At 32.3% G+C, this 61,583-nt stretch overlaps 2 protein-coding genes across 2 annotated transcripts; one reads left to right on the top strand and one right to left on the bottom strand.

Annotated features, from left to right (window-relative positions):
- The first annotated feature begins 29,222 nt into the window (after nt 1-29,222).
- On the top strand, nt 29,223-38,739 carry LOC134241585 (uncharacterized). Its single transcript, XM_062723621.1, has 3 exons — nt 29,223-29,279; nt 36,178-36,225; nt 36,381-38,739. The coding sequence occupies exons 2-3, from the start codon at nt 36,186-36,188 to the stop codon at nt 38,711-38,713; spliced, it is 2,373 nt and encodes a 790-aa protein (XP_062579605.1). The 5' UTR covers nt 29,223-29,279; nt 36,178-36,185; the 3' UTR covers nt 38,714-38,739.
- Nucleotides 38,740-48,202: 9,463 nt separating this feature from the next.
- LOC134241584 (uncharacterized) lies at nt 48,203-49,193 on the bottom strand. Its single transcript, XM_062723620.1, has 4 exons — nt 49,177-49,193; nt 49,037-49,098; nt 48,799-48,933; nt 48,203-48,705 (listed from the first exon to the last, which is right to left on the bottom strand). Exons 1-4 carry the CDS (start codon nt 49,191-49,193, stop codon nt 48,203-48,205), a joined length of 717 nt encoding a protein of 238 aa, XP_062579604.1.
- Between the last annotated feature and the right edge of the window lie 12,390 nt (nt 49,194-61,583).

The following is a 61,583-nucleotide window of genomic DNA, read 5'->3' on the forward strand; positions in this document are numbered from 1 at the left end:
GGCAGAGATAGTTTCTGGCCAGAAGTCTTGGTCCTGTGTTTTTTCGTAGTCATCTTCATCAATGCTTGCACGAATCACAAATGTGGGAAATCTTCTTTCTGAATGATGTGCTAAAAGAAATATGCCCGACACTTTAACATCTCTTTCTTCACACCATTGACGAATATCTTTTTGGACCTCCTCAAACGTTGTTCCTCGTGCCTTTATGTTAGCTAACACAATTCGCTTAGTACGTTGTTTCCTACGGACGAACTTGTAACCTGTAAAGGTTGATTTTTGTTCCTTATTTTCATATTCATTTGCATCTGATACCCATTCATTGTCTTTTTCTTCAGATGTAAGGACGCTTGCAAAGGTTTTCGTTTTAGTTAGATTTTCCTTACTTTTTTCAATATTTTCTGCAGATGTGAGGACGCCTCCAAAGGTTTTCGTTTTAGTTGGGTTTTCAATACTGTTTGCAACATCTACAATGCTCAGATCTTTTGTACAGTTCAAACTAGTTGCGTCTCCCTCCAACTTTTATTTTTTTAAATATGCACACATGCCATATATCAATTTATTCAGGGAGATTAGCTTCATCATTTAATATGATTTTCAAAGATATTACCCGTCCCATTTTTTTAGTAAAAGACGCCAAATTTAACGTACTTCATATTTCACCTCGAATATTATTTTCATTGAAAAAATTGATTTATTTTATTAATTATCAAACTTTTATAATTAAAATGACCTGAATTAGTATAATTAATGCTTATATTATTAAAACTTTTAATTTTCCGTTATCAAAAATGTGAAAATTTGGGTAAAAAAGAAGATTTTTCAATTTTCCTTGATAAAGTGAAACCGTTGCCATGGTAACAAAAATATAAAAATCAACGTTTTAAATATCTTCCGATTCCATCAAAATCCATGAAGTTATTAATTTGATCATTTTCATTAATTTGAACTAAAAAAATATGTATGTCCCCAATATTATTTCCATGGAAACAGGGGCTATATTATGGGTTCGGAACATAAAAATCAGGCTTTTTCTACACTTTTAAAGGCAACATTGATATCACCTTGTCATGGTGAATGTTAAAGACTATACATTATTTTTGATATTGTTTTTAGGCATAAATAGGCCAAATATATTCAAAATAAAACTCCTTCTGTGCTACATGATGGTCTAAAAATTTATTCCATGGAAGAACTCTAGTATTTATGGCTATCTTTACATCTGAATATTCTGATGAAATTGTCCATGAATTATACTGCAACACCTTTAGAAGTACATGTATATGTATATAAACATACTTCAGAACATGTTGCAACTAAACCAATTAAAATCTTATGAATTTGACCTCATGCTGATTTAGTTATTCCAACATGTACAAATGTAGTAACTTCTAGGCATCTTTGTAGCCAAATATCTTTATTCAGTTATGGCTGGTGACTGTCATTATACATGTATGCCATTTTTTGAGTGAAATGTTGGAAGCATCGCATCCACAAAGCTGCTGTTTTTATAATTAAATGATTTCTAGAAATGCTATCTTTAAAGTAATGTTGGTTTGCCCAGTCTCTTGACTCAGGGTAAAATTTTTGGATCGGTAGGTGAGAAAATCCACAACAACATTTTTTTAAGGGGGATTAGAGGAATAAAAGGAAAAAAATTTGGCTCTGCATTGAAAAACAATTTTCAGTCATTTTAGTCAGTTGGTTTGGAGAGGCCGACAACCAAACATTTTTTAAAGATGACCTATTTCTACACTTCATGGACATAGCTCAATCATTGGATTAGGTAGTCTGAGAATTTAAATTGAAATATCAGACAGAACAAAATAAAGATGAATTCTAAGTGACATCAATCATACTTTAATGAGTTTACAGAGTACTTCTGATTTCAAAGATTCTGCAAAATGACATAACACTGTCATAAATATTTGTCAAGAACAGGGAAAAAGAAACAATGCTACAGTAATAGATACATGTATATCTCCTTGATATCGATGACATAATAATTTAAATATAACAAAATTTTCTCCTTTTTAAAATCAAAATACAGAAAAAATTAAAAGATTATAAATGTAAACAATTTAAAATAAACTGCGTGTATTTGTGAAAGATTTTAATTTTAGTAGATTACTAAAGTGGTCTTATCATTCCTACTAAATTAACAACCTTGCAATTTCCAGTGTCATGTTTTAAACTGTTACAGTAGATATAATTATACATGTTCACTGCAGCTTTGCATGTATGTATTAAAAACTCATCAGTTTTCAGAAATACTTATTTGAGCAGATTAGGTCCTGGTAAGAACAAAATTGAATGAATAAAAATATTAATCTTAATTGTTCATGTATTAATTTCCTTGTACTGCAATCATCACACACATATTTTCTAAATATATGGAAAACAGCATGTATATACTAGATAGGATATAAAATGTTAAACATTAAATTTTCTTCTATAACATATAGACTATAAAAATATGCATTGGGTATAACAAGTCAGAATTTCTTCTCCAAATCTCCATTGATTTTGCCATGTCTGGTTAAACATCTCAGCTTGATCCATCTAACTTTCTTTAATATTCTTGAGCTGATATGGGATGACCTCTACTTTGATTGATGGCACAAATCTTTTATGGAAACACTGAAGTACTTTTTTTGGTTCTTATCTATTCCAATTAATGACCCATGATCTGAAATCATATGTGTTCATTTTTACAATAACATTTAAAGAATAGCATAAGGAATTGCACTGATTTTCATTCACTCAATGAAATGAATAAATTTCCAATATAATAAATGAAAAATCAATATGAAATTATTATAAAATTTACAAATGCTTGATCAAGAAAATTAATGTTCTTGTCATGCACAATCTGTATATCTTTTTTATTAATTAGAAAATGAGATATTAACTAATTAAAAACAAACCTCATTTAAAAAGGTAACTTGAACAATTTGTTCCAATAATGTTACAAATATTAGGCCCAAAAAGCAAGGATTTTATTTTTCATAATTTCTTGAATGAATGCATTTTTATTTTTTGGCAATGTTGGGATATTAGTCACATCCTGACATCCTTGTACTGTTTATTCATCGTTTTTAAATCCGTAGTCTGTAGATCATTCATAACTTTCAGTAAAATGAATAGTTAAATAATTACCTGATGAAAATACTGTCAAACTGTCAACATCATCATTGGACTTGGTCAAATGCACCGGACTTTTCTTCCCTGTTCGGACTGCATATAGCATAATACTTTACAGGATATTCTCACGTCTTTTCTTTTTTCTTTCCCATTCTCACTTAAAATTTTAGTGTAGTGGTGCAGCGAGAAATACACAACAGCACAATGCGTCAATGACTTTCTTCTGATCGGAATGGTCGTGCAACTTGCCACGTTCCGTATCGAAAATAAACAAGTCCTCCTTTATTGGTTCATCCACATACATCACGCTAATCTCAAATGCTTCTAAGATTCCTATGCTTTGTTTTGTTATAAGACTTTCTCCTGAAAACGTCCTTTGTTTTTAGTCCTAACCATCAGTGACAACAAACATCAAGTATGACAGAGGAAATTCGTTACCGAGATGCTTAGCATCGCTGGTTTAAAGTCGCCTGTTTCAAACGCTTTGGTGATTCGCAAGAGTTATCTCCCTGTTAACGCAAACCTTACCTTAAGTTGTGTTGTAAAATCTGCTAGTCTCTTTCTTTCCTCTTCACGTGATGACATTTCCGTTTGAATACGGTTGTTCTCTGCGCGCAACTGACGAGTTTCATTATTTTTTGATCGGATTTCACACGCAAACACTGCTTTTAATTCAGTTAGTGCTTCTCTTACAGGTTGTAGCTCTTCCTGCAAACACCCTTTAATGGTATGAAGAGTAATCCCATTTAAAGGGTCTTCTTCACACAATGTCCTGTTTACAATCTGCGACGAATCTTGTGAGACAGAGTTCTTCATTTTGTATTTGCTCATAACTTCTCTTTGAAACTCAGCGGACGTCACAATGCCTTCTGTAAAAGCATATATATAGTATACATCAGATGCATACTTTTCTGTAATTGACCTTTCGGTACCTCTTTGTCGCCGTTCTGTCAGGAAACCTGTGGGGAATTCTTTAAGTATGGATTTTGCATAATCATACATACTTTGTCTTATTTCATTTAACTGATCTGGATTTTCCACGTATATTTCCACCATGTTTTCTATAAAGTTCTCCTTATCATACTGACCAAATTTATCTTTAATTTCACCATAAATTTCGTTTTTGAGGTCTTCTGCATTTTGAGTGCAGTAAACATTATTTTCAATGTTACTGTCACTCTCACAGCCGTCATTCTCATCTTTGTCATTACTCATGTCCAAGAAGTGTGAATGACGAACATGCTATCCTGAACTTTTGGAAACACTCTGTACTTGCCAGACAGTCTAGCGTGACCTCGTTACTGGACAGAATTCGGTCACACCTGATTGATTTTTACAGGTAAACAGATAATAATCAACCGGAATGGTGTTAATCTGGGAATTATACACTTTTTTGATAAACTGTCTTCATAAACATATACACAACAGTTCAATAGAATAAAGTACCTATTTTTCTAGGGTTATCAAAGTCTGTATACACGTTTTCGAACCAGTTAACAGGTGCACCCTTCACTCACCCGATCCATGTTGAGGGGTACCATATATATATATATATTTTTTTCTTTCTATATATATCTATAAATTTAAGGAATAACTGTCTTATTTTTCGAATTCATGAAGTGATCAATTGATTGGCTTGTGTGATTTTATTTGCATAAACGCCGAAGGCGTTTATGCATAAAATTATCACACAAGCCAAACCATAGATCATCTCATGAATTTGAAAAATCTGACAGTTATTCCATATATATATATATATAGAGAGAGAGAGAGAGAGAGAGAGAGAGAGAGAGAGAGAGAGAGAGAGAGAGAGAGAGAGAGAGAGAGAGAGAGAGAGAGAGAGAGAGAGAGAGAGAAAGAGAGAGAGAGAGAGAGAGAGAGATAGAGAGAAATATATATATATACTAGTATATATATATATATATATATATATATATATATATATATATATATATATATATATATATATATATATATATATAAATTTGTAGATATTTGATGATACTGATTCATAAAAAAGGATATGTGAATCAAAGGTTAATTTTTTTTCCATAAGTATAGTGTTTTCAATAAAAAAAAATGTAAAAAACATAGTCACAGCTTTAAAAAAAATTTACATTGAGTAATCTCCGTAAAAATGTGTAAAATTGATTAGCCTTATTGTCATAGTTCTAACTATTTTTAAAAGAGAGTTTTTTCATGGCTATATATCTTTATCATGCAATTTTATGATGTTTTGTGTTAAACACAATTCAAAAAATTAATAACACTCTGTTTTATTAATATATTGTTTTATTACATTTTACGTTGTCTCCAACGCAAAAATAAAATTACACAAAATTTATTAACGAAAATGTTCTCATTATAATTTGTGTTAATCTCGACGCAGATTGTAATAACAAAAAATGTAGTAATCCAGAAATCATGTTATGACATTTTGCGTTGAGGTCAATGCAAAATTTATAATCCCAGTTTATTACATTTGCATTGTTATTACATTTTGCGTTGTAACATAGCCGAGCGATGGAAGGTGCTGTTCCTGTACTTCAAGGAGACAAATTCCAAAGTCGAGAGTTCAAACCTCGGCTGGGACGGAATGGGTGTCCGTCCTTTATTTATAAAAAAAAATAAGTTAATCATTGAAACCAAGGATTCTTCTTTCTGCTTGTACATGTAGAACTTTGAGTTTAATAAATATTTCTTTCCTAGGTAACCAACAAAACACAAACAAAATGCATGAAAACTGTGTTCTTGCATTTGTTATGGTTGTGATTACAAGCGAGCAATTTGGACAGCTGCAAGTAAGTTTCATAGACAAAATAACATTACAAGTAAGTTTCATAGACAACACTATTCATTCAAAACAGTCTTTTAAAATACTATTTATGTTATGCTCACCTTCAGATTTAAGAGCTACAGTATAGATCATTTCCATTTCTTCAGATTTAAGGTGCATAACATGTTGATAACAATCATATCTGAAGTACAAATATGACCATCAATGACTACATGTAATAAACTTCCTCTACACTTTCTCAAATTTTACTCTTTTTACCGCTGATGTCCCTGATTGCCTTTGCAAATTCTATGCCCAGGAAACTTTCTGTATTACATTAATATTCTACTAGGTCTGTCTGAAAAGTTCGTGGACAATGACGTTTATGTGAAAATAAATGGTTGTTTATAAATCTGTTGTATATCAAAATACTTCTTATGAAAAAACAAGTCAGAATGATTTGATTTTTATTGATGGAACGTGATATTTCTGTAAAAATCATGGTTTTTAAAGATCGCAGAATGTGCGCAAGGACCAAGATTAAAATGAAAATAACTCTGATGTAAAATGTTTGGATTAGAATAAATATTTTCTATGGAGACCAAGTCAAAAACTAATTTGAGAATTATGTAACACAAATAAAGAGGCTATAATCATTTTATTTCTTAAGTATCGTTTACTATATAGACAGTAAGAATACTAAACAAAAACTCTTAAAGTATGTGTCAAAACTCGACAGAACAAGCGACGTCAGCCGTCTGAACGGGAAGCTTCCGATCAAAAAATGTTTTTATGAAATGAATCGACGTAAGAGACAATATATTTGTTAAAACAACTCAATTGTATTGAAAGATATCTAGTGTATTGATTTGAGATCGACATACACGATTTTGCAACGGTGTGTACAAATTCGAAGATACTACAAGAATTTAAAAACACAGTAATTTACTAAAAATGGAGATTTCTGTTCATGACTTTATAAATCTAGTGCAGCGTCGGACTGGGCTGTGCAATTTGTGCATACAAACTATTTATATAGATGAAGCTCGTAAATATATGTGCATTGATTTCAATTTTAAAAATTTAAACAAATTATAATATATACTTAAACGTTTTTTCTAGCACATGGAAGTGTATTGTGCCTTAAAATAGAAATGTGTGGTCAGTCAAAATCTCAATGTTTGACGTTTTAATGACATTAGGTTAACGTCAGACTGGTCGCTTAATCTGGGATCTTTAAAGACCCCGATTTCAACAAAAATATTAATTTTCACCAATAAGAATTAAATCACTCTGACTTAGTTTTTCATAAGAAATATTTTTATATACAATATATGCATATAGAACCATTTATTTTAACCAAAACGTCATTGTTCTAGAACTTTTTGGACAACCCTCGTAAATTATCTCCATTTTTATTTATATTCTTTCATTTTTACTCATCAGTTTTGCTCTTATTTTTATATAATTTAAGTTTTTGCCTTATCTCTTAATCTAGATATATTTTTTTGAAGTTTTAAATAAATAATTTCATGCAGTCACAAATATTGTTTAATATATTTCCTTTCATTCAATTTGAATTATTATTTTCAGAGTCTTGCTGATGAATATACTTTTTGCTTAAAGTCAATTGAAACAATGAAGACTGTAGACAGATGTCCTAGATCAGAGAAGGAAATGATAGATCAAGCTAAAAGAAAAAACTGTGAACAATATGCCGTTAAACAAAACTGCACTGTCCCCAAAAAATTCAAATACCATTGCGTAATTAATTCATTCAGGAATGCGACAATTGAAGTATGTGCAGCGGAACGTAGAATACCTGGTTTGTTTTTGTTTTTTTTTTTTTTTTGCATCCCCATCGAGAATTTCTCACTCATATAGAGATGCCACCGCTTGGCGGTGCAGGACTGCAAATTTTATATACCTATCCTATGCTCGACACTTGGACCCCTTAGCAGTAAGGGGTCTTTCCCACCTACTGCAGCACTGGACTCCGTTTATACAGTCTCATCCGAAGGACTGGTTTTCAAATGCCGCAGAGAATTTGAACCCAAAACTTGCTCCGCGATTCTAACGTAGACGCTCTAGCCACTACGCAACTAAAATTCCATAGGAAGATGTGTTATCTTGAAATATGGTATTCATGTTTCCTAGATAAAGTATTTCGTTTGATATTTAGATATACCAATTTATCATTTAAATTTAAGGAATTGAATTCTGAACATGTATTTGTGCAAACCTTTACATTTTAAACTTAACTCATGAATGTTCTAAAAGACAAAACATCTGACAAAATTGCAAAAAGCATTGTATATGAAATCAAATAAAAAATGGAATGATCAACTTGAATTAAACCAGCATATCGTGTCAATTAGTCATGAAAGTCGTATTTTGGAAATGAGGTAGTAGTTTTACTACACCTATGTGCATGATTATTAAGTGATTCTTTACAATCTAGTGCATTATACGATTTTCTTTTTAAGGGTTTTGTACAGAGTTTAACAAAAAAGTTGGAATAATACAAGCACATCTGTCCCTTGTTTGTGTCAGATTTAATCCGCCTTGTCCCAAGCGTTATAATTCTTCAAGAGCCTACTTGTGTAAGTATTGGTATTGAGAAAAGTGATTCCTTTTTACAATTACGGATTAGCTAATAATTGCATCTTTAATGCAATGACGTAAAACATGGATTTCGATTACATATATTTGATCATATCTTTCTCTTCAGACACTGGATGCTATAATTCAAACAGTTGGTTAAATGGTGGTATAAATCTAATTGGTAGGCCTAAGCCTGGGCCAACAATAGTACCTATAATGAATTATACTGTACCAGAAAACAGGTCTTCAAACATGTAAGTTATCTGATGATTTCACAATTTTAATCTAATTAAATTTACTTAAAATACCATAGGAAGATGTGTTATATTCAAATATGGCATTCATGTAACCTAGGTAAAGTATTTCGTTTGATATACATTCATGTAACCTAGGTAAAGTATTTCTTTTGATATTTAGATATACCAATTTATCATTTAATTTTAAGAAATTGAATTCTGAACATGTATGTTTTTTATAAAATTTGCGCAAACCTTTACATTTTAATCTAAAGTCATGAATGTTCCAAAAGTCAAAACATCTAACAAAATTGCTAAATGTATTGTATATGAAATCAAATAAATTTGATGATCAACTTGAATTAAACAAGTTTATCGTGTCGATTAGCCATGAAAGTAATATATAGAAATGATCTATTTATTTTACTACACTGATGTGCATAATTATTATGAAACTTATTTGACTTTCTTAAGAGCATATGGAAAAGAAGAAACTCCCAAGATTAACGTTCTAAATGTCCTCATTGGTTGTACTTGTGGAGCTATAGTTGGCATGATTTTCAACATCTTCGTTCATGTTGTGAAAAAAATCAGAAGTAAGTATCAACTTGTAAACTTATGTCAGAAGTGCTTTATGACATCAAACAATTTCTCAACATCTTGATGTAGAGTTAAAATTTGTAAAATGGTAATATAATGTATACACACTGTCCATCAGAGGAAATTTTACAGAAAATTTGGTATGCTTAACACTGTGTATTTATTGAAATAAACTGAGTGTGTTAACTTACACAGATAATAACATAACTTTACACTCAGTTGTAGTATTGTCTACTATGTGAACATTGTTGATGACAGTATGACAAACTCATGAATGAGTGTCGAGTGTTTTAAGATCAACAATAACCTCACCCTACCCATCCCCCTGCCCATGTTACCAAACACAATGAAATTGTGACTTTGTAAAACTTGAAAGGAATCGTTCGTACTACATTTTATAGTATTGATAAATTAAAATCGCGTTCGTTTTCGTAGTAGAGGAAATACATAAAAATTTAGTTATCTTTTACTTGTCTTGGTCTAAGGCCTTGATTTTGGTCAAAAACTAAAATATACTAGTAAAACCTTATAACAGTACAGTTCGATTCAGCAGTCAAGACTCACTGCAAAAATGTACCCTTCAAAAATGTAATGAAATACAAAATATACCCTTGAATTTACTGCGCAGTGTAGAGACGATTTTTAATACCGGTTATCTCATATCTAATAATAATTTTTCCCTCATTAATGGTCTTATAAAATATTAGTCGACCTAATAACTAAGATAAGATCATATAATATAATTCTATATGTACGTATTTAGTACTATTTACTGTTTTGTTTAATGAGAAAAATAAAGGACCTGGTTCACTTGTCGCAAAATTCGGCCGTCTGTCAAACTTAATAATATTCCTCAGGTTCTTCTAAAGAGTGTATATTGTTATGAAATTATCAATAAATTCCTGTACAGGGCTTTATTATTGTTTTATATAGCTGTAAAGGTAGCATTCTTTACGTTAACGCTGCAATATTTTGGCGTTGCTTAATGCGACGTCATGAATAAGAATGTGATATAATATTTCAAAAAATTTATCCATCTAATTAGTATGCATTTTTAATTGTGTAGGTTAATTAAATCTCTCGCACAAACGTTAAATGCAATTTATTGTTCTACATGTGATAGCATATCATAACTACTATTTTATTTTCCATAATTAAAAGGAAATCTCTGAATCAATTGGTATGTTTGAAATAAGTATTTTTAATCCTTTTTTAAAGATAAAAATATTGTTTATTGGAGAGTTTTCATATGTTCGTGGACTGATACCTTGAGATTCATACACTAAAAATATTTTAAAGAATTTAAAACGCCAAAGAACAGCTATATTGCTGAAAAGAATCACATTTTTCTATTTCATCGTGTGATGACCTCACTCTGTGTGTCACACTTTTATTAATGGCGTCATTGTTTCTCCGTCTTTTCCCCTCTGCCTCAATGCACTTTTCTTGACGAAATATCATCGTGTTATTTAATAGTGATTGAAACTAATTTTGACTTTGACTTTAACTTTTTGACTTTAAAAATTTTATGAACAGCTAATTACTTCAAAACATAATATTGAAGATGGGACAACGCTTTATAAGAAAGATTTACCGTAGCGCCGCAGCGTCGTTGAATTTCAATTTCTAACGTTAGAGAACGAAATCTGGAATGATTTTGTGTCTCTCTCTTTAGCCAAGTCTACATGCATTTGGTTAATTAACAATAAACACAACGATCCAGCGTTATTGTTTTCAGCAAGATTTTTTTTATATTTTATTAACAAGATCTCATAGAAATGAAAAACTGTGAATTTTACGACACATCAATAAATGGAACTGATTATTAAATTACAAAATGCTCAATTTAAACGTGCGTTTCCCATGCCATTATAAAAATAAGTCGTAAATGTATCGCTTGGTTACTAGTATACCAATGCTTATTGAAACAATTTCTATAAGATTCTTAAGATCCCTTCAAATGACACCAAGGTAAATGACCTTGTGACCTTGACTCTGATTATTACCTATGTGTTAAAAAAATATTTTTCGAATTGTTACCGGGTGCCTAGTGTTTCATAAACACATCTTGTTAATGATTTTTTCGGCACGTAGCCTCACTTTTTTCCCAACTTTATTTTCACTTTATATTGAAAATGTTCATCCACCAACCTTTCGATTGATTGATTATATATTGTTTAACGTCCTTCTTGAAATCGAAAGGTTGGTGACGTCTCCATATGAGTGAAAAATTGTCAAGAGGGAGTTAAACAATATACAATCAATGAATTGACAGGTTGGTAGGCACCATCAATTTTTATTTCAGTAAAGTAATATAAGAGAAATTATGTATCGTATGCACAAAAATGGTACAGAAAGAAGTTTACACTAAAGAATGTTGGCCTATAACCCCTCCTCCCCCTCCCCCCCCCCCCCCCCCCCCGAAATAGGATTCTATTAATTGAGCAGTGTGTTTTTTTTTCGTGAACTTTTACAGGAAAGTAAAAAATATCTCTGGCTGCCCTTCCCCCTAAAAATATGCAACGTTACTGGTTTTAGACTTGTTACATGTCACCTTTACATTTTCCCAATGTCAAGTTTTTGTGTTATCCTTCTTCTTCAAAACGTTGTATACGAGAGGTGCAATTTCACAAAAATGGCCTAAAAATTTGTACCTTAATTCAACCCCGTTGAAATTGTTGATTCGTGGAAAAGTAGACAGGACTTTTTTCATCTTGTACAGTGTGAGAAAACATTTTTATGGAGCAGATAAAAAAAAATCAAAACAAACCTGAAAAATCCCTTTCTTTCTTATACGAGGGGCGTTCAATAAATAATGTCATTAGCTCGATTACATACAACTTACTAGTCATATGACATAAACCTTGACTTTTTCTCATAATTGAATCTTTTATAAACTTATAACAGTTTATGTGACCACTTTTCATCACATAGTTTTATCGTGAGAAGCTGGGAAACAAGGGCTACTCGAGACACTGCATTATAAATGAATGGTAAAGAATCAGTAAACTATAGTAAAAATAAAAGCACCATTAAAGCTGTTGTTAAACTTGATAAAAATCCCAAAGAAATATTCACTGAAATATGTAACATTTACAGCAACCGATGCCTGTTTTATAGACAAATTAGCAGGTGGATTTCAAAGATAAAAATTTTTATAATGGGCATCAAAAATGGGTACCCTCCTTGCCAACAAAAAATATAACAACTTATGTACTGTTTGCCAAATTTCAACAAATAATATTTGATGTTGTATGATTGTCTTCAAGACACATAGCAAATTTGATAGACATCATATCGGGAGTAGTTTACACTGTTTTTAATAATAATAATGATAATAATAATAATACTTTATTTATAGAAGGTAACCCGATTAGTGCAAGCACTAGTCTTCCTCAGGGCCTTCTTTATAACATATATACAATGTTTTATACATTTAAGACAATAATTACAAACATGAAACAATAAAATATAAACACTTTGTTACAACAGGATAAATTAGATATTGGCATTTCATTGAAAAAAAAAAAAAAAAAAAAAAAAAAAAAAAAGGGGGGGGGGACATAAATTTCATGTAGAACCAGTACGTTTCAAAAGTAAAAAAATTTCAACACTACTTTTAAATTTTGCAAGGGATTGGGAATTCCTAATACTAATAGGCAACTCATTCCAGATAATAACCCCTGAATATTGTAAAGAATTTTTGAATAAATTTGTTTTATATTTTGGTAAACGAAGTTCTGAATTTGTCTCTGAGCGTAACGTGTATGATCCAGAACTTTGAAATTCAAAAAAATCCTGCATATAATCTGGAGACATATGATGAAAAGTTTTGAACATTAGAATGCTTTTCTGTAAATATAGAAGTTCGTGAACTGTTAACCAGCCTAAAATGTTAAACAGTGGCCTTGAAGGTGCATCATATTTTTCATTTAAAATAATCCTAGCTGCTCGTTTCTGAAGTTTGTAAATTCTATCGATGTGAGTTTGAGGAGAGTTACCCCAAATAGAAAGGCAATATAAAATTGATGGTAAAATAAATGCATTATAAAATAGCTTTCTAGTATTCAATGGTAGAAACTTTTTAATTTTTCGTAAGGTAAATAATTTATAAGTAAGGGTTTTGCAAACTGCATCTACATGCGAAGTATATTGAAGAGTATGATCAATGTGAACACCCAATAATTTCTCTGTCCTAACATTTTCAATGGGATGGCCAGAAAGTTGTAGTTGAAGATTAACGTTTTCTAATTTTGATTTCTTTTGGTGTGTTCCCATTAACATACATTTTGTTTTATCAGTATTCAAAATCATCTGATTCTGTTGACACCAGGTTTGTATTTGATACAGGTCATGATTGAGAGTTGCTTCAATATGTGAAATATTGTTACCATAAAAATGCATTGTTGTGTCATCAGCAAACATATCAACATTACAATGTTCAACAGATAAAGGTAAATCATTGATATATAACAGAAATAACAAGGGACCTAAAATAGAGCCCTGTGGCACACCTGTTGTGACGGGCAGTGATTCAGATGTGTACGCACCAATTTTTACACTTTGAGTTCGATCATTTAAATATGATTGAAACCATTTTATTGATGTGGGATCAAAGTGGTAGCATTTGAGTTTACTAATAAGTATATCATGATTTACAAGATCAAATGCTTTGCTAAAATCCAAATAAGTAATGCCAATGAAATTTCCTTGATCTATTGCATGCAGCCAATTATCAGTTAGTTTTGTGAGAGCTGTCTGACATGAGTGAAATTCTCTAAATCCAGATTGTGCTTTCATTAATAGATCAAAGTGTGAAGTAAAGATGCGTATATTTTCTGCTACATGCTTCTCTAAAACTTTCGATATAGTTGGTAAAATTGAGATTGGGCGATAATTTCCTGGATCTGATTTATCTCCATTTTTAAATAAAGGAGTTACTTTTGCGACCTTTAACTGTGAAGGAAAAGATCCATTGATAATGCTAGAATTTATTAGATGTGTTAGAGGTTTGGATATTATACTAGCTGAAAGTTTGAGCAACCTAGGTCCAAGAAAATCTATGCCAGTAGATTTGTTTATGTCAAGCCTCTTTAGCATATCAAATACTTTTGTTTCATTAATCAAGGGAATCTCAAAAATGTCTTGATCTCCAAGTTTTGTTTCAGTGTATCTTTTCAATTTTTCTGGTTCAAAACCAGAGAACGAAAGATTATTTAACAATTTTTTCGGAATTTGCGCAAAATGCTCATTAAAAGCATTTGCAATGTCTTGTAAATTATCAAGATTTAATCCATTGTACGTGATATTAGAGGGGGATGAATTTTTATCTGATTTTGAGGCAAGCTGATTTAAATGACCCCACATTTCTTTAGATGTAGAACTATTTTCAATTACTGTCTTATAATATGTAGATTTTGCATCAGTAATTAATGAGGTGACTTTGTTTCTCCAAAATCTAAAATTTTCCATGTCTCCCTGTTTATGGAATTGATCTCGTATATTCCTAGCATCATTTATTTCTGGAGTCAACCATTTAGTGCGATATTCTGATTTCACACGCTTTGTTTTAACCTTCGCATGCTTATTAAGTATAGAATTGAAAATATCATAGAAACAGTTTAAGATGTCATCAGGATCATGCAGAAGAATCAATTCATCAAAATCTGCATTGTTTAAATCGTGCAAAAAATCATTTTCATTAAATTTTTTAAAGTCACGATATTGTATTTCAATATGTTTGCCTTTGCGTTGCATGCTGTTAGATCTTCGGGTGGCACATATTGGATAATGGTCAGACATTGCTACAGGGGGTACTGATATTTCACATATGTTAGCAGGGTGCGTAGTGTAGAAATGGTCAATAAGAGTTTTAGAGCTATTAGTAATTCTTGTTGGGGTGTTAATTAATTGCGTTAATCCCAAATCTACAATTGCAGATGACCAACTCTGCGGGGGGTCTTTGAGCATATCTATATTGAAATCACCTGCAATAATCACTTCCTGATCGTCACAGCAGGTAGCGCACTGAACTTCTCTAACAAATTCGTTTACCCAGCAGGAGGGGGCAGATGGTGGACGGTAAACTGAACAATAAAGTATAGGTTTAGAATTCTTAAGATTAATTTCAAGCCACATTGTTTCTAAATTACTAATTTCTAAATCAATTCGTCGTTTATATTTCAGATCATTTGCAATATATGTAATTAGTCCACCACCCGCCTTTCCCTTTCTATCTTTTCTTTCAAAAGTATATCCATTTACATTTATAATACAATCACTAATATTTTCATCAAGAAAAGTTTCACATAAAGAAAAAATGTCAACATTTTGTTGATCCTGTAAATATAAAATTAATTCATCTAATTTTGGTAAAATATGACAAACATTCAAATTTACAAAATGCAGACCTTTTTTCAGAAGGCCAGTCTTTGAATCACATACATTTTGTTTGTCATCATTCTGGATGTTTGTTATTGGAGAAGAATTGTTAAGTTTTTTATGCCGATTTTGGTTCAAAAGGGGTTTAAGTTTACATAGATCTGCATTCTCAGATTCTGAGCAATATTCATTTGACTTATTATTAGACAAAAGACAGGTGCAAACTGATTCATTACAGTCAAAACAAAGATTAATCAACGGGCGAAAATAATTTTTGACATTGCTAATAATCGGACAGTCATTCGTATAATCGGCACAGCTTTCATTGCCGCGATCCTACTTTGTGCAAAATTTCTGCTTATGGCCATGTTCACCACAGTACCAACAAGTTACTTTGTTGCCGTGGCGACAGTTGCGCGACGAATGACCTTGCTCTCCACAGTAATAGCAGGTCTGGACGGAGGTGGAATTTTGATGTTTAAGAATTTGTACATGAGTACTGTAGAGCTTCAGAAGCGAAGCAGTGCCACGGTCAGACAAATAGATGCCATCTCTCCAAAAAGAAGGGGAATTCCAGTGTTTGAATGACTTACTGGATTCGATCAACACAGCACCGTACTCCTCACAAACATATCTAATGCACTTATTCACTTCGGTTACATCTGCATCCCTTCTTGGAATCACTTCCGATAGGAACACTGCAATGCTTGGATTTCTTTTCTTCAAATCAGCAACTATTTCAGTAAAGTCATTCTCAATGGCATCAATGTTACGGAAATTTGCAACATCATTTCCTCCAGCCTGAATAATAATATTTTGGATGGAGGACACATCAAACCTCTGTAGTTTGGAACGAATGTGTGCAATACTTGCACCTCGATTTGTACTTACTTTCACACTTTGATCTAGTCCACGGGTTTTTATCCTTTGAAGAATTGAACTCCCGATGACAAGTGTAGATATAGGGTTATATTCTCTTACAGGAGGCTGAGAATTTCTTGCGATGTTGCTTCGTCTGTTAGGGGTCGATATATTTTGACTCTCTTTTGAGATGTGTACATCTGACTTTTTCTTGGTCATTTTCTTCGTGGAATGGGTGGTTTTCAACACAGGGCTGGGACTGACATCTGCATCCATTGATGTACTAGAGGTAGTTTTTTCAATAGGAGATGTACACTGGGTATGCCTTGAAATCCCATTTGTCACCAAGAGTCCCTCAGTCGAAGTTTCCTTCTGTTTCACTTTTTTCCCGGGAGTTTGTGTAGAAGCATTAGAATACGACTTTGCTTGATTTGCTTCCATTAGCTGCTTCTTCAGGGTTTCAACTTCTTTGGTAAGCATTTTCACCGTCTCGGAAAGATGTTTTATGCTTTCTGCGCTGTTACAATGGCCGCATCCCGTCTCAATACTTGATTCATTCGATTTCTTTGAGGGTCTTGGAGTCGATGTACAGTTCGGCTGGTCAACAATAATTTTGCACTCTGTTACAGAGTCAGTGTCAGTGTGGCTCATATCTAGTTGACTCTTTATTTCATATAGAAAATCGTTCCTGTACCAATCAAACGCACTGGTCCCTTGTATCAGAATGGTATGTGTACTACTGTAAATTGTTACAGTCACCGAATCACATGCAGATTTGTAGATGCACCCATTTCTTTTATTGTTTCCGTGAAATAAAAGCAATTTCCGAAGCACAGATAAAACGAATTCATATTTCTGACCATCATAGTTTATGGTCACACTTTCTGTGTTCAGCTTAACCAGAAGAAAGTCAGGTATACTCACAGAAGGGTCCAGTTCATTATCTTTTCCATTAAATGATTGTGATAGTCCACTAAATGAGTTCAAAATTGATTTAAATAAACTAGAATTTACACTCAGATCCATCATTTCATTATCATTTTTAGTAATCAGCTGGGTATAGATAAGAGCTCATAAAAACACGTCTTATCTCTCCAACAGTATTTCGGTTTTAAGAAACGTTTGTCAGTAATTAAGCTTGGTACTCTAAGGTCACCCTGTATTTTGAAAAATTATTGAAAACGACAGCGTGTACAAAAGTCTAAACAATTATTTTAAAATATCAGTAATTGTAATGATCCACGTTTGTTTTATATTCAAACAGATATTGGAACATGAATCTATTGCTTAAAACCATTAAAACAAAATTTACCATAAGATATACTTGATAAAAACGGCGGAGGTCTGTCAAGAGCAAAGGTATGTAAGAGCACAAAAACAGATTTATATGCAATTTTCTGAAATATTTTTGGTATTATTGTTCAAATTCCTATTCGGGGAGACAGTTTAGTATCTGGAAGTGTCTAGAAAGCAGTTTATTTGTAAAGAAATCAAAAGGTTTATCAGAGAAAGGACCCAGAATCAGGAATCCACTACATTGAATTTCTTCATGACAGCGTTTAAATCCGCATGCCCTGAAGAGTAAAGGGGTTTTCCGGATAGAAAGAAAGTTAATATTTTTCACATTAACAGTCTTCGCCAGATCTTTGACCTTTTGACTTGTTTCTATTTCAAAACTTGAAAAACCACCATTCAGAAAGAAGAAACAAGTCCTGGAAATCATTGGATCTGCCATTTTCAGTTTACGAAGGGTCATACCCAAAAATGATTTCTAAAAACAATAATAAAATGGATAAAAAATGTTACGGACATGGGTTTGATTTAAAATAGATTAATAAGTAAAATCATGAAGACTAAATCATTGAAAGCGTCGTTTGCTTCTTTCTGAGCCCCAATGACATTATTTATTGAACGCCCCTCGTATATCTTATCTAAACTTTATTTAAGAAGGTATTCTTGATCGTTACATACCCCATCCTTTTCCACCACGTCATCATTTTTTGGTATTTTGTAATACATATACATGTATCAGTTCTGCGCTTGAAAACCAAAAGAATGAATAAACGAGGAAGTAAGCCCCTCCCCCCCTTTCGAAGAACAGATCACTCTTGCTCTCTCTTTTTTTTTTTTGAAGGCCGGGAAAGGGATCGCAGCAGACAATAAAATTGGTACATTTTACATGTTTTGTGTCGTGAAAATCTATACAATGATATGAGGCGTGAGAAAAATATCATTACTTTTTAGTCACTTTGTTTTAGATATAAGACCAATCAGAAACACTGATATTCAAGCAAAATAACTGTATATTCAGTTTATTGATAATTAATTAATCGTATATATTCAATGTATCAAAAAGAAAAGAGAAAGAGAAGTAAAAAGTTGAGACGTGAAGAGTATTTAGAGTCGCGGAACTCATAAGTTGAAAAAGAGTTTGTTGCCTAAAGTAATTAGTTGCCCAAAAAAGGTATGTGCCCGATGAATGGTTAAGTATTGAAACAAGTCGGACTTTGGTGAATTTTGTTAATGATAGGTAATTTTTAAATTATGAAGAAATTTCACTTTAATGTTTGTTTAATTCTAGTTAAAGTTGTTTTTTTCTAGTATGCTCATTTCACAGTACATCGGACACAAATTTACTATGCATCGGACGCTTTCCGATCAGTCGGCAATCCTTGGCTGACTCCGCTTCGCTGTTATGTGCGAGGCAGGTGCCATCCGCTCGAGGAACTCCGAGTGCTTTCCGATGCATAGGTAATGACTACCATTACAGAACCCAACTGACAGCTGTTTTATGCGGAAATAGAAAATAAAAACTATAAATTTGCAGTTAAAGACAGATTTTTTACAGGGTGGTAAATTTCAGGTGAGGGAGGGGCTTGTTTTGTACAGGTGTGAATGCCTTTGGGGCTAGCTGTCTACCTGTGGTCATCTGTATCCTAATACCTATACACAAGAAGTGATTTACTACACAGTTATAAATACCCCAGGTGTCAAAATTTATCTGTGTTGGGGATTTTGAGACAATTTTGAATGAGAAGTAAAATGTCTCTAAATAATCTTAAGTATATTGTTTCATTTTTAAATGATTGAAAACAGCCCTATCCATGTAAAACAATTATGATGATATCATACTATTAATTCAAATATTACAACAAAGATTATTTTTTATGTTAAAGTATGTGTGGAATTCGACCATTATGTAAAATTAAAGAAGACTTGATGTTTATTTTATTGATGTGAAAACTTCATCCTATAGAATATGATTTTTCAGCTATACCTGGCAAGTTATGTTACATTTACATGAATATATAGCAACATTTTGTCTCCCGTCGGTGTTTTGATGATAAAAAGAAAATGAACACATTTTCTTAAAAATAACATAATGCACAAAATATCACCATTGTAATATTTTGCATTAAGAATGCTTTTAAATCAATGGTTCATCTGATAAAAATTCAAAGTGGTGATATTATGTGCACCTATTGAAAAAAGCTTTTAAGTAGTTGATTTTTAAGGAGTTTCCGGAAATATGCATTCCAATGAACATGCATGTTTTGACCCAAATTTAATAGTTAAACGGGGACACATTTTCAAATTTTCAATATATATTTTAATCAAGCATATATCCAAAATTTATTTCCACTATATAGTTTTGATTCACTTAAATTTTTGGAAATTCCCAGGGTCAAATATGATAGGAAGTGAACCAAGTTCTATATATATATATATATATATATATATATATATATATATATATATATATATATATATATATATATATATATATATATGTTAAAATGTAATCCTATTTTTTTTCGTTTGATACAAATAATATTATTTCTTGCCATTTTTTATAAATATATTCCAACGATTTCTTGAGAGAAAAAAATTATAAAAGGGGAGTAATCAAATATTGGCCGCGCTAGTTTGGATCTTGAATTTCGAAAATTCAAATTTCGAAATCGAATTTCGAACCTAGTATTTCGAAACTCGAATCTTGAATGAGCCTTCTGGGCTTTCGTATATTACGTATTCAAGAGATTTTGCGACGATCTATAAGTGTTATAAAGTGCTGATGATCATTAGGCAATTGCAAAAGCATCTTTAAAGTTCTCAAAATAAATCTTATAGTTTTAGCAATGTATTGACTTGAAATAAAATAGTAGGCCTATTTTAGCACATCCACGACCACTGTTTTTAGTTTAACAATGAAATGCTTTTTAAATTTCTTTGAAACAAAAACGTTGATCTAATTTATTTCTAAAAATATTTATGTAGCACTCATGGTGTAGTACTCACTTCGTATGTCACTTTTGCAGGTAAACAAATTTCAAAGTCGTCGATATTGGAAGTCACTCTTATTTAGTGCGGATTAGAAATGTAGTGTCATTATTTTTCTTCCTACAAAAAATGAGAATTTATTGTTTCATAATAACTTCAGGTTCCTCACCCTGAATTGAGAACTGATTTCTTGTGTGCATTTTATTATGAAAATAACATGCCGTTGATGCTACAATAATTATGATTTCATTTTGTTTAACGTTCAAATGTTACAAAAAACGTATTTGTATATGTTTTTGAAATTAACAGAGAAAAGAAGTATGGAACGTCGAAAACTTGACCTGGATATAACAGAAATAGATTCACATATAGCACAGGAAGAGTATAGCGATATAGAAGGTACTTATATTAGACTGTAGTACATGCAATGAATGTATTTTGTAATTGGTTACCTAAGTTACACATTCTTTTCTATTGCTTCTCTTTTGTCTCCATCCGTGCTACGAAATCTACTTAGCTAATAGTCTTTAATGGACATAAAGTATTACGATAGGAAAGTTGATGGCATTACCATGGGCGTCGGAAGCAAATTGAAATTGTGTGTGAGAAGGGGTAAAAAAATGTAAATCCCAATTTCCAATGCCTATATAAATTTATTTTTGTATAAAAACGGAGGTTAACCACCCCCCCTGGGTTCCGACGCCTTTGATTACGGTTATCAAAATGTGTCGGTTGAGACGATCGATTGAGTTTTATATTTTATTCAAGATTGAAATCATTTCTCAGCATATCTGTGTAAATTCCCCGAAGATTAAATGAACGCTAATTAATGCAAACTTGTTATTTATTATCAAAACTTACTTGAACTAAAGCAAATAAAACTGACCCAGGTAATACGCCCCAAAGTGTTTTTGAAATGATGACTGCAACAGGATATTAAGATTGATTGAATGATTGTATATTGTGTAAAGTCCCTCTCGATAATTTTTCACGCATATGGTGACGCCACCATTTGCCGATGGAGAGCTGCAAATTTTGTCCTATGCTCGCCACTCAGGGCCGTTGATAAGAGAGGGATTTTTTATGTGCCATCATCTTCTCGGTTTATACGGTCTCATCCGAAGAACCGGTCTCCATGTCCCACTGTGGGATTCGAATTTGCGGCGTAAGGATCAACTCTTTACATAGCGACTCTAGAGATACTCTAACCACTGCGCCACGCGGGCGACCCAAATATTAAGATGACTGTTATCTCTGTTTTCCCAATGAAGTAGGAAGACAGTAATACACTGAATTTAAAGCATTTTCTTTCCTGTTGTAGAGGCAGATTTATGGAGTTATTTTGACAATGATGTCAATATAATTTTCAAATAAAATGTTGCTAACCATTTGCCAATAGAAACATTCGACATTGTAGAACTGAATACAGAAGCTGGAAAATTCTTATGTCACTTAATTCACTTCCCTGTATATGGATCAATATAAAAAAAGCAGCTAAATGGTCCATATGAAAATTGGAGCTACAATTAAATATTTCCATTTCTTTTTTTGTATCCAAATTGATATAACTGCACAATATCAGGGGAAAACAACATTTAGCAAACAGTAGGTAAGCTAATTTTTTTTCAGAATGTTCTCGTAAAAATTATCAAACTGTATTTTTCTGTCATTGGTGTTACCTTATAAAATTTTGTTGTATAGAACCACGTGAAAAACTTATGAATGCAAGCTATGATAAACATTTACTAGGATTATTTAAGTTTACTGATAAGTCCAAAATTATCGTTGTCCAGTGATGAAATTTAAGTTTTCAATCATATTTAGACATTGACATGAGACAAAAATTAATAAACACACGCTAAACTATGATGTAAATGTGGTGACATGTGTGTATAAATCAAAATAATTATGCTTTTTGTTCAAGGAAGGAAATTAGGTAATATAGGGTTATTTCTTACATTTAAACCTATTGAAAGTAAAAATTAACGAGATTTAGGTTGGTTACTCCAGTGACTTAACGTAACACCAATGATCAAAATTAGTAAAACCAATGACTTAGCACTTCACAATTAGCAATTAAACAAAATATAACAAGACACTTCATGTGAAAGACAGAATACACTGCATAGGTAACATACAAAAATGAAATAAGTTTCTGGGATTTCATACTTAAAATGATCTTATAACAAAAAGGAATCTGGTAACACCAGTGAAGAGACTTATCCCATTATGACCATAGAATAATGCAGAGCTACATGAGATGGACTGTCATTTAATCATTTAAATAATAAGTGATTTATGTAGATATGTAGATAACTTAAAAAAAAATAAGGGAGAAAACCCCCTATTGCAAACGTTAATTTTTTCTCATACTTTTCTTCAGTTAAGCCCCACACGTATACTGTATACTAATGCATGGGGAAAGCTGAAAAAAATAGTGTTGGTTTATCATTAGTTTGAAGAAAATAATGTTGGTAGGGTATATAGTCTCAATTGTGAAAGATATGATTGTTTTAAAACCCACATTCTTCATTAAAGAACTTTTAAATAAAATGTATTATTCAAAATCTCCTGTCACTGGTGTAACTTCACCAATCATTGGTGTTACCATAAAAGGTAACTATTTGTAGAGAGATTTAAACAAACTAAGTTAAACATGACTAATTTTACTTTATTTAGGTGATAAACTCTGACATTCATGCATGGCCTGTGAATGTTTCAGAAGAGAAAATATATTTTATGAGCATAAAAAATGTTTGTTATTGGAGTTACATGTATATGATCTGAAGTTATCATTGACATTACCATAAATAAAACGTCTGTAAGTGGAAAAAAATATTTATCGGAAAATAGATCTAATTACTTTCAAACGCCATAAATTAGGAATGCAAATTAGAATACAAATAAATATTTTTTTTCTATATAAGAAGAATATTTTTTGCCTCCAAGAGTACTTATTTTGTCAGTGGTGTAACCCTTCCTGTCATTAGTGTTAAACTTTAATACCAATGCCAGTAATGCCAATGACATTAACACCAATGACGAATGAGTTATAAAATGATCTGGTATCTCTAATTAACCCTGGATAAAGTAAAAGTTTTGTTCACATTGCTATTAGTGCACCTAAAGAACATCTTCGTAAAAGAGTTCAATGAATATATAAAATCTTGTTGAAATAACGATGGAAACACCACTGACAAAAAAAGTTTGTACTAGTCTAGTACCTTTTTTTTTATTCTGAAGTCCATCAGTATGTTCTGATCATGAATATCAAGGAAAACTTATTGTTTTTTTTTTTTTGTTTTGTTTTGTTTTTTTTTTTTTTTGGTGAGAAGTGATGTAATATGACTTAGGACTGTGTATATTCTCTTATCAGGAATGATAACTCTTTTATAGAAAAAACAAAAATGGTAACACCAATGACACAAGTTTCTTGTATAGTCATATTTAATGCTGTATCAGTTAAATGGAAGATGTGGCTCAGATTTTTTTAATTCAAACCTATATTTTATTTAATGTTTATTTTATGCATTCATGATTTTTCAGACAAAATTTCTTATAATTTTTGGCTAATTAATCCTTATTTGAAGGGAAGAATTCTATTGACAGCATGAATTTGGCTGATTGGTGTAATAAAAATCATCCATTGACTTTAATAAGATTTATTTTGTAAAAATTCTATTAGTAAATAAAAAGAATAGATGTCATACATTGTAAAGCAACAGACCAAAATAGGGAGAAAAGATTTTACAAAGAAGTGACATGTTTAGCTGCTTTTTTTTAATTGACCAATATACCTGGTAAATATGAACTTTAAGAAAAAAAATGAAGTATAAATTGCACAGGATTGGAGTCGATTTTGTAACTTTGAACTATCCATTTCAGATGTTATTGCATATATATGTCGTTTAAGTGTATAATAGTCAAACATTTAAGGCGTAACAAATTAGACTAGACATCCAATATATGCTATTGTTTTCTTAAAAATGTCTAATTCTTTAGTGTTTCTTTAAATAAAAATTGTATTTATTTGCACATTGTAAAAGAAATTTATCTTGAACAACTTTTTTTCATTAAAGACATGCAGCTCACATTTTTGATATTCGTCCCATTAAATACAATCATACGTATATTTGTGTCGTAGTAACAAAACAGACTAGACATCAACATAGCTGTATTAATCTCTCCTATTAGTTGCTAATAATTTGTTAAAGAAACATTTGCTACTTCTTGATTTGCACATTTCATTAGTCACTAGTTTTACGAAAAGGACCTGTCATATAAAAAAAATTTTGACCGAACATTCCACCTTTCCTTGTTACTCGTTTAGATTACGAAATATTACAAAATGCTTATGATTTTCAAATTGTCGGAATTGGTCAATATACTGGATATTTATTAATGAATTTTTGTGACGTCATCACAGGACGTTACTCAATTTTATACCCCAACACAATGCGCGACGTCATAGTATCCATTGAGTATATGCCTTTGCACTGGATCGATTTATTAAGACACCCACATAGCCCTGTTATGTGCTTGCATACAAATATACTGCAGTGTCAATTAAATACGTAATATAATACAACAAAATATATAAATAAAATCACAAAGAAGATATTGAATCTAAGTTAACGGCCTATAGAATATCTGTAAATAATATTTATGATACCCCACCCCCGCTTGAAAAGAAGGAGGGTATACAGTAATCGCTATGTCCGTCCATACGCTTTGTGGTACCAAACCTTCTTATACTACTTAGAGAAATTTAATGAAACTTTCACAGAATCTTCATTACATATTACCATTGTGCACCTTTTATATAACTTTTTGATTCGACACGTATTTTATGTTTTCTGTAGCAAAACATGGACATTGCCATTATATTCTTATCTAAGTATGTCGTCGTGCATGTGGCGGCTTCTGAATAACATTTGATAAGACGAGTTATTCCTTTTTACACATTACCGTAAAACAATATACATGTAAAGCAAAACATGGACATTATGGGAGGGGTATCATTTATATTTTACATCTAAAATAATATGGTGACCTATACATTTCGTGCAATCATTGGAAAACTTAAAGTATATTAAATGAAAATAAATACAGTTTTTGTTTTTTGAACCATAAAAAATGTGAGGGTGGAAACATGCACCTTAAATTAGTAGATAACCTCATCTCGTGGTATTTAAAAGAATTGTGGTATGACTTATATTTTTTATGATGTCATAGTTAAATTTTCCATACACATTCAGCTCTGCCTCCTTTTTGTAACCTTAACTGTGCTGCGGCATCGACTAATTGAAAATGCTTAAAAAAATATCTCTCAATTTTCAAAGTAACGTGTTTTTACCAATAATAATTTTCCAAACTTAAAATTTCAAGTTAATTATATTATATAAAGAAAATTAGTAAATTCCCAAATATTTTCAAAAATTGAGAATAAAAACACCTATTTAGCATTTTCCAATTTAGATTTGATCAATTAACACATTTTAAAAATAAAAAAACCATATGTATCCAGTTTTAGGGGGAAAAAATCTACAATTTTTAATGTATTTTTAAATATCTTTTAATGCTTTCTATCACCTTACAATGCAAAGTATATAAATATTCTCCTGTCATTATAAAGCTCCATAAATCACTCCTTATTTCATATCATGTTTATAAACATTGGTATCCGTGGTAAGATTAAAATGAACATCAATTTCTTGATGTATGCAATTTTAAAAATGCTTTTACGTGGTAAAAATTTCTAATTTTAATTAGACCTTTCTGAGAACTTCAAAGAACCTTGAAGCAGATTGAGAGGTATATAATGAAAATTGTTTCATGAAAAGATTCAATTTTATTTTCAAGCTTCATTTTGTTTCTTAAGTGCCGAATATAGAACAAAAGGCAAGGGTGAGAATTGGTTATGATTATTTGCTAAAATCGTTCTATATTTGCCGAGCTGTATTTGAATATTATGGTACATTTGTTTTCCGGAATATGAATGAGGTCACCTCAGTCACTTATGTTTTTTGTCCGTAGTCGTCCGTCGGGCGACGTGTGTAAACATCGCAGCACAGTTAAGGTTAAAGTAAGGAGGCGGGCCTAATTTGTACGGGAAATGTGTACTATGACGTCAAACATAATATAAGGTCTTCAAAATACCACAAAATGAAATTATTTGCTATTTCAAACAGCTGGATAGCTGTAATCTACATACGAACGTACTATTGTATGCAACTTTGTCGTTTGTTAAATCCAACAAAACAGTATAAAAACGATGCATCGATCGCAATGCACTTGTCAATGTGATGTCATCTACAAACAATAGCGCAGTTTTTACACAGTGAGAGGCTTATCAAGTCACATTTTATGCTATGAAATGTGTCTTTTGTTCTCAAATAAAATATTATTTGCCTTCAAATATAAGGTCGTTAACTTGGATACGATGTTTATTTTAGTATACTTTTATTAATTAACTGTCTGTACATTCTCAAGACAAGTGACACTGTCGTATGTTTGTATGCAGATTCATTGAAAAAGTAATTACAGGGCCATTCTAAATCAATGTATTGCAAGAGAATACCCTTTATATATCTTGTCAATTTTTTACACATAACCTCAAGAAGCATTAAGATTTATAAAAAAAAAAAAAAAGCTGCGAACCTCATGAAATCTTGCAAATAAATTAATTACAGCAATATTTCATGTAGTTGACAAGCAAAATATTCAATCTGCCGTCCTACAAATTAAATTTTAGCAATTAAAAAAGGGAATCTATATAGGTTCGCAATACTTTTCACAAACTACAAATAGTGTTGAAAAGGGCTATAAATTAAACTAAGATTTTTAACTTGGTTATGCCCTTGCAATAGTAGAATTTATAGATGACCTCTAAACTGCAAGTATTATTGCTTAAATCATGTGACGTCGACATCACGTGACAAATCTTCATAAAAAATCTAAATGTCCCCAACATGTAGATTTAAGCCAAATTACATTTATTGATATCAGTGTAGTTCTTAAAAGAATCGCCCATTCTAATGAAGTATGCATTTCTTATCTTAAGAAATCGCTGATATTTCCATTTGTAACCTTAACTGTGCTGCGATTTCCACATTTTCAGCCTCTCTGCAACTGCTAACCTATTTTGGAATAGGGCATGTATGGATTAAGGGGAACAAAAATTATTTATTTCATGCCCCCCCCCCTTTAAACCTGCAGGTTTGGGCCAAAAGTACTAAAATTTATGCGATCTTTTAAAAATCTTGATCTTTACTCCTGAACATTAAGAAGTCAAACTTTTGGCATGATTATTATAAACATTGAGTCCTCCATCAAAGCTGTGAAAGTCATATCCTTAGGTACTATTGCTAGGGCGGGGGAATATATATAATATTGTGAAAATGCATTATTTTTTTAAAAAAATCTTCTTCCTTGCTCCTGGGTGTCGAATAAGCTAACTACATACGGTTATGATGCGGTGAAGTTTCTATTCTAAAATTTTATATTTCTTGGACTCTAGGTCCGGAGTTCTTGTGATAGGACAGTGCTCTATTTATTTTATAGTAAAATATACCCCCTATTACTTCTTTAAAAATCTTTTTCCCTGCTGCTGGGTATTACATACATAATTATTTTAAGAGAGGGTACCTCTAAAATTGTGAATTGCATGGCTCCAGGGTCTGGTGATAGGGAAGAGATACTTGTACAAAAAATATATTGTCAAAATGCATTATTATTTGAAACTCTTCCCCCTTTTATTCTATATAGCAATGATGAGCAACAGTATTTTAGTGCACTGCAAGGCCCGTGGGTAAGGGTATGTAGATGGGGAATGCTCAAATTAAAAACGTTTAAAATTATGTTGTCCGATCTTTACTGTCCATTTCCAAGAAAAGGCTTTTGTCATACTGAAAAATATAATTACCGTATTAATGGAAATTTTAGTGAGACGCAAATTTAGCCTTAGAAATTGGTATTTTAATTTTAATTTAGATGTAAAGTTAGATGTAATGTTAGCGTTTTTTTTTAAAGCTCACTATATAAGCAGTTACTAATAAAGCGCAATTAATTTTTAGCGATATTCAATGAAAGCGATCTTGGCACCTTCTCTTATAATGCCAAAATTATATCTTCGCTAAAATTTCTGCTTATATGGTTTAGATTTTGATATCTTTATTTCTGAAATTCCTAGACATAAGTTAATTTTTTTTCTTCTTTACTTAGAAGAAACTTCCTTGTTTCCTCAAAATACTCTTAAAGGTAAGACATTGTTATATTGACTTTTAGATCTGTTCTCACATTGATTGATTCCTGTTTTTCATGTCTTACGGGTTTTTTGACAGGACAAACGATCACACTACATGTCAAAACAGAAACTGTAACTTCAACGGATAGATATTGTAAGTAGTCGTAAGGTAAATGAAGAACAGGTTGTTTTTTGTTTTTGTTTTACATTTAATTAAACTTCTTTTAACTATGAATTGAATAGGTTGCAGTGAACAAAAATCCTGTGTGTTTTTATTTTGCTTCTTTTTTAATGTTGTATTTCTATCTCCATTTAGTTCACAAATTAAATGTGTCAAAAATTAGGCGCATACCGGTGATTTTTTAGGGTAAACTTTACAAGTTGTCGTCTTTTTTATTTGTTGTCATGGAATATGGTACTAGCTTATTTTATTTTTTATATCCCTCTTTAGCTTACCTGAGCCGCTGGCTCAAAAGTGTTTTTCCGATCAAAATTTGTCCGTTGTCTGTCATAGTTGTTGTTATTGTTGTCGTCGTTTTCAACTTTTTACATTTTCATCTTTATCTGGGCCAATTTCAACCAAACTCATCTCAAAATATCCTTAGGTAATAGAGATTCATGTTTCTTTAAATGAAGGGCCATGCCCTGTTCCAAGGGGAGAAAATTGTGAATAAGTGAATAATTAGGGGTATCATTTGAAAATCTTCTCCCCAAGACGCATTTGTCCAGAAAAGATGAAACTCATGTGGAAGCATCCTCATGTACTGTAGATTCAAGATTGTTGAAGGTATGGCCCCCAGGGTAGGATAAGGCCACAACTGGGTATCAAAGTTTAACATAGGAATACATGGGAAATCTTTTCAGGAAGCATTTGTCAAGAAAAGATAAAACTCATGTTGAAGCATCCTCAAATACCCCAGTAGTGTAGATTCAAGTTTGTTCAAGGCATTGCCTCCGGGGTTAGGATGGGACCACAATGGGATATTAAAGTTTAATATACGAATCTTTTAAAACATCTTCTTCTCAAGAATCATTTGTCCAAGAAAAAAGAAACTCATATGAAAGCATCCCTTTGTATGAGGGCTGTTCAATAAAAAATGTCAATGGTGCTCGGAAAAAAGTAATAGACGATTTTCAATGATTTAGTTTTCATGATTTTACTTATTAATTAAAAGATATTTCTGTAACATTTTTTGTCCAATTTTTGATTGGGTGTTTGGGGTACGATCCTAAGTATACTAAAAAAATGACAGATATACCGATTTCCTGGACATGTTTCTTCCGTCTGAAAGGTGTTTTTTTCCGAAGGCCTTCGCAGAAGATTTGATCACGTACCGACCCACTTCCATTCCAATTGAAGTTTATAAACTTGTTATTTATTACCTATATATACATTTGAATAAGACAATAGAATATTTTCGAATTTAAATTATTGCACTAACTGTCCGTCGTAGATTTTGAAACCTGACGCAAGGTGTAAATCGGCTTGCATGGCGGTTACGCTTCGAATTCATTAGGCTAAGGGATCTATTTCGAAGGGAGTATTTTTGTGAAATGCTTCTTGTGATTAGTAACAGCGAACAGATTGTTGTCTGGGAATATTTTCATTCTTGAAAATTGATAATCGATGCTGAAAAGACACGTGACGAGAAACACGTCTGAAGTTTGATGATAAAAAGTTGGAGGAATTTCGGTCGTTTGAAAGGGATTGATGAATCCGATGAATTGAGACACTTGTCCGAGCCGGTTAATTTGCAATTTGATCAAAAACATTCAACGGTTTGAGTAACGTAAGGCATACTTATCGTAAAAGCACGGAGACCCTGGCGACAGCTTAACATTGAACTATGAAAACACCGAGGTGTTTGGCAGCTGTTCATGGCATGATTGCAATGATATTTTCCAACAGATTTACACATTTATCGTGAGTAGAATTTAAAGATAAAATAATAGTTTTTTTCATAAAAATTCAACCAAGGTCTATCCAAAAAATAAGGATGAACGTTAGAGACTGTGCAGCTGTCAAAAGTGAAGAAAATGTAAACAAGCGTAAAAATGTAAAACTAACGCTTAATTTTCTCTATTAACACTGTAACACAGGTTGAATCGATTGCCAAAAAAGTGTATGAAATACTTATTTACATTTTAAATAAAATAATTATCATTTTACTTGCTTATTTTGATCATTTTTATACATGAAAAGCAAGTACAGCAGGTCATTGTATAATTTATGTACCGGTAGATATTATTGCGCCGTGTGATTAGGTCACGTATTGACCTCTGATTTCTGACAAATTTCAGACAGAATTGAAGATATTTTATCTCTGTATGTTTATATAATGGAGAGATACCACAGATGTATATATTACTTATTGATCAGCCCTCGTAGTGATCATTCAAATTTGTACCGGGTATGACAATCGGGGGTAGGGTGGGTCCACAATAGGGTAACAAGTTTTAGTATAGGAATACACGAAAAAACTTCAATTCCTAGCATAGGAATACTTCGCAAAAAAAACAAATCTTCTCAAGAACAGCATAGTAATGCCAATTATATTTATTAGAAGCGTCCATGTTTGTTCAAATCATAATCCCCTGCAGGAAGTATGGGACCATAATACTGGAGACACTTATTGTCCTCTTATTTGCTTAAATTAGGTATTTTGAGCTAAATATATTTGTAACCTGCAAAGTATTTGTCACACAGTTGCCAACAGTGAAAGAAGGTTCTACAAGAATTACTCCGATATATGATGAACATAGTAAAAGAGCATTAATCTGTGTTACTAGCCGTGATTCTAACAAAAATTGCATACTTTTTATCACTTTTATTCAACAATTACATGTAACTCAACAATTTGTATAAAGAAAATGATACGTATCAACGAACATATACTAGTTTAGTTATCTGTCCGTCGGTGACGACGATGACCAGTCTCATCTTCGTGGGGGAGGGGAATGACCAGGACGGTGGATGCGGAGGTGACTAGTAAGGCCCATCCTCGCTGAAGCAGAGGATGGAGTTTTTCGACTAGAGCCATGCCCCTTCTTTGGAAATCTAAGCTGGGATGCTCAGCAACTTAAGGGCAATAACTGTGTCTCCAGCATTGAAGCCACAATAGATTTGATGCTACCATACATTTTCTTACTAGTTAGGAGTATACCTTACCAAATATCACTATAAAGTTTATTCACCAAAAATGGTACCGACCACCCCCAGTGGTTCATGGACTACATGTGATAGTAGCATATAAATAGCTGGGCACTCTTTTTTAGTTACATCTTTTAAGAAGCTAAAAGCAGGCAACAAATGCGTTTCTTGTAACACTCTTTAGGTTTTCTCTAACCGAATCTTGCTTTGGAAAAATGTATTTTAAGACACTTTAAATTTATAAAGTCGTAACAACTTCAAATGTGTCTTGATCGATTTATTAAGGAGAGATGATACAAACAAACTTTTGTCAAATGATTTGAAAATAACGACTTGAGTCATGTTAACATGAATAAAATGAACAAGTTTCACCGCATAGTTTATAAAATCTAATTCAAATTTTCGCAAAAATAGACAAAAATAGGTTTTGAAGTGAACAATATATGTATAGATCGATAAAGATGGTTTCAGAGAGGCAGGGTTTTCAACATCAAAGAAGGTTTACAATTCCTCCATACTCTAGATAAAGTAGGCACAAAATATATACCGATCCAGGCATCCAGTTTTTGTTTGTATCATCTGTCCTTAAACTCATGAAATATTTTGTACCGGAGCAATACATGTACTATGACTTTTTTCAAGCATATTTAGACTACACAAGAAGAAGATTTATTGATTGATATATCAAAAAGTTTATAATAATTGTGTTTCAGGGCTGCGCTGACGCAATTTATGTGAAACACTCCAATCATTATATATTACCGACACATGATCTATATATGTAGTAGCGTGATATCATCGCAAATGTGTTTAAATATATGTACATGCACCATCGAGAGAATCATCTACATGTATATGAAATGGCTATACTAAAGCAAAAAGCTTACAAAGTGAATTCAAATCACAATTCATCGATTAAAGGGGTTTTAACACGTATCAAAATTTCTTAGAAATTAAACACAGTTATATTATTAGAACATACTTATCGTTTATTATAAAATTACGCCATTACGAACTTCTCAACACTTTTAATGATTAGTGAATGATGTGTGTGCGACTTTTAAATTGAATGTTGATAATTTTTTTTGTTTTGAAAGTACAATTTCTATTAGATATTTTATAATACAGAAAACAATCGTGAGCGCACTTAGAAAATTGCCCTGAACTATAGAATGGAGACAAATCCTCGTGCCGATCAAGTCCCTAGAAAGTAAAAAAAAAATATTCCAGTGCTAATTTTTCATCCAAAAGATCACAATTTGTATCTGACTATCTTTCAATTATCCGATTATCAATTATTTAATTTTTAACAGGTTTAATTGACGAAACCATTGATGCGGGTTTTTTTTTAAACAGAATAAGTACTTTGCTGACACCGTTGACGTCAGAGCAATGGCGCGCAACATCAACGATCAAAATATTTTATTTTTTGGAGACATTCAAACTTTGAATCGCTAAAACACCCCAAATATTAATTTTTCTAGCCAAAAGAATTTGATGGATGATTTTAAGGATAAATAACACAAACAATCTTTTTTTCAGAAATCAGCATTATTTCTCATAGATTAACATTTTAATTGACAACCTGAATAATGTTTACCAAGTAGAGTGGGAGAATTTTATAAGATTTTGTCATAAAGTTAAAAAATTGTGCAAAATTTTGTATGGAATTAAATAGAAGGCAAAATAAAATCTCAAATCTAAACACCAATGAAAACCTACGATTTCTTTATATTTCATGGATTTATTATTTATATCAATACAAATCAAAATCAGTCAAAAAATATATATCAACCCGCGCATCCATTTTTTGTTTGTGATAAGTACCCTTAATGGTACATAAACTTTGATTTATTTAAGGTAGAATGCCACACCAATTTTTTATTTTATAGATCTTTGAGTCATCCTTTATAAACAATGGTTTCAGCATTGAAAGGCTGATATTAGCTCTTAATTATTTAATAAGAATTTGTTTGTATTTTTTTCAAAGAAAATGAAAAAAAAATATTTATATCCAAATAAGTTGTTTTCGCATTAAAAGTTTGATGTAAATGAATGCATCATATGATTATCTTATAAAATATGTAAAGAGAGCCTGGTTAGACTTTTTAAATTTTTATATAAAAAATTATTTATGAAAATAAAACACATAATTTGTGAATATTTTTTAAATATATGGGTAAAAACACCATTAAACTAGTCATAACTAAGAACAATATGTTTGTCAATCATATTTTTAAAAGAAATTGAAACGAAATTGAGAAATTTAGAGAAATTAATTTTTTTAAATATTTGGACCTAACCCGATTGAAATTAAACTGATCCCGATCAAAATTAAAACAAAATGAATAAAATGCGGATTTATTGTCTCTTTATGTATTTACAATGAAGAAATCTATTTTATTGTCAGTTTTCATAATGTTATAACCCTTATAACATCTTATCAGACTAGCGTTCTTAGGAAAATGTTATTTATTTCCAATAATTGTACAATTATGGTCGGGATCGGTTTAATTTTGATCAGGATTGGCCAAAATAAAAAAAAAATAATTTCTCTAAAATTTGGCTATTTCGTTTCAATTTCTTTTATAAATATTTATTAATGAATATGTTTTTCCCAGTTGTGACTGGTTTTAAGAAGATTTTACCCACAAATTTAAACAATATTCACAAATTATGTGTTTTATTCTAATAAATATTTTTTTTTATAAAAAAAAAATAAAAAGTCAAACCAGACTTTTTTTACATAATTTATTAGGTATTCATGCGATTTATTCATTTACAGCAAAAGTTTTACAAGAAAGAATCTAATTTTGATGTAAATAATTTGTTTAGTTTTCTTTGAAAAAAAAATCATATAAAATAATTAAGAGCTAATATTGGCCTTTCAATGCTGAAACCATTGTTTAGAATGGTTGACTCAGAGATGTATAAAATAAAAAGTTGGTGTGGCATTCCTCCTTAAATAGATGAGACATGATAAAAACCTTTTAATTTATGTTGTTTAACGTTCCTCGAAAAAAGTTTTCTCTCATATCGCGATAGCACCCTTTGCCAATGGATATCTATACTCGGCACTTAACAGCCATTGAGCCAGGAAGGATCTTTGATGTGCCAGCAGCTTCTGCGACTTGGAGCCTCTGTTGATATGGTCTAATCCGAAAGACTGAACGGTCGCCACGTTCAACAGTGAGATTCGAACCTGCGACTTAAAAATCTACTCCTTTACTGTGTAAATTACTAAAGATTTATGCTAAGGCTTTTATACTTGTGTATTTATTAAAACAAGATCTTTTCACAGTTTATTTTTTTTAACCTCTTGACCTTAGAGTTGAAGCCATATAAAAAAAGGCCACTTCAATAAATATTGTAGCTTAAAAATTTACAACTCATTTAAAGGGCTTCTGTATTCCATAGATGTATTGTTGATGATAAGACCTTTCTTTGGATAGAGTCAATTTTGACATTTTGACATACATCTTGAATTTTACTTACTTTTTTTTTTAAAGTAGGTGTATAGCTTTATATTTTACATGCGTTGTTCCTACGACTATACGTGCGTCTCAGTACTATTAGTTTTTACCTTATCTTTACTTTGAATTTCGCCCATTAAAACATTACTTTTCATTGATTACATAATTTGAATAATTGGTGCCTGACCTTTCATATAGGTATATTCACTGAGAACAGTTCTTTCTTTGAACAACAACCTTTTTGACTCTTGACCTTTGCATTTGAGGGAGATTTCTTTGCATTTGAGGGAATTTAATCTTCACCATTACCTGCCACACATTGGCATCTGTGATTCAAAATGCATTTTGTTCTTTTTATATGTCTCTATAAGTATTACAGTAATCAAGTTGAACAAATTTTTTACATGGACCTTAAATTGTTTTTTCAGCGTTTGCAATGCTTAAAACAATGGAAGATTTGTCTGAAGAGAATATTGGTAATGTAGATTTTTTATGGGTCAATTAACAAAAAAGTATTTTCGCAAAATAACATTGTATTTTTCGTATTTTTGATTTTTCTTTTAATTATTTTTTTTTTTGGGGGGGGGGGGGGGTCTGATATTAAAGTAGAATATATTTTATTTTATTACAGAAGAAACAAAGAGATATTTGAAAAAGTACAAAGTAATTGACAAGTACTTTGTTGAGACACAAATGTACGACAAAGCAAAATCGTGCTTAGAAAAACATGGCATACTTATCATGACGGGTCCTCCTGGTTGTGGAAAAACTAATGCTGCCATTCACTTAATGCTTGGACTATCTGATCAAGACTGGACGTGTAGAAAAATTCATGCATTAGAGGAATTTTCCTTTATTGAAAAGGATGAAAAATCCCTCGTGTTTATTGATGATCTATTTCACCATAGCTTATTGGATTACGATATTGAGAGTTGGTGGGATAAACTAGAATATTATTTTTCCAAGCAGATATTATGCTCTGGAAAAAATAACCAGCAAAAATTGAATCTGATTATAACAGCAAGGGAAAATGTTATCAATAGGGTGTGTTTATTCATGAACAGGGTAGCTCCTCTTTTTCAAGAAAGCTTTCGAGTAGATTTTAATAGTCTAACTGATGATGAAAAACTGGACATTTTCAGTAAACAAACTGAATTTTCAAGTAGAGAAAAAAACATATCGTTTCCCATCGTAAACGAGGAATTTCGATCAAAGATTAAAAAAGCAGAAGGACCGATAGGATTTCCACTCTGTGCACATTTATATGCTTGTAAGCAGGAATACAGAACTCGAGGAGTAAAATTCTTTTCCCATCCCATTGAATTTTTGAAAATTCAAATAAGAGATGAAATCGAATCTGACAAGAGTAGCAGAACTAAAACTTTGTTTTTCGTTCTTTTTCTGTTCGAATGGCATTCGACACAGTTACAAAAGATTGGACGTTCCGCAAAAATTCACATAGAACGAGAAAGCCATTGTAGACAGATTTTGAATGATATTTCTAAGGATCTGATCGATAATTTTATTCCATTGGATTTTACAGAATTGGCAAACGTTGCACAAAGACTACAGGGCTCATTTTTCTTGGTGGAGACCGAAGGGAATTACAAATTTGTACACGACAGCATCCATGATGCTGTTGGTGCTTATTTCTGTGAAACATATTTCACAGAAACAGCAATGTATTTTCCATTAGATATAATTAAAGATCAAGAATATTACAATTTAAGTGAAGCGTCGATGGAATTACTTGCTCAACGTCTTATTTATGACGCTCTTTGTAATAGATTATCTGAAGTATTTTCCTGTCGCATATTCAGAAATAAAACATTTGTTGACATTTTCTGCAGAGAACTTAAGAAAAAAAAATTGATAACAATAAACAGATTTTTTACCTTAAAAAACGAAAGCTCCAATGTATCACTTCCATGTTTGTTCTGGGTTAGTCATAACTCTTTGACTTACGCATCGGAGAGTTTGTATGAGGTCACAAAGGAAAATTATGTAAATACTGATTACCAGTTTTACCTACATTTATATGGGGAATGCTGCTCTAGAAACAAAAACTTGCTTACGACCGTTAATGGCATGCTACGAAATAATTTCGAAGAAATAAAAAAAGAAGTCTTTAATTTTCGGGATGCTGATAAAAACTCAATTCTTCATCTTCTAGTTTTGTCTGAGCGATCAGATGAGAGTGTGTCGGCTGCGGTTGAAAAGCTATTAGATGATGGGTTAAATGTCGATTCTCGAAACGGGAGAAGTATCACCCCCCTTATGTTTGCAGTTGAACAAACTTTATCAAGGAAACATGTAATTAAAACACTAATTAGTCATGGTGCAAAACAAAAACTTAGTGATTCCGAACGATCTACGGTATATCATCATTGTCTACGTTCTGATAATGATGATAAGACATGTGCAGAGTATTTACAGCTTCTTCTTCCTAAATTAGAAGAGAAAAAAGAAATCTTAAGCAAGGGCGATTCAAGGGGTGAAACAGCGCTTAATACCGCTGCAAAGCAAATGCATTGTAGTAGAATATGCAGTATCCTTAGCCTTCTACAATATGAAGAGTGTATTGTTGGAACATTAAATGAGGAAGGATTCTCCCCAATACACAACGTTGTTGAACATCTCAAAGGAATCTCCACATTTGTGAAGCTTGAATGTTGTATTAGAGTAATTATTTTCCTTAGATATGGCATAGATCCGCAGAAACTCTCAGATAAAAATTTCCGTGCTGTCGACTTGAGCAAAGATGACGTTGTTAACCGAATTTTGAAAAATCCCAAGGACATTTCAGTTATGAAAAATTCTTTAGATGATTTATTAAAAAATATGGAACCTAAACACTGCAAACTAGACATTCTTCCAGACCTGAATGAAAAACTCGGTATTGAAATACAAAGTCGCATAGAAAAAGCTGTTCCATACTTGTTGAATGTGATTTTTGAAAAATAAAATGATTAAAATACTTTAAAGTATACATTTTATTTTATCTCAGAAATAATATCTTAACAAAGAAATTACATGTGTATTTCTATGAAATAAATTAATTGACACTACAGGTATGTTATTCCCCGCTTATATTTATAATTATCGTATTTTGTAACTGTAACAATAAATTTCAAATTAAAGTTGTTTTAAGGATGTACAACACACCTCCCCCCCAAAAATTCCTGTCGTTTAATTTTCGTTCTTTTTGTATATTTAGTACATGACTATATCTACTGCATGTATGCATATTTTGGACAAAATCGTTCGAGTGGTTTTTGGACAGGAACTTCCGAAAGTTACCCCCCCCCCTTTAGTTGTTTACAAGGAGAGAAAAATTTTTAATCAATGAACTACTTAAACCTTGATTTTCAATAAAACCAGGTTAGATATAAATGTCAAATTTCATTTGCTTATTCCTTTGACCATTTAACACAAAAACATAGTTATCTTTTTTATATACATATCATCAAAACAATTTTTAAAGACCTTAAACCGAAAAAACTATGAATTTTCTAAACCTTAAAAATAGCGTATATTTCAAATTCTAATTTTTTTGTGAAAAAACCTGTCGTTTAATTTTCGTAAAAAACTTTCTTTAGGTAGCTGGTAGTAAAAGTAATCTTCATAATTTTTTGTATAATTTTTGTACGACCAGTTTTGATTTAATAGCGGAAAATAACCCCCTCCCCCAATCTCAATAAATCACGTTTCCGCGCGTATTTCAGAAGGGGGTAGATCACTTTGTTATATGAATCTACAAATACACATTAAAAAAAAATTAAATTGGAATATTGCTTTTGCTTTAAAAATATATCAACTTACAAATTTAAAAAGGTCTCATACGTAAAGCGTATTTAAATGTAGATTTTTCGGCAGTTTTTGAATACTCCAATCACCCCCACCCCTTCCCTTTTTGCGTCGAAGACCATAAGCGTTTGACGAAACGTCGTTTTCAGTGCGAATTTACTGGTATTTCGTCAAGATTCCCGGAGGTATGCATTATAGTTTTTAAATTCATGAATGTAGAATAAATATTGACTACTCTTCTTATATGTACAGTGTATCAGGAAAAAATTACTGAAAGATTTTAGTGTTTAGTCCATATACGTATGCATTATCATATGCATTCCATATCACATGAAATCTGGATACGAATTCAAGTTTTGTTGACTGAATGTTGATTTTTCATTTTATTTCTTTAATTCTATTCATTCTAAAAATGGTGTACGTTCAACTCTCCTGTGATATAAATGGAATAATTGTAGTTTCATGTCATTATTTCAAACGAGACAGTATGTGGCCGTGGGAATACATGTACATCGACATTTGCATTAGATGTACATACACCCCTCATGATATGTACGCATTTCTTTCAATGTCGTTGCTTCTAAAGTTAAAATGAAAATTCCGTATTTGTCCACATTAACTTCAAAATATCAATCATTAAACTCTTCATTGATTTTTCAATTTATATCAAATCCCATATTGATATTTTTTTTTAAATTCTTATAGGCTACGTTTTGTTTTCATTCGAGAAAATGCGAACTGACATTGTTGACAGAAAGTTGATTTGCTGCAATATAGGATTTTCATAAATGTAGATAATTTCAGTGCAAGTGAACAATTCTTTTCAATTCTATACTTACATTGTGTATATGATGTCTATAGTATTCAATTCTCGGATTTATCAGGTCTTGCTGTAAATGTATCTGATTCTCTGGAAAACCGTGAATAAAAGGAAGAAAATAAACATCTCCTACATTTTTAGAGTTGTTCCTCTTTGATCAGTTAGGGTCTGAGAACAACATCGATTTTACATTGTAAAAAGTTTATTGTTTATTTATTGTTGTTTTATTCAATTAAAGAAGAAAAACAATATTTATATCGTGTATACACTATTTGTAATGAAGACCATTAATCGGAATGTTACATAGCCAATTGTACATAATAAAAATTTTGGCAATGTAAAATAAAATTTTCAGAATAAAAAAAATCTGCGCTTTGGTCATAAATCAATTTATTGTATATGAAATGAAAAAAACATTAAAAGATGGTATTAAACTATTAATTTTACGGAGTTTAATCGGGTTAATTAAAAAAAATAATTGTTGATTGAGTATGGTACGCACAATCACAGCCAAGCCCTTATCCTAATGTTCTTTCATGATTGATATACATCGGGATCGTTTTACTCGTCGTTTTGACGCTTTATTTTTGAGGTTTAACTTGACGTCACGTCAAACGTTAAATTGAAATCGCAAGAGTTATCTCCCCCAGTGTGTTGTACGTCTTTAAATATAATTGCATTGAGTGAATAAATTCATACATCCGTTTACACATGCTGAAAATTAAAAAATTCGTTACTTGGAATGTAATAATTTTGATTAAATAAGTGACTGAGCTACCATTCCTGGTAGGTATTTTCCAAACAAGTATATTGATTGATTGATTGTATATTGTTTAACGTCCCTCTCGAGAATTTTTCACTCATATAGAGACGCCACCACTTGCCGGTGGAGGGCTACAAATTTTGTCCTATGCACGGCACTCAGGGCCTTTTAGCAGTGAGGGATCTTTTTCGAGCCAACACCTACTGCGACACGGGGCCTCAGTTTATACGGTCCCATCCGAAGGACCTGTCTCCACGTCCCGCAGTGGGATTCGAACCCGCGACGTAAGGATTGACTCCTTACTTCTGGACTCTAACGCAGACGCTATAACCACTGCGCCACGCGGGCGACCCAAACAAGTACATGTCTATATAAAAACTGTGCATGGTTAATACAAGTTATAAACAGGTAATAATTGAAATAAAAGCATGCGTTCTTTTGTAAATATTTTTTGTATGCACGATGGGTTATCAAAACGGCTGCGAAGTGATTGAATTGCTTTCATAGAAGAAATGACACACACCCTCACACACCCTCACACACCCTCACACACACACACACACACATACATATATATATATATATATATATATATATATATATATATATATATATATATATATATATATATATATATATATATATATATATATATATATATATATATATATATATATATATATATATATATATATATATATATATATATATATATATATATATATAAAACCAACAACATATAAAGCACAAAAAATGGCCAATGACAACAACAATAAAAATTGTAAATTTTTCAATTATTACCTGTTTATTACTTGTGTTCTTATGACTTTTTAACTTTTTTCTTTGTCCTGAGGAAGGGAGAGAGCGTCCCAAAAATTTGACAATTTTTGTTGTTCGTGTTGTTGGTAATTTGTAGTACTTTTTCTACATCTTCCTGTACATGTATATGTAAGCTTATAATTACAATTTGAGTACAATATTGGGAAGACGACTCATAGAATTTTAAGTAAAAGTCATCAGGCTTTATTAGGTCACCTGAGTAACTCAGGTGACCTATTGCTATCCGTTTTCCTCCGTCGTCGTGTGTCGTGCGTCGTGCGTTAACATTTGAACATTTTCAGCATCCTCTCTGAAACCGCTGCACCAATTTCAACCAATTTTAGCACAAAGCATCTATGGGTGATGGGAAACAACAATCGTGAATTTCGTGGTCCCCGCCCCCCTAGGGCCTGAGGGTTGGGCCAAAACAACAAAAATTAGTGCAATCTTTAAAAATCTTCTTCTATACTCTTGGACATCAATAGACAAACTGTTGGCATGAATGTAATGAGCATAGATCTTCTACCAATATAAGGAAATTCATGGCCCCAGGGTCAAGGGTTCTAGTGCTAGGGCGGGGCTATATAGATCATATAGTGAAAATGCATGATTTTTGAAAATCTTCTTCTTTGCTCCTTGGTATTAAAAAACCAAGCACATAGTTATGATGAGCAAGAGTGCCTCTTCCAAAAGTGTGAATTTTATGACCCCAGGGTCAGGGGTTCTGGTGTTAGGGCGGGGCTGTATTGGTTATTTAGTGAAAATGCATTTATTCCTCGAAAATCTTCTTCTCTACATCTGGGTATCCATAAACTAACTAAGTACATAGTTATGATGAGTAAGCGTGCCTCTTCCAAAAATGTTACTTTTGTGACCCCAGGGTCAGGGGTTCTGGTGTTAGAGTGGGACCCTATTGATTATAAGGTGAAAATGCATTAATTCTTTGAAAATCGTCTTCTCTGCTCCTGGGTATTTAATAAACTAACCAAGCACATAGTATTAATTAGCAAGAGTGCCTCTTCCAAAATTGTGAATTTTATGACCCAAGGATTAGGGATTCTGGTGTTAGGGCAGGACTCTACTGATCATATAGTGAAAATGCACAAATTCTTTGAAAATCTCCTTCTCTGCTTCTGGGTATTAAATAAACTATGTAAGTTAATAGTTATGTTGATCAAGAACGCCTCTTCCAAAATTTTGAATTTCATAGCCCCAGGGTCAGGTGTGTTGGTGTTAGGGCGGAGCTTTCTTGATCATATAGTGAAAATGCAATAATTCTTTGAAAATCTTTTTCTCTACTTCTGGGTATTAAATAAACTATGTAAGTTAATAGTTATGTTGATCAAGAGTGCCTCTTCCAAAATTGTGAATTTTATGGCCCCAGGGTCAAGTGTTCTGGTGTAAGGGCAGGGCGCTATTGATCATATAGTGAAAATGTATTAATTCTTTTTAAAATCGTCTTCTCTGCTCCTGAGTATTAAATAAACTTAGTATATAGTTATAATAAACAAGAGTGCCTCTTCCAAAATTGTGAATCTTATGGCCCCAGGGTTAGGGTGCAAGATGTTTCGGGACCACGACGTTTCGGGACCTGACAGATACGACGTTTCGGGACTAGCGACAAGACGGTTCGGGACTTGGGTAAAGACGATTCGGGACTTGAGTAATTTTTTTTTTCGGGATCTCAACAAATTATTTTATTATGGTGATAAAGCATATTATTTTAAGTACACATTGTACGTAATATTTCAAGCTAAATCCGAATTTTAATATTTATATAAAAAAAATTCATAAAGATATACTTTGATGTGTTTTTTTCCATAACAGACGAATTAGAATGATCTCTACGAAATTTATTCTTATTTCTAAAAATCTTATCAAATCTTTTATAAGTCATTTTTTCTTGTGTGTATGTGGTAAAGGGGGGGGGGGGGGTTGTTGTTCCAAACTTTAAGCTTCTCAGGTTGATGATATATGTTTTAAAAATATTCAAGTGATTTCCAGCTACCGTTTTATATCTTAAAAAAAAACATGTCAGTAAATTGTTAAAACAACAACTAGGGTCAGGTGTTGGTGTTACGTACATGTATAAAAACGCCGCCGGTAATGCCAACTAAAAAGATCGATTGATGGTTTCTTTCGAAATTATTTTCTGAAAATAAAATTCTAAAATATGGAAAAAATGTCGTTTTTTTATTGATAATGAAATAATTCAAAATCAAACAATAATTATACAATGGCAATGATTTCCCCATCATCAATAGTTCATCAAAATATAAAGGTTTTCAATTTGTTTTGAACTTGTTTTTGTCTATTTTTTTCCCAAACAATTTCTAATATTTTTTTTCAAAAAGTTTGATCATAGTATTGTAAGATTGATATGAAAAATTTAATATTTGCAATTTAAATAATATTTAGTATTTATTATTATTATGCATTGGTCGGGTATATACGAAGATGGGTTAATTACTTTCATTGCACGAGATTTGTTGTCTGTGTATACACAGTAAACATAAATTAAAAAAAACAGCTACCCATAAACGTAAAGTTTTTACTGCACATGTGCTAGCTTGAGCCTTTGTAAATTCTGTAAACAAATATGAAATAAAACACCTAAAATGATTATTATTATTGAGAGAAATAAAGTCTTAGAAAGAAAACACGTCCGTGGTCTTTACAAAGCAGATTGTCTCCCGGTGTCTTTAATTCTACAAATTCCCGTATCAAACATTATATCAAATACATAATTCAAATGTATATTTTTTGAATTAAATTTTGGTTAATCAAATACTTTATAAAGGTAATATATATCATGTATATTAAATACTGTAATAAGAAATTAAAGAGACAACATTGAGAGCGTTTTATTTTCTCGGCAGGCGTGCTTCGTGCCGCATGCAAACTTTTAAAACTAATAAAATCTCGTATCTTTGCTTCTTAAATTATAAATTGTGTATTAACTGAGAAATTATACATGTAGAAACATAAAAACACAAGTAAACAAGTTTTATTTCATTTCCTTAACAAAATACATTGAAGTCCCGAAACGTGTTAGCCCAATTCCCGAAACGTGTTAACCCAAGTCCCGAAACGTGTTGACAGGTCCCGAAACGTCGGGGTCCCGAAACATCCAGAATTCCAGGGTTATGGGTTCTGGTGTAAGGGCGGGGCTCTATTGATTATGTAGTGAAAATACATTAATTCTTTGAAAATTTTCCTTTGCTCCTTGATTTTATGCCAATGATCCAAGTTTATATATTTAAGATGAAAAAAGGTGCATCTAGCATAATGGATAATTTATGCCCCCCTCCCTGGGTCGGGGGTTAGGGGGGTGGGGTATAAAGTCTGAAAATAAATTAATGCTTTGAAACCTGCTCTTTGGAATTAACCATTTTATGATAAAATTTGCAAAATTTTGAAATATGTGGCCCCAGGTTCAGTGGTTCCTTTGGGATGAGGTGCATTACTGGTTATAAAGTGGAAGTGCATTTTCTCTTAAAATTACTCTGATCTACTATTGGTATTAAGTAAATAGAATAAGCATGCTAAGTCTATAATTATGATAAGCAATGATACCTCTTTTAACATTGTAAATTGCGAATTTAATGGCCTCTGGTTTAAAACACGAAGCAAATTTAATTGTTTGAAAGTTGTTGCACAATACTCAGGTGACCTATAAGGTCCGTGGGCCTTTTGTTATTAATATCAAGTCTAATGATGAGAATTTACAGTTATGATATCTCTCTTTCTCTTCCGTCTTGATGTTTCCTGTATCCTTATGTCTTTGTATATTTTAAATATTGGGCACATTAATATTCCTGAACTGTTAGTATCTTGAGATGATGAAATTTTATAATAATTGTCGAAGACCAACTATATTTCTGTTCTCTTCTTTTTGTCAGTAAAATTGTTATTTTAAATTTTTATGCATTGACTGATGTATTTACCCAATTCATTTACCAAATGAACTTTAAATACTGGTATAAAAAACTAAAGAAAATAAAAACGTAAATATTCATGTATTATTCTACGTGGAAAATTAAAACATATAATTAATTGCTTTGATAAAAAAAAGAAATAAATATAAAAAAAACAACCCGGAGAATTAGAATAAATAAAATATACATGTATTTAATATTAAATAATATTTTAATTATCATAATAGATTTACACTTCACAGACACACATTTTGCTTATATGTACAGTGTTTTGGTTTATATCGATTTAAATCTTATATCCCAATCGACAGATCAGTATGCCATTTTGATTGGTTAATGTGCTGATTGACAGCTCTGAAAAGAAATACGGGACCCGCGTTCGGTCTCTGGGACCGCTACTGAATTTGGGGTCCGCTTCGGGTTTGCTCGGGGTCCGCTACGGGTTCGCTTTGGGTCCTCCCCGGGTTCGCTCGAGGTGAGCCCTAGCGAACCCCGAACGAAACCGAAGCGTACCATGAGAGCGAACCCGGGGTCCGCTCGGGGTTTGCTTTCTGTTGGGTTGAGTCCGGTCGGTACTGTAAATTGAGAGAATAATCTTGTTTAGTATCATCAGGAATTGGGTCTAGTTTACGTTCATTATGGTGAAGTCATTCAGTTTGTTAATACCATTTGTGCGGAATGACTTAAATCCGTGCATCCAGAACTTTTCTTTGGTTTTTTCTCTGAGTGTCTGTCCATCTTGGGTTATGGTCAATCACCACTTCTTTCATGTCCTCCAATTTGTGACCCCCATAGTTGAAATGTTCCTTAACAGGTTCATTGAGTTTTGGGGTCTTAATTATCGAACAGTGGTTATTGACTCTCCTGGGGAGATCTCATGTTTCACCAACATACTGTTTGAAACAAACTTTGCAACTGATGAGATAAATGCAGTTGTCAGTATGACAGGACAAATTCCCTAGTATTTTGTAGTGCGGCCTGTAACAGGACTGTTAAAACTGTCAGTGTCAGTGCTGTGTTTACAAATAAGACATCTTCTGTCAGAGCAAGTTTTAAAGCCCCCGGTAGGTAATTTATTATGTATGATTAAATGTCATAAAGAATTGACATATTGTAATGGAAGGTTGACATAGTGTGAGTAAATGTCAAAGAAAGTTGATATAATGCAAAGGTAATGTGGGTTAATGTCATGAAGAATAAACATTATGTAATGGAAGGTTGACACGATGCAATAGTAGTGTGGATTAATGTCATAAAGAGTTGACATAATGTAATGTAAAGAAAAGAGGACACAATACACTAATAGTGTGGTAAATGATATATTGAGTTCACATTATGTAATGGAAGGTTGACATAATGCAATAGTAGTGTGAGTAGTCGACATAATGTAACGTGACGCAATGCAATTGTTGTGTTCTGCTATAAGGCAGTATTGGCATTCCATATTTCCATACTTTATGAATGAAAATGTGATGGTATGAATAACTGCATATTGCTTGCAAAAAAAAACAAGTTTACACATTTATTTTATATGACGAAATAGAAAGAACAATGGCGCTTTTGATTTGCATTCGGCAGGAATCTGGGTGTACTTGTAAAGTAAAAATTTTATCGACATGTCTCAAGAAATGTTAACATTTTTTCAGGGGGGGGGGGGGGGGGGGGGGGGGGTCCTGTAAAATGGGAAAGAAAAGCATTTTCCTGAAAGTAAGTTTTAGATTTGCTAAAATAATAACTTGAAAATTGGCTAGATCAGACATTTGGTATAAAATGGTACATTTTAAAACACGTTTTTCTAATAAAAAAAATTCTATCCCTAGGTCTTCTCTCCGTGATTTTGAAAAGTTATTCGACAAGGTGTGCATTTCAATTCAAGAAAATGAACAAACATATGCAAATCATTTTCCCAAAAAATCCAAGTGTAAATGTGGTGCTTCTTTGTCCATTAAAAGTTTTCAATGATATGCAGCACTGATAGCTCAGTAAGATGAACTACCTGATCGATCAATGCACTAGAAGGTAGTTCTTGGTTCGAGTCTCGCGCGGGGCGTTAATTACTATTCTTTAATAATCAATTCTTTTGTCAGTTTCATTTAATGTACTGATTTATTGAAGTTTTGAATTAGATAAATAAGGTAATTTGCACCAAGATAGATGTTATTTTCTATAATTCAATTTGTTGCAGAGTTTTTTATGTTTATATATAGCCAGGATCGATTCTGTGCAAGAAAGGAAATCATTTCTTTTGAGAAACAAACATACTTGGAAAAACTGGATAATTACCAATATGAAATAAAATCTCCTTTTCAATCAATAATTTCCACATAAACATGGCCACTTAATTCCGATTTTGAAACATTCAACGCCTCTTGAATCTGATTTACATTATCAGCATCTTTTTCTAAATGCTCTTTCGCAGATTTGTTCTCATATATGGCGCTCCTCCCTTCTTCAGTGTCCTGCTGCTGACATATTGGATCTATATACGTGGAATCAGTAGGAATATCAACCTCTTTACTAGGAGTATTAAGGTTGAGACATTTGTAACTGACGATTTGATTTGAGCAAACGTTCCGTTCCCTTTCATATGGTATATTTTGAGATCCAAGGCAATGTTTATAAAAGTATGTTCCGACGAAAATTGCAAAGAAGAGAATAAAGATACCAATGAATGAAACAATTATGTAAAAAACCAAATTAGTTAAGCCTGGAAAGGTAATTGTTCCATCCTTTGGAGCTTCTTCCGTGATAAATGATGATTTTTTTGGTATGTTTTTTGTCGATAGATAATGCGACGGTGTGCTTTCAACTGTCAAAATACAATAAAAATAGATACAATCTATGAACATGGTTGTATAATGATTGCATTAATGTTATTTTTAGCTCAAATAACTTGGATAACCTTGATGTTTGTTGCATCCGAATCTATGGTCACATAAATTTTCTTTACACTCGCATGTACCTTGACAATCTTCGCCATAACTTGGAAATATGCAACTTATGGAACAGTTGATACTGCGGTAGCCAATCGGGCACTCTTTATGATAGAAATACAATGTAGGATATAAAAACAAAATATTCCTTTTAAATGTACTAAGGATAAATGATTTAAATAATACTATTTAGAAATCTATACATACTTTCACAGGTCAATTTGTTATCATTCCAGAATGATCCTGCGCAGCAAATAGATCCTTTAAGGCTGTAAAAAATATAGATCAACAATAATTTTAAAAAAGTTATTATTATAATACGACTACAATAAAATATAACTTTTTACCTTCCACATATAGACATGGCTCTCCATGGCAGCAAAAACTTTATTGCAAACAACAAAATCATCTTGTTTTGTTGAACTCGAATGAAAAACATGCAAAGGTTAGCTATGTAGGTTGAATATGAATTATGTTATTTTGAAATATAGATATATTTTACAAGGAAATACTCATCATCGTGTATTAATTAAACTTGCACCGACAGGAAATGTGCAAGTACTTTAATCAATTTTTGTTAGATCAAAGCAAAACAAAAACAACACAGGGAGTTACATGTATGGTATAAAATTCACTTGCAAAAACTCATATTCCTCGTGAGCTATCGCCTTTTCAATGAATGTTTTACACACAAAATGAATGTATAAATTTACAAACTTAATCTTTTAATTGCAAAACAAATAGATGTCATTTTCTTAATGTGTTATAGTATAAAATGTCACTTTAAAATCCCAAAGGCTTCTCTAGATATCGTGTTGAAACGTAAATGTTAAAACAGACAGAACTTTTAAATTTATTACCTATAGACCTTCGACTTTTTGACTTCAAAATCAATAGTGCTCTACACCTTAACCCGTAAGGAGCTATTGTGTAAAATTTCATTGCATAGGCTCATACAGTTAGGCTTCTCGAGATATCGCGTAGAAACGAAAGCGTTACAGACAGACAGAAGTACAGCTAGACGAACGGACATACAGATCTTTGGTGAAAATACGCTAAGACAATTCTGTTGTTCAATCATTTTGCAATTATTAAAATTATAACCTTATTTTAATTAATCTTTATATAAATTATTATTCCTGTGAAAGATATATACAAATACTGGCATGTCTTACTTTTGTACATACGAGTTGGTTCATTTAATTGGTATCGTAAAATAGGCTTATTTACGACAGTTAGTTTTATTTTCTATTTTGCAAATAATAGCAAAGTTAATTCAGGAGATTCAAAGACTTTGGTATAAGGAAAATCTTGACTAATCTATGGCACAATGTAAAGAAATTTTCATGATTGAAAATATATTAATTATGTTATTTTGTAAACATATTTTACAAGGAAATACTTATCCTCATGTTTGAATATAAATTGCACCAACAGGAAATGTGCAAGAACTCAAATCAATTTTAGTAAGATCAAACCAGAACAAAAACAACGAGGAAATGAAAAGAAGAGATTGTTGTTGACCTGGCGGGAGGGGGGGGGGTGAAAGTGACACATTTAGATTGTGGGATGGGACATATGAAAATATGGTATAAAACTCATTAACAAAATCTCATTCACTTCTGGAGCTATCGCCTGGAAGTGAAATTTTTTACACACAAAAATAGTGTATGAGTTTACGAGCTTGACCTTTGACCTTTGGATCGCAAAATAAATAATGTTTTCCTTAGGTGTTGTGATATACGAGGGTTGTCCCATAAAATCGTGGACAAAGCGTTTTTCTCGAAAAGTGATGGGCGCACTAAGCTGAAATTTCAATAAATGTTTATTCATATTTAAGTGAATCATAATGTTTTTGATAATATATATTCAAAAATAAAGATTTTATTCTGCTTGAATGTGCACAAGGTACGGTCTTACGGCGCACGGTAAAAATAGCAAGGTTATATTACAGAAGACATAAGAATTAATTCATAATAAAAATTTCCAATACATAAGATTAGGATGAAAATTATCCTAATTCCATTCCTTAAGCAATTCTGTCGTCTATTTAAAAATTTCAAGGCATTTGGTTAATTTTTGCAGTTTCCCGAGCATTTGAAATTGGATAGTTATAAACACAATACACGGAAAAGGGTGACTTTTTATGTCGTTACGGCGCACCGGAGAGCAATTCAGATAGATTAGGATGTTGTAATGACGCCTTAAGAGAATTTAAATGAATACAGAAGAAAGAAAATATAAAAAAATATCACCAGATCTTTAGTATATAAATGAAATGAAAGTTTTCTTAGTGAAGTCTTCGTGGTCGAGTCCCCGGATAGTACAAAACATATGGACAGACTGCCATTTGTAATAGCAAAGGACGCTGTCACTGTTGACCGTCGATGTGAGATTCTCTTTAAAGCTGACATGAATTCTTAAAAACGCAACATTTTCATCTATGTACGACTTGTTTCATACCAATGATAGCCGTATTCCGCCATATTTTTCTCAGATACCTTGTCTCATTGTAACGATGTATACCCCAATGAGCTCGTTACAGTTGAGTGATTTTTTGGTTTTGGTATCGAATTGTGCACATCTCCGATGGTAAAGCATATATGAGAACACAAAAGAAAATCAAGACATTTCAAAACCACAATAAACAAAACAATAATCATATTTCTGATTGATTTGAACCAAAAGGGAAAAAAATGCAAATTTGGTGAGAAATTTAGATGCACGAGTACGTATTTTTACAGTGCGCCAATTTATGCAGAATAAACTTGAAATAAAAAGCAGTAAAATCTGAAACAAATTTTTAAATTATTATATTTTTAATGGCGAAAAACAACCAACGTTTTTGATCTGCAGCCCCTATGCAATTGGTGAATATCGAGAAAAAACGCCTCGAACTGTCGAACGCTGTAAACGTACCCATACCTGGTAATAAGGTTACTGCATCGGTTCGAAGATGTGCACAAGTCAATTGATATACACCCTGAATTCCATTTATTGAAATATGCATCACAAAAAAGAAATAAACTCCGTAAAAGCTCACTAGTAAACACACTGTCATTACTCCGTACAGACACCTAGTCCGTGCTAATCAGATTTTGGTCAGGGAAAATATCACAAATGGAAAGAGAAGTTATTTGGTATTTGCGCGGCTGAAAGGGGGTAGGGGTGGGTTATAACTGCTGGTCATAAGCTATAATTGTGAATTGTCTATCTACATGTAGTTCTAATATACATTATATACAAAGTCATGTAGATAGTCTGCAGTTGGTTTGCGTCGCAAAATTCATTTGTCAATTATATAACTGATAATTGTGGTACTAATCTCAAATTTAAACCAAGTAATTTGATGTACGGCAATTATTTACTAACTTCAAATCTTAAAAGCAATTAACCAGAATAAACATTTTTTTATGTGTACATAGATCTATACGTTCTTTTACACAGAGACACGCGAAGAAATGCCATCCCCTTTTCAGATTGACATTTGGGCATTTGATTTTTTAGGCGGGGGGGGGGGGTGCAAAAATAATTGACATGACCGTTATCTAAATATTCTTGGAAGACGGACATCTCTGCCGAATTCAATTTTGAAAATTTTATTTTAAATCGCAATGTATGTGCATTTTGAGGTATGTATAAATGTTTTATAATTATGGTGTTATAGAGAGGCTTTCGAGATTTCAGTATCCCTGCCTGATAGTCCAGTTCCCTTTTTTATATTTAAAAATAATTTATGTAGGAGTATCTAGGAGATAATTCTAATAGCTAAGGTGGGAGTCTTGACAATGGTTGAATACGGATAATTTTTATTTACTAATTGTATATTGAACTAACTCTCTCTCTCTCTCCTTCTCTCTCACCCTCTCTCTTTCACTCTGTAACCATCTATAAGCATCTCTTGGGGCAATAATAGGTATAAGATCCTGCACTTTGTGCTGTCTATATATTAAGCCTTAGGACAGATCAAGGGTTTTTTCAGGCAGGATGTCGAAACTTCATAGATTAAATTATAATTTTAATTTGGACGAGAAGTTAATCCAAACGGCCAAATTGAAAGAGAAACTAGAGGTATTGAGCTCACTAAATGATACTCCCGCCGCCCATATGGTTATAATGGCAAAGTCAATATTTTGCTGTTGTCGCTAAACCCAAAATACGTGTCGGATCAAAAAGTAAAATAGGAGGTGAAAATGGTAATATGTTATATACTTATAAGATTCTGTACATGTGAAAGTTTTATTTAATTTCAGTAAGTGGTATAAGAGGATTTGCGAATAGGGGATGGGTACCCAAAGCGTAGCAGACCTACGGACGGACATAACTACTACTATATACCCTCCCACTTTTCAAGCGGGAGATATAATAAACGTGAAATATACATCACAGGAATGGGTACATCGGGAACTTTCTCAAATACCTTCTCAAATGCATTGGCGTTGGAAGCAAATTGAAAGCGGGGGCAGGGAAGGGGCTAACTGCAACGAAATTTTTTTTTATACATTCAAAAAATCTTGACAAGCTTAAAAAAGGGGGGAAATGTCCTTTTCCTTAATACAAATATCCTATTTCGTGTGGGGAAAAGGGGGGGGGTCGAACTTCAGTAACAATTTTTTTTTTCTCCGAACACCAACACTTTCCTCTTTTTTAACTTATACTGCAACTTGTCTGTGAAAAGCAGGGGGGAGGCTAAACCTACGCAGCAATATTCAATGTCTATACTTAGTATATATTTTACCCCCCCCCCCCCCCCCGGTTCTGACACTTAAATGCTGAGCCCGGACAGCAAACAAGAGAATTTTTAAAAAGTTAATTGTAGGTAGAATGCGGAATTCTCACGGGGGTTTCCTCTCTCTTGTTATCTGATTTTTCTAGTAATTATTAATTATTTAAGTCCAGAAATTTAATTCACATTAAATTCTATTTTCATTATCATTGTACCACAGAATCAAACTCGTTTATTATACCCCTCGCAACAAGTTGCGTGAGGTTAAATGTTTTGGACCCATCAGTCAGCCCTATTTTTTTTTTTTTTTTTTGGTCAGCGCAACTTCTTATAAACTAATTTTTGATCTATGCTGATATTCATGGGAGTCAATGTGACTGTATTTGTACATCACCAGGAAATTCCGAAATTTTTATTTTTTCGGGAATTTCCACACTTTTACATTTAGATTTTGGCCATATCTTCAATATAAAGATGAGCAGTTTGTCAGCACAATTCCTCATAAACCGGTACCAGCATACAATTTCGTCAAACTTAGCAGATAATTAGGACACGATTAGTTGCAATAATGTAGCCCTCTCCGATTTTTTTTAATATGATGTTTTCTGGAGAGGGCTACAATTCCATCGCATCTTCGTAATGGTGCAAATATTTTTTTTTTAATAGGAGCGACTGCAGGCAAAATAAATTATTTTTACACTCAACTTACTTCTAATAAGACGAATTTTTTATTCACTGTCAACAGTAGACCCCGTTAGATGCGAAAAACGTGTAAAATAACTCTGCATGTTTCCTGGTAGTTTACTTCAGCAGCCATGACAGTTCACGCGTGACGTAATGGGACTTTCGCTTGAAAGAAGGTGTTGCAGTTCTTTTATTATTTTCCCTAAATGTGTAGCAGATTAAAAGAAGAACTTTTATGTTGCAGAAACTCATATTAATTTTTTTCAAATGCAACAATATGAAAAACCCAACGAGAAACAATATTTGGATGGTGTGTATTGACTTCCATTTTGCCAGTAAATGATGTGAAAATTAGTCTTACGGCAAAATATATCAGATTTTCCGTTTTTTAGATAGGGAATCCCCATTGTTTTGAAAAAGTGCCTCCTTGAAACAAAATAATTTTGATATATACATAAAGAGGCAGGAATTTTCTTCAAAACTGCCATTTCCGATTTTTGTTTCAAAGAGGCACATTTTTGAAAAACGCAAAAAATGAATAAAAACTATTCTCGAAACAAAGTAAAAAATATTAACTTTAAATAAAACGGCAAATCAACGTGTCCGAAATGGTCCAGTGGATACGCTGGTGAGCTACCAATTAGTACTTTTATCAGAGAATGGGTTCGAATCCTAGTATGGATCATTTTTGCATTTTTTCTCCATATTTAATGGTAGTGGGATGAAACTACATATATTTTGAAAGAGAAGTGGGAGGTGGATGTCAAGAAGTTAATTGAGTAATAACTAATCTATATATTAAAAAATGCAGGATTATATTGTTTTCCTTGATATGCTTTGACTTAATACTAATTCTTTCTTTGTTTTGTCTTGGAAAATAAAGTAACTGTATTGTTTAAATAATATATTAAAACAAGATGTATTTGTAAAACACTGATGCCCCCGTATAGCAACATAAGATAGATTAGCTTTTCTTAAATGCAAATTTAATTATTTGGTACCAAAAGTAGGGTATTCTCACTGGAAAACAATTGTGAAATTTGAAAGTAAGCTAAAGAAAACTTTTTTTACAAGTACGGAAATCTACAAGGTCAAGGTCAAAAGGTCAATGTAATTAGTATCAAATGAAAGGTCTTTCCACATAAAATATTTATGTAGAGTATGAAAGCCTTAACCGTTTCAAAATTATGGTCAATGTTCAATTTCTTAAAAGGTAGGTCAAACTCCAAGGTCAAGGTCAAAGTTATTGTTATCAAGTGAAAGATCTTAATTGTCATAAGGATTAAATATGTAAATCATGAAAGCACTAGCCCTAACTCTTAAAAATTATGGTCAAGGTTTACTTTTTTAAAGTAGGTCAATCTAAAAGGTCAAGGTCAAAGGGTCAAAGTTTTTGGTATCCAATGGAGGGTCTTCTGACAAGGATTACATATATGAAGTATAAAAGCCCTATCCCTAACCGTTCAAAATTTATGGCCAAGGTTAAAGTTTTTTTTACAAGTACGGAAATTTACAAGGTCAAGGTCAAAGGGTCAAGGTTGTTGGTATCCAGTAAAATGTCTTTTAACGAACATTACATATGTGAAGTATAAATGTCGTGATGTCTACTGTTAAAAAGATATAACCAAAGTAAAAGTTTAAAATTTTCATGTAAAAGTTGGTCAAACTCCAAGGTCAAGGTCAAAAGGTTAAAGTTATTGTAATCAAATGAAAGGTCTTGTCATAAGGATCAAATTTGTAAGTCATGAAAGCACTAGCCCTAGCTCTTAAAAGTAATGGTCAACGTTTGCTTTTTTTTAAGTAGGACAATCTCAAAGGCCAAGGTCAAAGGGTCAAGGAACTTGGTATCTAATAAAGGGTCTTCTCACAAGGATTACATATATGAACTAGGAGACTTAATGTTTCCACCTTCTTTGAATTTTAAATTTGTTTTATACCTGACTCCTAAAAATTATTTTCTATGAAAAAGAAACCAGAACTCTCTTAAAGCATAGAAAAAATGAAAATTTAAAAAAAAAAATGAATGACCTTGACCTTTGACCTTGAAAAAAATATTCAAGGTAAAAGGTCAAGGATCACAATGCAGTTGCGCCCATGCTTCTATGACTTATAGTTTTCAAGTTATAAGGTTTAATAGTAAGTACAAAGAAGTTAAAGGGCAATAACTCATATAAGGGGTCATCAGATCCATTCACACTTATACAGTGCAGTAAGGCCTAAAGACCCTTAAGATATTAGTGAAGGTTTGGTGTCTCTTCAGTCTAAGGTTTCGCAGGAGTAGCGATAACAAGATTTTTTTCACAAGGGGCAATAACTTTTAAAAGGGTTAATATTAGGGAAAAAGAGTGAAATCTTTTAAAGAGTTTTAAGAGTACATATTAAAGATGCATAGACATTAAGTATATGTTAAAAGACAAAAGAGATATAAAAAGAGCTAAATTTTACATTTTTGGAATAAACTTGACCTTTGACCTTTACATGAACTTGAAGGTCAAAGGTCAGTGAATCTTATGCAGTTGGTCCCATGTCTCTACGACTCGTCGTTTTGAAAATTTTTAATTATTTGTCATATTCAAAAAAATTCAGGGGCAATAACTCATTGAAGGGGTCAATGAATGCTTTTGCAATGAATAGATTGAAGAGTCCCCATAATTAGGCAAAGCCATTGGTGAAGGTTTCATACCTTTACGGTTTACGGTTTCAGAGGAGTAGCGATAACAAGGGTTTTTAGCACAAGGGGCAACAACTTTTGAAAGGGTCAATGTTAGGGGCCAAGATTTATATCTTCTAAAGAGTTTCAAAAGTACATATTAAAGACATAAGATAGATAGTATATGTTTAAGGACATAAGAGCTATTAAGAGAAATTTATTTCTCAGATTTGGAATGACCTTGACCTTTGACCTTGAAATGAATTTGAAGGAAAAAGGTCATTGAATGTTATGCAGTTGGTTTCACGTCTCTACGACTTTTCGTTTTAATTTTTTTTTATTTTTTGTAAAATTTTTAAACTTTCAGGGGCAGTTACTCATTGAAGGGGTCAAAGAAAACTTTCGCAATGAATAGATTGAAAAGTCTCCTAAATTAGTTGAAGACAATGGTGAAGGTTTTATATCTCTACGGTTTACGGTTTCTGAGGAGTAGCGATAACAAGCTTAACGGTGAAAGGGCCAATAACTGCGTAAGGGGTCTAAGTTAAAACATGGGGGGTCATTTTTCGGAATAAATTTAAATATCCAGTATCATGAACTATAAAGTTTTTCGATAAGTCTTACGGTCTCAAAACATAAGGTGAGAAATAGAATAATAAAAAACAGAAGCATTTCAAGAGGTCTTTCCACAGAAAGGTGGAAAGACCTAATTATGAAAGCCTTATCCCTTACCGTTCAAAATTTAGGGCCAAGGTTAAAGTTTTTTCACAAGTACGGAAATCTACAAGGTCAAGGTCAAAGAGTCAAGGTTGTTGGTGTCCAGTGAAAGGTCTTTTAACAAACATTAAATATGTTAAGTATAAATGTCCTGATGTCTACTGTTCGAAAGATGTGGCCAAAGTAAAATTTTAAAATTTTCATGTAAAAGTGGGTCAAACTCCAAGGTCAAGGTCAAAAGGTCAAATTTGGTGGTACCCAAAGAAAGGTCTTGTCACAAGGAATACACATGTGAAATATGAAAATCATAGCTCCACTAAATCAAAAGTTATGGGCAAGGTTAAAGTTTTTGCGGACAAACAGACAAACAGAGAGACAGACAGACACGACAAAAACTATATACCCCCGAAACTTCGTTTACGGGGGCATAAATTTTTTTTTTACAAACTGTAGTTATTGCAATTTTGGTCGCTTAGCTAGTAGCCAAGATTTTATATGAAACAAATAAAATATCTTGGACGTAAAACCAACAGTGTGATTATGTGACGCAATTTTATTTCATGAAAAAAATATTTTCGCATGATGTCTACAGTATATATTTCAAAATGCTGCTTTAGCTATTGTGCTTTTTGTTGTTCCAACCTCTTTTGTGCAAAATGACGAAAGTGTTTTGCTGTTACAAGCAGGAAATACCCGCCGTAAACACAGTCCTCCACGTAGCTGTATCTATATTTAGACATAACAAGGGTATTTAAATGTCCTTCTCAATCTATAGGGAATAATCGCGAGTTTCTGCAACACCCTCTTCTTTAGAGCAACTGAATAAAGCAATTATCGGTGTTTATAAATGTATGTGCTGAATTTCATCACAAAAACATAGGTATATAAAACCATTTTATGTGTTATTTTTATGCAAACAGTTATATTTATGTTTAAAATAAGGGAATTCCAAAAAGATCCGCTCCTATAGAACCTAAATTCTCATTGGCTGTCCCAAAATACAATCTATCAAGGTCAGTAAACATGGCGGATAAATTCGAGTTGTGATGTTGACATACACAAAAAATTAGCGATATAGGGATCGTTCTGTATATTTTTGTATTGGTTTAGGTCTTGGATGACTACTTATTTGGAGTCAAGGTAAGAAATGTTAATAAAATAGCCATTTACTGTTAATTTGAGCCGAAATCCGTGCGGGAGTAAATCACTCCCGCGGCTGCGCCATTAGAAAGATTATGACAATGAGCACACGGCGGGTGTGACCGGTCAGCAGGGGATGCTCACTCCTCCATGGCACCTGATCCCACCTCTGATGTTTCGGAGGTCCGTGTTTGCTCTGCTCTTGTTTTGTATATTTGTTTAATGGACGTTGAGATTGAATACTGTTCGTTATTTCCATATCCTTATCCTAAGGAGTTGTAGCCCTCCCCCCCCCCCAAAAAAAAGGAGAGGGCTACATTATTGCTAGTTAGGACACGATGTGTATAGATGTGCATATTACAAGGAAATTACGAGTCCCTTATTTTTTCTGTGAATTTCAGCACTTCAACTTTTGTGGGAGCGTGGGTTCTGTGAATTTGCTCACTTTTTCTTTCATTGAGCATAAAATTATAAATAACTTTATATCAAATTAAATTAGGTCTAATAAAGCCAATTGACGGTATTTATTTGATAATATTTGATCATAAAAAAATCCGTTCTGTTTCAGACGTTTTTCTTAAAATATTTTTATGACAGTGTTATGCATATTTTATTAACCCCCCCCCCCCTTTCACGGGAAATTATCTTCACATCTTCAAAAGGTGAATGATTCGTAATAATGCATGCTTTATTAAAAATTTGATGACGTTAAACCATGTTTTCAATAATTTTATTTACACCGTTTACAGACAAGAGTAATGTTTATTCTTGAAAATAAAAATTATTTGCATTTTCTTCTGTCAACCCCACTGCGCTTTCAACCTTTGATATTTTCCCTGACCAAATAAAATGATCGGTATGGACCACGTGTGTCCAAGCAGTTTTTTTTACTTTTGAGTTAGCAATGGATTACATGATTTCTGAGATGCATTTTTCAATAAAAATAAAAAAGGATAATTCTTTCGACATGTGCACATCCCTGTAACTATAGCAGTTTTCAGGTAAATATTTCTAGATCTATCACTGAGTTTGACGCGTTTTCTCGACTGACCTGCATGGAATTTTTGCTCTACTTTAATATTTTCCGTGTAAGTGTATTTTCAATATTGCAGCAAATGCATTCAAAAATAATTTTAATTCTCGGTATAGTGCTAGTTTTTGTTGAATTTTTACTTTTCAAACATGTATTGGTCAGTTTATGGACTTCTTAAGACTATGCTATCGGAGATGTGCACATGCCGAAAGCCAGGATAGAAAATCACTCAAGTGAAACAGTTCTAAAAGGCTATATATAGCAGGTACAGGTGGCCAAAAATGTTCGATTAAAAATGGCGGAATAGATGAAATATGGCGGACAAGGGCGCACAGGAATGCAGTGAGTCGTACAAAGATGAAAACTGATGCCTTTTTAAGAGTTCATGTCAGCTTTAAGTTGAATGATGGTGAGAATACTATCTGTAACTTGCTAATAAATATTCAGAAGATCGCATGAGTGTGCCACATTGGTTTCTTAACTGGTTATAGATACTTACATATGTAAATCAATGAAACTTCTAAATTTGAGTGGGGCTTATCCAACTTTAAAGACGTACAACACACTGGGGGAGATAACTCTTGCAATTTCAATTAAACGTTTGACTTGACGTCAAGTTTAACGTCAAAAATAAAGCGTCAAAGCGACGAGTGAAACGATCCCGATGTATATCAATTATGAAAGAAAATTGGGATATGGGTCTTGGCTCTAATTTTGAGTACCATACCCAATAAGTATTTTTTTTTAATTAACTCGATTAAACTCCGTAAAAAGCAAGATATACAATACAATCCTTTAATGTTTATTTCATATACAATAAATTGTATTTTTGATCAAAGCGCAGCATTTTGTTTCTACATTGCCGAAATTCTCATTCTGTACAATTGGCTTTATAACATTCCAATTAATGGTCTTCATTACAATTTGTGCCTACACGATTTATATATTTTTTTTTCCTTCTTTAATAAAATAAAACAGCAATAAAGAAACAATAAACTTTTTACAATGTAAAATCGATGTTGTTCTCAGATCCTTACTGATCAAAGAGGAACAACTCTGAAAATATAGGAGATTTTTATTTTCCTCCCTTTTTCACGGTTTTCCACAGAATCAGATACATTTACAGCAAGACCTGATAAATCCGACAATTGAATACTGTAGTCCTCATATACACAATGTAAGTAATAGAATTAAAAAGAATTGTTTACTTGTAATGAAATCTTAATTTATGAATATCTTAGCAGCAAATCGTAACTTTAACTTTCTCACTAACTTTCTGTCAACAATGTCGGTTCGCATTTCCTCGATTCAAAACAAACGTAGCTCTATAAGATTTTGAAAAACATCAATGTGGGATTTGATATCAATTGAAATAGATAAAGAGTTTAATGTTTGATATTTTGAAGTTAATGTGGACGAATACGAAATTTTCATATAAACTTTAGAAGCGACGACATTGTAAGAAATGTGTCGGCTACAATATCACGAGGGGTGTACCCGGTATGTACATCTATGATCTAATGCAAATGTCGATGTATCCCCACGGCCACATATATACTGTCTCGTTTGAAATAATGACATGAAAGAAATTAAAATTATTCCATTTATATCACAGAAGAGTTGAACATACACCATTTTTATAATGAATAAAATTAAAGAAATAAAATACAAAATCAACATCAAATTCAGCAAAACTTGAATTCGTATCCAGGTTTCATGTGATATGGAATGCATAAAGCATACGTATATGGACTAAACACTAAAGTCTTTATGTATTTTTTCCTGATACATATAAAAAGAGTAG

This window comes from Saccostrea cucullata, unplaced genomic scaffold (assembly GCF_032062105.1).
Source record: "Saccostrea cucullata isolate Sc308-1 unplaced genomic scaffold, CSIRO_AGI_Scuc_v1 ctg6214, whole genome shotgun sequence".
In the NCBI taxonomy this organism is placed as follows: Eukaryota; Metazoa; Mollusca; class Bivalvia; order Ostreida; family Ostreidae; genus Saccostrea; species Saccostrea cuccullata.

Bases quoted from the DNA above. Each gene is read 5' to 3' on its own strand.
- LOC134241585 (XM_062723621.1), top strand. From the start codon at position 36,186: ATGCTTAAAACAATGGAAGATTTGTCTGAAGAGAATATTG. The intron at 36,226-36,380 runs GTAATGTAGATT...ATTTTATTACAG, and splicing joins TTTGTCTGAAGAGAATATTG to AAGAAACAAAGAGATATTTG.
- LOC134241584 (XM_062723620.1), bottom strand. The intron at 48,934-49,036 runs GTATGTATAGAT...TCTATCATAAAG, and splicing joins TAACAAATTGACCTGTGAAA to AGTGCCCGATTGGCTACCGC. The intron at 48,706-48,798 runs GTTATCCAAGTT...GTATTTTGACAG, and splicing joins CGGATGCAACAAACATCAAG to TTGAAAGCACACCGTCGCAT.